We start from the raw sequence: 60948 nt of genomic DNA on the forward strand, positions 1-60948 counted from the left end.
TGTTGCTGAGTGTGCTTTAGCAGCAATTTCCATGCCCACTGTACCTCATCATTGGTTGCAAGAATATTTAATAAAATATACTGATGGGGAAAAAGGAATGCAACACCTCTTCCTCCACACTCTGGCCCTCTTGTCTGTGTGGAAAAGGCTGAAGAGTGACTCATCTGTGAAGAGGACCCAATGCCACTGCTGACAAATCTATCGCAGCCTCTGTCTGGCCCAAGCCAGTTGGGTGTGACATCTAGGAGGTCTGAGCAGAGGGCTTCTGACAGGTCACATTGCTCACATTGCCAGCAGCCTCACTGTCCTGTCACTGATGCAGGCATTGTGTTTGCCGGCAGTTTCAGCAGCAGTACGGGTGGCAGATCTGAAACGATCTCTCAGATGGACCAGTCTGATGTGTCAGTCCTGCTCTGGTGTGGTCACTTGAGGGCGACTGGATCTTGGATGGTCATCTGTCCTACCAGTCTGCTGAAACCTTCTCTGCAGTTTCGACTGGAGTGGAGCGGCTATGCCTCCAGCATGCCAATGGCTCTCTCTCTTGCTTTTGGTGACGTTCGAGGTGTTATGGAATGCACAGAAAACTGACTGTGGCCTTTTTTGCAGTGACCTAAGCTTTGAATTAAGGCCTTTTTAAAGTTGAAATTGTTCAGGCATTTTTCCACCTGGATCCCGTTGGGTAAACGTGCACCTAATGAGCTTTCGTGTGATTGGCAAGTTGTAATGCCTCACTGCGCAAGCTCTATTGCTGTTCAGAGGGCTTAAAACAAATTGACAACTTTTTGTGAAAGTACAGTACATAAGCTGTAACTATAGTATTCTCATTCCAGAAAATGTTGCATTTCTTTTTTCATATACTGTATATTCTTCATGGACTAATTTGGAATAAACCATATCTTGTGATTATAAATAATTATCATTAGTTACTTCATGTGGTATAGTAAGTGACTTCTATTAGTACATTTAGTTCAGAAAAGACACGATTAGGCAAAAACAGCCATCTACAGGGATGCACAGTTTCATTGTACCGTAGCTTTACCACTGATTTTTAATTTTAATTATTACTGGCAAGAACATGGAAAATTAAATTAAAAGTTACGCTAACATTTTACAATGCAAAAGAGATAAAGCCTTTGTGGTGTTAACCTATGGTGGACTAACATACAGTAATTACGTTTTTCATTCATTTTCGTGTAGTCCATCGTAATACAATCCTTTGGGAAGTACCATGGTGTAACACAGTGAATATCCGTGAAGAGCAATAGTGAAGACTTTAGTACAAGGTGGTGAATATCATACTGTTGTAATTTTTTGCATGAGTGACTTCTGCAACAGCACTAGGAGCTTGTTAAAAAAGCCATAGAAAATAGTGCTTATGTAATATCTTCATTCTTTCAGTGCAATCAGAGCTCCTTCAATAATTAAAATCTAAATTGAGTTTTAACTTTAATCTAATCATATTTAATATAGTGTAGTGTGAGTTTAATGTATAAACATTTCCCGTGTTTGTTTTTAATTTGGCTTCATATCCCAAGAAGAGATCCTTGTCACTTATACGATGTGACTGTACCAGTCTATTTTTATTTAATCTTTATGTAGTTATGGTTGATTGTGGGGAGGTTGATGCCAGTGTCTCACAATTATTGGGTAGGTTTTATTCTGACCTGAGGTGCCTTTTGTGTAGTGTTTGTACTGTATGTTCACCCATTTCTGCGTGATTTTTAACTCCCTCAACTCTCAAAGAATTGCTGTTTAGGATCTTTGATGTGTCAAAACTGTGTATGTTTGTGCCCTGGAATGGACTAGTATCTTGTCCAGGGTTTATTCGCCTAACCTATTGCCTTTAAGATATACTCTGGACTGTGGCAACTCTTACCAAGAAAAAACAGCAATCAAATGGATTGATGATTTGGATATTTTATTTATTCAAGTATGTTTAAAATATTCACTATGCTTGTAATTAGGATTAACTGTGGGCTTATCAAATAATTTATGTTAGCTTTACTTACAGCTGTGGATATAGATTTAGACATATTAATGGATAAGTCACCATCATGTGACTATGGTGAATTGCAATCCATGGAGACAGTGGGGCACACGATAAAATACTTTTCTAAGGAATGTCAACTTATTCATTTATTCATTGTCCAGCAACCTAAAATACAGTGAAGACCTGGTAAAAAAACAAGAAACTGTAGGAAAAGTGAATGAAGTATTTTTTTTCTTATACAGTATACTGTATAACTAACTACTGGGTTTTTGAGTGTGTTTTTGAGCAAATGTGCTTTCCCTTTTTAAGATTTGACAAAAAACCATAGGGAGCAATCTCTGGAAAAAGTTACATGGTTGAAAGCATGGTCTTGTTTTTCCTACAGTAATCTCCTATCTTAATTTAATTCTATACAGTAAGTATTAAAAATATAATTTTGTACAGAAGGGACAATTTACTCAACAACTGCCTTGCTGTTGTGGACAATTCAAGATACCAAGGGAAGAAAGCAAACCATTTAAGAGGGAATGTGAGAAACTGAAAAGTAAGACTAAAATAAAACCACAGCAAAGTTGGAAAATACCATGATAAATTTACCATAGTAAATCTTCAGGGAACAAATGTTTTTATTATAATCGAGTCATACAACACATCATTATGAAAAACAGAATTCTGACAAATTTAACACAAAAAGTGTTAAACTTCCTCATTATAAGCTCTGGTTCTGCAAATCTTAGCTCAGCATGGTAACTATTTAAAAAATGATGTGCAATTAATGCTTATATAAATCCTTTCAATGGTCTGGCTGTGACAAAGCATGTTTTTGAAGGACTTGTATCATGAGCTCCCCTCTTTAAGACTTTCATTCACCTTGCTCTGTGCTGCATAGCGATATGGTTTGTACTTTTCATTTCCGAGAAGATCAAGCCACTCACTATATCTGACAGTGAAGAGGGCCATTTGACTAATAAGGCCAAAAGGAGTTATTGAATAATTTGAGTGCAATCTGATGACAGACTTATCACCAGATTCAGACCTGCCCCTGCATGACAGCTCCTTTCTCTTCCCGGCAGGAAAATAAATGCAGCTGCATTGAAACAAACCAGAGAGAGAGAAGCAGCTGGAGTAGTTGAAAGTAATGGTCTGCTGTTTTATAGCAATAACTGTACTAAAATTAATCTCAACCTTGCTCCCAAAATGTCTGATGCACTGCAGCTGGAGTACCACACTCTCTACTTTTGTATTGATTTTCCTGCACTACTCTTTATAATGTCTAATAAAAGCCAGGACTATGTTATACTAATGCATTTATAGAAATAAGTGAATACATCACTGCAACAGTGACTTTGGTAAAGTACTGTACATGTGTTTTTTTTATTTAAAAATAAATCAGTTCGGGCATATTATTACCTTCAATAGAAATAGATAAATATTAAAGTAGATATATACAGTAGATACTGTAAAATCTCAATTTTAATGAAGATCTTGCTCAGACTATTTTCTTACAGAGGGGCATTTAAACTCTGAGGAGGATACCACATACAGTACATACCTGTATTTTACGATCATACAAAAGAACAGAATGATTTGTTTCTCTTGGAAGACCTCACATTCCTCATCAATACCATTTCCTTGAATTCTGCCCCATTACATTTTCCTGTCCATGTTCTATGCTTATTAAGAGTCTAAAGGTACTGTATCTTGTTCAATAAAGACTATCACCAACTTCTTCTGGAGCCAACAGAGTTTCTCTGCTCTCCCTACCAACCCTATCTGCTTTAGTATAGAGTCCTCTGTGTGACTAGGACAGTAAACTAAGACTCTGAGCTTCAGTGCCACAGATTGACAGCCATTGAAAGAAATATGTAGGAATGCACAGACTGTATAACCAAGATTTGGTTAATATCCCTGCAATTCTACATTCCAAAGAAAGAAAGAAACAACCCTAGGACCATTCAGTTGAGTCAAGTGTTTCCTTCACTAAATGTTTGACTGAGACATCATTTCAACATTCGTAAGCAATGCTCTTCTTAAACATTTGAAAGAAAAATGTACAATCAACTAGAGGTATCACTATGTACTGTAAACAAACAGTATGTGGCCCACCACTGGGTTGCACACAAATATAAAAAGTGGCATGGCATTGAATGGCAGAGGTGTTGCACACGGACAACAGTGAGACTCCTCTATTCGGTCTGTAAAAGTGTAAACAATGACTGTTATCGTCAAAAACAACAAACCAGTTCTTCCAGATCTACTGAAATTAATGCTCTTTCACACCGCCAAAATGACATACTGTAAGTTAATTTACGTCAGTGCTCCCAATCCTGGTCCTCATTGGTTTTCATTCCATTCCACTTTAATTTGATGATTGATGCCTTAATTGATCTAAGCAGTTGCTTTATTGGAATCTTTGCATTTTGTTTCTAGTCACAAACAGTTCAAATTAATCTTATTATTATTATTAAATCAATGAAGGGTTTGAATGTGTTACTGAGGGCTCTACTGAAACAAAAACTAATAGGCATGTGGGTGAACAAGACCAGGACTGGGAATCACTACTTTACAGTACATTGACATTAGCTAATTAATTACTTCTGTATCAGAATGCTCCTCCATCTCCACATGAGAAACAGAAAAGATCACTCTCCTAGAAACTTGAGTCATGTTGTGAGTGCTGTAGTGGTGCCTGTAACTTTGAGGTCTCTGATAACTGTAGTCGGGTTTATACATCTTATGTAATACCCAGCAGTAATCACTGTGGGGAACTTATTCCTCCTCTGTCCACACACACCATTGTCCATGTTTTGGTTGATTAAGCATGGTTCCAATCTATTGGTAGTATTGCTTGAGTCTAGTGATATCAGACAGATGGACCCTGAATAACCTACCAATTTCAGGTTGTAGCATTCTCATCAGTAGATTTCCCAGAGCGCATTGCCTCTTTCAGTGAGACATGTTATTGTTGCAGTGTGATTAAAGTTGGTAAACCTTCTTGGCTTTAAAGCATGCACACATCACATTTGTAACTGCAGATTCACAAGCACATATTTCTTTTACTGCAAGTGTCAGGACAGTTTTTGTCACTACCTGTACATATTCAGGACATAACAAAAAGTAAAAACACAGATGTGAACTCCAACATTGTCCGCAAGCATGTTTCATCTGATAATAGTAAACCCAAACATACTAGTTGATTAATACTGTAAAATTCATAATCATTACTGCAAATGTTTTGTTTCTAAACCATTTAAGAATATTTTTAAAAATGTTAAACATGACAGACTGTGATTACAGTAGGATAATACATGAACAAAAATCTACACTGTGTACTTCTCTCTTACTGTTCTGATTAATTGTGCCAGTTTAGTTAACTTTGTTTAGTTAATAAAAATGATATAAATAAGAAATTACACAGGGTTTTTTTTCACAGGAACAAAATAAATCAAGCAACAACTGATTTTATAATTCCACTTTCATTGCTTTATTCAGTGACAATGAACTGCTCAATAGTTTCTTAAACCAAATAGACCAATAGAGACATTTGTCTTTTTTTATTTTTTATTTATTATTTTTTCTTTGTGTAGGCTACCTAAATAGGAGTTTTACAATACAGTAAAAAACTAGAAATAGGCTGCACTCTGTATATTGCTAGCACTGTCTGTGCTCATTATTGAATCTTTTTCTACTTGATCTCCACATTTTTCCTTTTGGTCTGATCTGTCTGTTGAGGTTGAATTAAAAACAAGTCAATCAACACCTTACAAGGTTTGGTTTCACCCAGTGAAACCTCTTTGTTCTATACTATAGAGACCTTTTTTAGGCTGTCCAAATATTACATAACTTTCACTTTCAGTAGTATGCTGTCTGCTCTTTTGTGGACTCAGGCCAGCTCAGCAAAAGTCTTTGTATAGTGTGCTGAATGAACCTCAATGCATTATGCAGTTAACATTACTTCACTCGATTATGTCTGAACAAAGAAGATACATTTTAATGCACTGAAGTTCCTTCTGCATTCTACAGTATTTAAGATGTCCACAACCAGAGTCAAAGCTACTATATTTACTGTACATGAAATTGCAATGTTATAATACCTCATTTATTAACATTTCATGTCGTATAACCAGCATGATTTTAGGATTCTCTTTGAGACTTGGTCTTTCAAAAAGTGATTACTTAACAATGGTATGGAAGATTTTTAGTAGCCAGCAAAGATAACAGATTTTTCATTTATTTCTTTATCCAGGTAAGCACACTGAGTACAAATGGTCATTTAGAAATATAAAGTTAACAAATGTGAAGATCTTGCCCATCTAGCCAATGTGGTAGCATTTGTTGATCCTAGGATTGTAAGGATACACTAATGAGGAGATATGGATCCTGTGCAGCCGCAGGAGTAGCCAGTAGACACCGCAACAAACAATCCGAATTGGGAGGCAAGATCGTGGTCAATGACAGTAAGGAACGTCGGAATCCAAGACAGACACCGGAGGCAGACAATCCAAGTCGAGAGGTGAGATTGTGGTCGAAGGGAGAAGGTAGGTTGAAATCCAGGACAAATACAGGTGGCAAACAATCCGAATCGAGAGGCGAGGTACGAAGTCAAAAGGCAAAAGGGGTAGTCCAAAATCCAGAGTGACACAAGGTTTAGGAGTCGCCAGGTAGAACTCTCAGGGAGTTAACTCAATACCGAGCAGCGGGAAGTGGGTTAGGATGGTTTAAATAGTGCTGCTCGGCGCTTGTTATTATTATTAACCCGCTGCTGGTACTGGTTAGTTCTTTTGTGAGATGATCTCAGCTGGCTGGTGGTCGTGACAAGGATCACATCCAGCTGCTTCTTGAAAAAATCCAGAGTATTGGCCTCAACAGCATGGCTGGGTGGATTATTTTTGATTACCCCAAATCTTTGATCTTTGATCAAATCTTTGTGGATTTTGAATACTTGAATAAGGTTCCCTTATTGCCTTTTCTTTGCCAGACTAAAAAAAAAAGTTGCTGCTAGTTGCATATAATATTATTTTGTTTCAAACTTTTACATTGTTTGCTAATCACCCAAATTTGGTATCATTTGATACCAAAGTCCACAGAGTCCACACAGGCTCCTCTCATTTTTAACAGTTCTTACTGGTATATTCTTACAGAATGACACCTATGTCTTATTCAGAGATAGCTTCCTGAAGCTCAGAGTTTCCCATCTCATATTGTATTTTTGCTACCTGCATGTAATACTCTGCACCTGTCTACATTAATTGAGAACTGCCAGGGTTATGTCCAGTTAAAATTTTGAATAGTGTTTTCTTTGCTGATACTACAGTATTTGCAACTCCTATTTCATTATCTGCATTATCATAGTTTACTCTCTACTTAAGAGCAGTATTCTTAACACAGATCCATTCAGCACTATTACTGCTTTACTTTACCTCTGTATGATTTTCAATACTTTGTCCTGTTCATTATCCAGTTCGTCAGCCAAGTACATGCTATTCCTTGAATTCCACGTTGCCTTCAATAGGAGAGTAAATGTGACATGGTACCCTCTCCTCACTACCCACTGTAAAGAATATTCCTATTCCTTTATTGTGCTTGTGAGTGTTCTTAAGGAAAGTTTTTTTCAGTATATCAACAGATTCCCTCTCAGTTTAGTTACAGCTCCAAGCCACATTCTGATTCTAAACCAAGAAGCGGTTTAACTTGCTTATTAACAAGCCCTTTGATTGAAATTCTGTCCTGCATTACTCAGGCAAATGTTCCCTAGCGACATATTTTACTAATTATTTTTCTTGTTTATCCAGACTTTCTGTAACAAACAGTTCTATGCGGACCCTATGCGGCAACACAATCCAGAATAGTGAGGAAGGAATACACTAGGGAAATGTCATGCAGGAACAGGGGGGCGTGTCCATATGGTGCTGGTGATCCGGGGAGGTGTGGCCGAGGTGAACAGTCCAGAATAAATCCAAAAGGGGTTATCCAAAAACGAAAGCAAAAGGTCCAAGACTGGGAAATCCGTCCAAACAGGAGATTAAAATCAGGTGCCGGGTCGGGACCGGCTGGGGGAACAAGGACAGGAGAAGGAAGTTAAAAACATAACAGAGCCAGGCGCAACCAGGTCCCAGGCTCGCACGATGCGGAGATCTGATGCAAAGCCCCGGGTGAAGTGAGTGCCTGGTTTTTAAAGGCAAACAGAAACAGGGAATAAACAACAAACAGGTGGCAGGAATGATGCAAACAAGGAAGGGCTGGAGCGCCCTTAAGAGGAGGGGTTACGAGCGTGACACTTTCTTGTTAAAAGATTGCTGGGGCCTTGCAGTAAAGTGACAGCCCTTGGCTGTGGCTGTACCAGGGATGATGTTGATTGCAGGATTACAAGAGAAAACAGAAGAACCAGGAATGGAACTGATGAGTGGAGCAGGGACTCACCTGATGGGACACACTGAAGGAGAGCAACAGTAAACCGAGTTCCTGTTCACTCACACATTTCTGTACGAGAGGTTTACAGCATTACCTGCTAAAGGCACTTGGACAATCTCTAGCATTCACTTGTACAGTATTTCCCTGCTTTGGTCACAAAAAGGTTATTGTGAGTCTGAGTTCAAGCAATATCTCATCTTATTTAGTTTTGGAACAATAGTTTTTAAACAATAGTTTCTTGTATTGGATGTTTTACACTTATTTGGAAGATGTCATTTTATGATAAAATGAATAACAACAGTCTTGTTTTTAAAGAGGGATAAAAATACTGCAGCGCTTATATCTTGGCATTTGCTAAATGATTCCACTGCTCATTGTTGTTTGAGTCAGCTTTGGAGGAAAACTGAGTACTGAATGCTTTAAGCAGGGTTCAAATGGCTGAAGTGTAACAGACCTAGAAGAGTGATTCTAAATAAAAGTCACTAAAGCAATTTCTTTTGGCTGTTTAGCCATAACACAGGTTCATTTAAATCAGTTCAGCACCATTGCTTTGTAAGTGTAAGGAGATAACATTTACTTTTACTTTTGATTTTAAAAGCAAGAAATTTAAAAAAAGAAACAATGAAAAACAGTGGCAGTGAAAGAGCTTGTGTACTTTTCCAATGTAAAAGTATGTCATTCATATTACCTGATATTAAGTCAAAATGCAAATAGAAAAAATATGACACACAATGAAACCAATGACAGAGGCAGGCATCCAGTAGCCAGTGCAGGAGACATGAGACAACGGATGAGATCCTTTCAGATTTCATTTTATTAAAATCATAATTTGAAAGTGCTCTTTTTCAGATTCATTATTCAAACTCTCCAATGGAGGATGGTCTTTAGTAAAAGCTAAAGACTCACAGATGTTTTCAGTTTCTATCAGGTACAGTTTATAATATTTCAATACCTTTTGATTTTCATAATGTGCAGGTGAGTGGGAGCTTGAAACTGTTATATTTTAAAAGAACATATTAAAAATGTAAATTATTTGCTTCTTTATCGAGTAATTGTGAACCAGATTAATTGGTATGGAGGACCTGCAGACAAACCTGAAGTGGAAGTCTACATTGTAGTTCCATGAAAATGGTATTGTTTAACAGAGGTTTGGGAGGAGGTTAAATTGCAGCCTTGCTGTTCCACTCTCACATGTAGATACTGCCCATAGCTCTGTACACATCTTTCCTAGCCCCCTTTCCTCCACCCCAGCTTCACCCTTGCAGCTGCCTCCATGATTCATTCCTCATAAGTGAGAGGGGTTGTGACAGCGCTGGTTTAAGATCCTTAGCCAGGAGAGTTAACACCAGTGGATAAATCATGCCATCCTTTTACATTCATCAGATCATTTCATTATTACTAGAATCAGAACAAACTACTGAACTTTGAAACTATCAGTTAAATAATAAATAGAAAAATTGATTTTCAGTTTCAAAAACATAAAATCTAGGTTTTACTGGCTGGAATTTACTTAACCTAGCATGATTACCAACAGAATATTAGTTCTTAGTTTCTATTATTACATTTTTAATAAAAATCTTAAAATTAAAAGACCTACTGTATAGCTTTTAATGAAAAATGGAAACAGATAAGCTAAGGAATGAAGAGCATTTTGTTATGGTTAGACAAAAGGCTTATATGTATGTGAGAGTGCAGGACTAAGCATCTGGGCTTTTCATGGCTCATTGGATTGATGGAATACTAATAAAAGCCATATGACAACAGCATACTAAGCGTGTAATTAATATTCTAAAACATTCCCCTGTAGCATATGTAGTTAAGTTCTGTTAAGGCAAACTCCTCACAAAATGAGTCAAGTATTAAGTCTGTCTTTTTCAGAAGAATAATGTCCTTATTAACCTTTTCTGCCTCATCATCTCTATCTTGCTTCCTGACATGAGGTAGAGAGGGCAGTTTGCTCAGGGCTGTAGTAAATACCTGCCCTTTAGGAATCCATTTGTAGCTTGTTTGCATTTCGGTGGGAAAATAAAAGCCAAACTGTCCATCTGCTGTTGAATTATTGCACATGTAGACAGTAAACATTAGGGTTTTTTCGCAGGCTGTTGAGGCCAGTAAAGAGTAATTTTCCAAATAATTTATGACAGTGGTAATGATTAAGGTTTAGACTCCATTAATCTCTTTATTCTATGAAAGTATACACAATGTATGTGTACATTGTTATTAGCCTAAAAAATTACTTCGCACCCCACAAACATAAAATGCATCTTAATTTGCTTACCTTTTTATTTGTCTTGCATACGATACATACATTACTTCATTACATGGACATACTGTACATCTTCCATCCATCCATCCATTTTCTAACCACTTCATCCAATACAGTGTAGCAGGGAAACTGGATCCTATCACAGCAAAAAAGGGACACAAGGCAGGATACACCCTAGACGAGACATCAGTCCATTGTGGGACACACACAGACACACTCACACAAGAACAAATTTTCCCAGAAGCCAATTAACCTAACTGTCTTTGGACTGTGGAAGAAACTGGAGTACTTGGAGGAAAGCCACATGAACATGGGGAGAGCATACAAACTCCCTGCAGATAGCACTCCAGGTCCGAAATCACTTCTAATCACAGCAACAATGTGTCACCCATACTATATGTCTTGAAAAGGCTTAATAAGATGAATAAGATTATATATATGCTAAATAATATTGCATATATAATAAATTAACCTCCACAGATGACCCTGCTCTCTAAACTGACAGGAAAATACATGGTCCCTAACAAAAATAAATCCAAATAAGCAAGAGGGTTACTTTAGTTGCATGGCAGATTTACAAGTAAAACAATTATTTACACAAACATGAAAAGTACAGCTCCTTTCCCTAAATTTAATCTAAACCCCTTCAGTGCCCAATACCTGTTAGGTTTCATTTTTAAGGAGGAATGCAGTGGTGAAGATTGGTTGAAAAGCTATAATCTGGTCTCTCCTGTTTTGTTGCTTCTCCTTTCCTGCGATATATTGTTTTCTAATCCTCTGTTCCTCTGTCTGTCATTTTAAATACAAAGTTCATGATATGGGCTGGTTAGTGAGTAACTAGTGCAATTCAAGCTTCTTATGTTGTGGTGCCATTTTCACTCAGTTGAGATTATTAACTAGTTAGATGTCCCTAGTTTGTGGGATTCTTGAGTCTGAAAACATTTTTTGTAGGACAAAAAACAGTTACCATTGCTTTTCTATCTAATAATAGTCTGTGTTGAACTCAATCCATCAGTTGTAAACAATTTGGGATTCTATATCAGGGTTTACTATGATTTGTACAAGAATACCATAAGAGATACTGAAAACAATTAAAAGGATTGTGGTCATTAAACCTTTAGTTCTCAATAACATTTACATTACATCAAATTTGAAAAATTCCTTTGTTTGAGGTATTCTAACATTTTGATGATCACATGATCGATTTGATCATCATTGTGTATTTTATTTGTTGTAAAATATATTTTACCATATTAAAATACTGCACTGTCTTGTCATGTGTATTTTGTAACTATTTGCTATTCCACCAACAGTGAATGAACAGAAGATAAAGTTTAAAAATAAGAAAAGGCCATTCAAGAAATTTAGCTGGTTCTGTTATAAGTTGCTTATTGATGGTTAATCAATGGTATCGGCTTTTGCAACATTTCTAAGTAGTCCCACAACACTTTGTGTTAATTAGTGATTACGGCAAACCATCATATTTCTACGTATTTCTATTTCTTTTAGCTCAGAAAAAAATAATCTACCTATGGTTTAAACAGTTAGAAAATGGCAAAGGATGTAAATGCTACACTTGACAGACAAAGACAATAAAACATTACTTAAAGTTGTTGACAGTTTCCCCCATTATTCTTTGGCTTTAAAAATACCCTTCAATTTTATAACAGTAGAGCTTGAGTGGTATTAGAAAATTAGATTTTATTACATTTTAGAATGGATTTGCATACATTAAAATTATAAAGACAGGATGAGTGGTGCAGTACCTATCGTATTTTAGAATAATGACTACTGTATGTCTCAGATATACAGTATACTGGGTAATAAGACTTTTTAAAACTCTTGCCTTGTTAAACTTAACCCTCTTTATCATTTATTACCATCACATTCAACTTGGTAATAAAGTTAAAATTATTCTATAATATACTGTAATGTAATGTAATGTACTGCCTGAAGTGTATCTAAAGTGATTAAGGAGCAATGAATAGGGATTGTTATATAAACATCTCAGTGTGTGAAGCGTAACTTTGCAACTTAAAGTTCAATTTCTTCAGAAAGTATTACATTAAGAAATAAAAAAAAACATATTTTATAGGAAGTTTAAATAGTCTTGGTTCTGGCTATCCCAGACCTTCAAGTATGGTAAGAGACATCATAATAGCTGTCTTTTCTACATTAATATGCTTCTGTGACTTGCAAGATGATCTGTCCGCACTGCACTGGACATGGGCATATATTTTTGTGATGTGTGTTTGTCTCAGACTAGAATAGTGTTAGTAAATCAACAAAAATAAGAGATTTGTGTTTTTCTTATAAGATCAGCCTTACATCTATGTATCCTTAACACCAGCTCTAATTGCAATCTCTACTCTAGCACTAAACCTACTGTAGTTCTAACCCTGGCCCTCACTTCATGGCATATACAGTACAAACTGTAGGAGCTATGGCTATTTAGACATCCACTGCATATGAACCTGGATATCTTGTCCCAAGAGTTTAAGTGAACATCTCCTCTTGGAACAACATTTCCAGGTAGATCTTTAAAAAGCTAAGCAAGTTCTGACCTCAAAAGATACATATTAACCTCTGACAAGGCCATATTCAGTAAGCTTGTAGCAGAAACGTGGGAAGTGTAATGTTTAGATTAAAGACATACCATTGGGAAATTGGAGGCAGGGGGTTGTTGGCTAAGGGGCCGATTTTAAACAATAAGATCACTTTATTACTTGCATTAGGAATTTGTCTTTTCACATACCCCAGCTTGCTCTCCATGAGACACATGGGCAGGGTTAGAGTACAGGGTCAGCCATTTATACAGCACCCCTGGAGCAGGTAGGGTTGAGGGTCTTGCTCAGAGACCAAACAAAGGAGGATTCCTCTGCCAGCCATGGGATTTGAACTGGCAACCTTTGAGCCAGAAGTGCAGATCCTTAGCCACAGTGCCACCACTTCACCCAATGGAGTGATATTAACTTTTACTCCTAATATAGAAACCCATCAGACCTTACTTTAGTACAACCATGTAAGCAAGTCCGCTCTGTGAAAAGATCATACTGTAGGTCTATACAATAATTGCCCACCATAATCACCAGAAAATCACAAAGAGGGGAAACTCTTTTATAATATAGACAGAAATAACAATATTCCTGTCAAATTCCTTCAGTACTACTGTGATGTGTTAAGAGTTAAAAGCCTGGGAAAGAGCATTAATCTGGTGATGTTTATTTGAAATACAAAAACATAACTGCCACATTATGATGCAAAACATCAATGGGCAGTACTTACAGTATACAGTACAGTACAAGGTATATTTTACATACATTTTCACTTTGTTTATGACTTAGCCTTATGAAGCAATTTTAACAGCCTACAGTATATTTATAGAGACTGGCATGATCCACATATTGCATTCAGAGCAGATGTCTGATGTCTTTTCAGATCAGAACAATTCTTTCTAAAAAAGCTCATTTTTCTTGTTGTTGTTTTTTGTGGATGCTGGAAAGTAGCAGAGGATGATGCTATCATAGAGTAAAATCAGCCAGGCAGGCTTTTGTGTTGGCTGGTCCTTTTAGAAGGGAGGTCACTTTGAACACCACAGGTCTGCCATTCTGCAGACTGGGTCAGGAAAAGCAATTTGCATTTTAAGAGAGGCCTCTTGCAAGAAGAGCTTGCTGGAGATGTGCTTTGTTGTTCTAGCTTAGGGAGTCCCTGAAGGGCACACATTCTCAGAGTCTTTTTGACATTCATTTAATAGAAAAGCATCATTTGAGTGGCTTAGCAAACTGGCTTTACTGTCTGCCATCTGATTATGAGTTTTTCGTTCAGAAGAATCAAAACTGATGAGATGCCGAGATTTAAGCGCTGATCTTTTATTCAAAGGACAAATATTAATTATCTGATACATTTCTCAAATGATTTGCTACAGCAATGTCCCCCTGCCATTCTGGTAGAAGTTTGTTTTTCTTGGGTGCCATGAATGTTAGATGCTTGATGTCATGAAATGACATTTCATACACTATTAACTGGAAAATGTTGAATAGACTGAGAGCAAAGAAGCACACTATGTATAAGATTGCAAAGGAACAAGTAATAGGTTTATTCCATGCTGAAAACAGAAGAGAGAAAACACAATGTTGCTCACACCTGAAGAAGTCTTCACAGCCGAAACATTGTGTTTTCTCTCTTCTCTTTCCAGCATGGAATAAACCTATTTGTTCTTTTGCAGGCTACACATGCTGACACAGCTAACCTACTACAGTATGTACTGTATACGACTTCTTGTTTTGTGTCAGAAACCTGTTTTTTAATTTGTTTTACTGATATGATACAGGACTGATGATTTCATTTCATCTGAGGAGAGTAACAAGATTGTATCAAATGGTATATCCCATAAGTGTTTTGTTTTAGAATAAGCACAGACTAGTCTTCTGCAAAAAAAAATGGCAAGGGAGTTTGAAAACACAACATACAAGTTCAACTACATACATCCACGAGTAGTGGTTTCTGTTTCTGTTCTGTAAACATATCATGGGTGTTTTAAGATGATTTTGAAAGCTCTACTGTGCACCATGAAAAACAAAATGTATGTATTAGGAACTGTGCCATTGTTCATAATGTCTAGGACTGTGCACTTGTAGGACTGTTGCTTTCCATGAGATATTATCTTTGACTTTTTTGACTGTGCAACTCCAAGTTAAATCAAATTTCTACAATATATGCTAGTAAAAACGTGTCTCCTTAAAATATAACTCTTTTACAAAGAACTAATAATATATGGATGGAGACTTACTTACCTTTAAAAACTAATCATGTAGGTGTTGTGCTTTTCAGAGACAAAAGTTTGGATAGAAAAAAAGAATGTTTTACCTTCCTAAACCAAGATACAAAAAAGATGCCTTGAGGGAAAATATATCTTACACCAAATGAACCAACTCCAGTGGGATCTGATTCTATAAGTTCACAGTGAGTTGTGAAGTGTTACTCAATTACAAAATATTTAATTAAAGGTGCAAGGAAATGTATTTTTTGCTTCCCATGAGAAATTAGCTTTGGCTTTTGTGAAAATTGTCATAGCTACCAAGGGACTTAAAAAATGTGTTTTAAAAATGTTGGTTGCTAGCACAATCTCTGCAATTTATCCCAGGGAAGAAAACTCCATATTATATTAATCAGAATAAAACCCCTTACGTGCTGCATATTGTCAGTTTCAGTTCCCTCTCCAGACATATCACCACCTCCTTCACCATCAATTCTTAGTCATATGATTCTATTCTGTGAGTTGCCTGTGGCTTTATGCTAAGCAGCGACAGGGGTCATTAGTTATTTAACAAAGTTTGAGTGCATCCTGTTCAATGAAAAAATAATTTATGAAAAATTAAAAAATATTGTAGGTAAAAACTAATGTGTTTATAACTTTTATCATCAATAGAAATCATGATTCAGTTTTATTCCAGATTTGCATTTGTTTAATCTTCATCTCTTAAATTATTGCATGCTCAGAGTTATTGGTGCAACTAGATGTAGTATAGCTGGATTCTTTGTAAGATTTTTTAAATCACTTTAAATAGAAATGATAATGGTGGTAAATCAAATAATTGCATGAACTAGGTGAAGACTGAATAAAAAAAATGTAGAAAATGGCGCTCGCCACAACTGACACATAGAACATATGTAGCATCTTAATACACACATTGAAGGACCTGAGCCTCCTCAAGAAGTAAAGTCGGCTCTGACCCATCTTGTAGATGGCCTTAGTGTTCTTAGACCATTACATACTCAGTAAAGCAGGTAATCATAGCAAAACAGAAAAAGTGGGAAAACAATAGCCTCAACAAACCTTTATGGTGTTCCAATTCACTCTATATGGAGTTATAGAATTCAGTTTGTTTTTATCATCTTCTTATACAGTAGATGCCATCTACAAGTATGTTTGTTTTTATTTCTATTATATATATTTTTCATCAGCATTGCTGTGTTTTATAATAGGAGAAAGCTTTATTGTTCTGTTTCTCTATACCTGATCATTTATGGATATCCAGAGGCCTATATAGAAAATAATATATATTAAAATACACTTGTAGAATTCCAAAGGGCTAACTGGCAAATAGCGCTTAGCAGAGCATCTCACTCCCTGTGGCTTCAGCTTTTTATTTTTCTTAATGTAGTGCATTGCAGTGTTTGTGATTACTGAGAAATGTGTTTTCTGAGGAATTGCATTTGAAGGAGAACAGGAGGCACTTCTTTAGCCTACTGTAAATGTGTGAGTGTGGAACAAGCCATCCACCTATGTTCAGGTGGGTAGCTGCGTCAGCATGCGTAGGCTGCAAAGGAACAAGTAATAGGTTTATTCCATGCTGAAAAAAGGAAGAAAGAGAACACAACGTTTCGGCCGTGGAGCCTTCTTCAGGTGTGAGAGAGACAGGGTAGTAGGCAAAGGTAAAGTAGCGGGAGAACAAAGGTTGAGAGGGAGGAGGAGTGAGAGGCGGGAGCAGGGGACAAAAAGAGAGGCCAATCAAGAGGTGTGAAGTCAGAATGGGTGCAGAGAGGTGTGAAATGAAACTTCCAATGAATGGAGAAAATTTAAAAGAACAGTAATCTGTCGTTAAGGGAAGGGAGAATGTGTGATCCTAGCTGCAGAATAATTTTAGTTTCGGTGGTCTTTCTGATGTATGAGTTCGGAAAACCGTCTTTGAGAACACAGACGGAGAGATTAGAGTGGTCGTGGCCGTCAGAGGTGAAATGAGAAACAATGGGCTTGGAGAGATCTTTAATCTTCACAGCCCTGACGTGTTCTCTGAAGCGGTCTCCGAGTCTCCTTCCTGTTTCCCCAATGTAGATGGCTGGGCATTTACTGCAAGAGATACAGTAAATAAGGTTGCTGGAGGTACAAGATGCTGTCTGGGTGATCCGGAATTGTCCTGAGGGGCCTTGAATGAGTGTGGTGGTGGCTGTGTACTTGCAGGTGATACAGCGAGCTCTTTTGCAAGGGAAAGTGCCTGGTGTGGATGGTTGCTGAGGGCGGTCAAGGGAGCTGTGGACAAGGAGGTTACGCAGATTAGGTGGTCGGCGATATGAGATGATAGGGCGATCAGAAAAGAGGGCCCCAATGGAGGGATCATCCTGTAGGATGGAAAAGTTCTGGTTAATGGTCCTGGGGATAGGAAGTGTGTTAGGGTGGTAAGGAAGCACCAAAGGAATGCGGTTGTTACGGCGGGAGTTCCTGATCGGGTTGATGGTCCGGGGGGTGTTTTTGGCTCGGGCAAGGGCCCTGTCAATCACACTGCTGGGGTATCCTCTGTTGATAAAAAATGAGTACATTTCGAGGGCTTGGTTTTCGAAGTCGATGTCGTCGCTGCATAATCGTCGTAACCTAAGGAACTGTGAAAAAGGAAGAGAGTTTTTAGTGTGGTTGGGGTGAAATGAGCTGTACAGGAGGTAGCTGTGTGAATCCGTGGGTTTGTAATAAACTGAAGTGGACAGTCGGGGGTAGTTGATAGACAAGTGGATGTCTAGAAACGGAAGAGTGGTGGAAGAATTGGTCCTCACACTGCAGAATTGCAGAATTGGTCCTCACACTGAACGCATTCTCTTTCAATAATCTTTTTTACCAACAGGTCAGTGGAGTTGCCATGGGCACCAGAATGGGACCCAGCTATGCCAACATTTTTGTCGGCTGGGTAGAAGAACGCTTCTTCGCTTCCTACACTGGCTATGTCCCTGACCTCTACAAACGATATATTGATGACTGCGTCGGTGCCGCCACATGCTCCAACGATCAGCTTGAATTTTTCCTGCACCATTTCACCAACTTCCACCCGTCCCTCAAATATACGGTTAACATTTCTTCCACCACTCTTCCGTTTCTAGACATCCACTTGTCTATCAACTACCCCCGACTGTCCACTTCAGTTTATTACAAACCCACGGATTCACACAGCTACCTCCTGTACAGCTCATTTCACCCCAACCACACTAAAAACTCTCTTCCTTTTTCACAGTTCCTTAGGTTACGACGATTATGCAGCGACGACATCGACTTCGAAAACCAAGCCCTCGAAATGTACTCATTTTTTATCAACAGAGGATACCCCAGCAGTGTGATTGACAGGGCCCTTGCCCGAGCCAAAAACACCCCCCGGACCATCAACCCGATCAGGAACTCCCGCCGTAACAACCGCATTCCTTTGGTGCTTCCTTACCACCCTAACACACTTCCTATCCCCAGGACCATTAACCAGAACTTTTCCATCCTACAGGATGATCCCTCCATTGGGGCCCTCTTTTCTGATCGCCCTATCATCTCATATCGCCGACCACCTAATCTGCGTAACCTCCTTGTCCACAGCTCCCTTGACCGCCCTCAGCAACCATCCACACCAGGCACTTTCCCTTGCAAAAGAGCTCGCTGTATCACCTGCAAGTACACAGCCACCACCACACTCATTCAAGGCCCCTCAGGACAATTCCGGATCACCCAGACAGCATCTTGTACCTCCAGCAACCTTATTTACTGTATCTCTTGCAGTAAATGCCCAGCCATCTACATTGGGGAAACAGGAAGGAGACACGGAGACCGCTTCAGAGAACACGTCAGGGCTGTGAAGATTAAAGATCTCTCCAAGCCCATTGTTTCTCATTTCACCTCTGACGGCCACGACCACTCTAATCTCTCCGTCTGTGTTCTCAAAGACGGTTTTCCGAACTCATACATCAGAAAGACCACCGAAACTAAAATTATTCTGCAGCTAGGATCACACATTCTCCCTTCCCTTAACGACAGATTACTGTTCTTTTAAATTTTCTCCATTCATTGGAAGTTTCATTTCACACCTCTCTGCACCCATTCTGACTTCACACCTCTTGATTGGCCTCTCTTTCTGTCCCCTGCTCCCGCCTCTCACTCCTCCTCCCTCTCAACCTTTGTTCTCCCGCTACTTTACCTTTGCCTACTACCCTGTCTCTCTCACACCTGAAGAAGGCTCCACGGCCGAAACGTTGTGTTCTCTTTCTTCCTTTTTTCAGCATGGAATAAACCTATTACTTGTTCCTTATCCACCTATGTTGTTGAAAGTAATACCCTGACTTCTTTCAGGAAAAGGCTGTGTGAGATCCTTGAATCAACTGACTACTAACTACCAAACAAGCTACAGTATATGAGTCAATGAGCTCCTCTTGTTTGAACTATTCATGCTCTTAGGATTGTGGAGAGCTTTAGTGAGGCCACCTACCTAGTCTTAAGATATTCTACTAGACATCACTGCACCTGTAGGATTTCTATCAAATCATGACTTGCCTGTTTGATCAATGTGGCCTGCACTTCAATCTGTCAGGTGATTTACCATTCTTCATGTTGATATCTGTGTATTTAAACATGAATATATATTATGTATGATGACAAAGGCACTTTATACACTAATGTGCCTTTCCTGCCTGCTGTACATAACCCTGACATGGTCAGACCAATTCTCCCAACTTGAATGTTGCAGACTTTAGTTTTCTGCCTCTGTAATTGCTGAAAGGATATCCTGAATGAGGATGACATTACCTTTTGGATGAAATGCATGGGCTCTCTCTGATTCTACATCCATTATCTTTCTAGTGCAAACATGATCAAGCCCTTCAACAGGAAAATTAGTTATTTAGTAATGGTGCACTCACATTGATGCATCAATTATGTAGTTTTTCCATATCCCCTGTCTCCTGTGCTTAATTGTGTGGCTAATCAATTAGACGCTCACTTTCATTGCTTTGTGTCCAGCACCATTAATGAGGTTCAAGAGATCAAGGAATTATTTGACAAATTGGGCATATGCATTTTGTTGAAAAGGTTTAATTAACATATTGAAGCAATAAGAGTCAGACTTCTCATGGCCTTTCAACAGACAGCATGTTTGGCTTTCTGCCCTCAGGGTTAATGAGTCAATCAAATGTCTCATATTAAAGATGATTGTATCCCCAGGTGTGTACAACTCAGGGCAGCCCCAAGGGGAAGGACTGAAGGAGAGGGAGGCTGATTTTCAAATCAGTAGCAGTTTTTAACAGGAAATGTGCATCTCCTTTACAGCTATGCAACACATAGCAACATTATTAACCAAACAAAAAAAATACACGAACACACTCTTTTCACAGCTAACATGTAACAGACCTAATCTGAGAGTTATGGTTAAAGAAGGCTTTGGCATTACCTGCATCTGTCGCAGTTCAGAGTCTGATACATAGCAAAAAGAAAGTACCTCAGAATTTTGTAAAAACAAGCTGCTCTTGGAGGTATATGGAGAAGAAAGGACTATAAACAAATGTTCCACATCCTAAGCAGACAGAGAAAAGCCTATATAACAAGTTTCTGTGAAATAAGTTTGCAGAAACTGCATTTTACACCTTGAGGGACACAGCATTGCTTATAACTTTTAGTAGGGGTGTTACCCCAGCATCCTTGCCAAAATTCCCATTGGCCCTTACCAATCATGGCCTCCTTATAATCCCCATCTATGAACTGGCTTCATCACTCTGTTCTCCGCCCCACTGATAGCTGATGTGTGGTGAATGTTCTGGCGCACTATGGCTGCCGTCACATCATCCAGGTGGATGCTGCACATTGGTGGTGGTGGAGGGGAGTCCCCATTACCTGTAAAGCGCTTTGACTGGAGTGTCCAGAAAAGCGCTATATAAATGTAAGGAATTATTATTATAACTTATTATAACACCTACAAGAATATAATATATAATAAAGGATATAGGGACCGGAAAAAACATAATTATATGTGGTTAACTGCATTGCACATAGTTTCCATAATTACTGTTGTACTAGGTGCCTGTGTTTGTTCTTATTGTCTTGTCTCTCTGCCTCTGCTGCAGTGTGGGGAGAGTGAGTGTGGTCACTGTGTGGTCAACACAGATGTCCTGGGTTTTGGGCTTGCAGCTGTCAGAAAGTATCCATGAAGGAGAGATCTCTCCAGCACACAGAAGCCTCTCTCTTTTCGGGAGTCAATGCCCCTGTTTGGAAAGATAAATAGGGAAGGGATTCTCTTCTTTAGTAGTCCAGCTCTTATAGTGGCTGAGTGTGTATATGCCTTGGAATAGATAAAGATAAATAGTACAGGACCACTGTACTTCTTAATTTATATCACTGATCGAGATTATAAGTAAATTTGCAACTGATACCAAAACAGGAGGATTACAAAATATTTTAGAAGCTGCAAAATTAATTTAAAAAAATAGATACAATTTAAAACCGGCAAAATACCAGGCAGATTACATTGAATGGAGATATGGAAGTGCAGAGTACTTCATACTGGCAGAAGAACCATAAAATATAGATACAAAAAGAGAAGCACTGGGTTTAAAAGGTATAGAATAAAACAATATACTTTAGGTATTTATATTGACACAACATTTACATGTCATAGAAAATGTGGAAAAAGATAAACAGACTGCGAGTAGATAAAATACAAAGTGTTTAAGGTAATTTTCTAAAGTTTTAAATTTAAATCAAGGGATTAAAATCCTAAAATGCACTAGTAAAACTTTATTTTGAATATTGTAAATGATTTTGGTCACTGTGTAATAAAAAATACATTTCTGCTCTGGAATCAGAGAAAAGGTTCAGCCAGACAGATTTCCTGTATACACTGACAGACTGAGAAAGTAAAACATATTATTTATCAAAGGGACACGCTCCCCGTCCTTTTTCAACTACTCTGTCTGTTGTTCTCCTATACCTTATCTTCTGCTAATTTCCCTCTCTCCCTCACACCTCAAGAATGCCCCAAAGCCGAAACATTCTTTCCAGGCATGTTGTTGAAGCCTATACCCTGGCTTCTTTCAGAAAATGGCAGGATGAGACCTGTAGATCAATTTGCTACTCATTACCAAATAAACTACCTTTACCAGTTGGCCTCCTCTCATCAGTTGTAAATTATGCTTTTATACTTTTAAACTCCTAAGCATAATATTTCCACAGAATTCCAAAAATGTCTACAGTTTTGTGTGATCCTATTTACAGTTAGGATATCAGTCAATTGCCAACTGTTTTTGCTTATATTACTTTGTTCATTACTTGTATATTAACTGAAAGAAAATAGTTTCACCATGCTCATGTTCGGTTGTTCGGTTAAAACCTAATGACAACAGAGAGACTACAAACAGAATAAAACTGTGTCGTGTATTGCCTAACTGAGGGAATGCTCCCCAACCTCCCCCTTACTAGTCCAAGGAGTGAGCTAGGGAATTTGCAACTAGGGTCTAGGTGGGAAGTTGGGGTGGAGAAGGGATACGAGAGAGATATGCAAAGGAAGTCCTGGGTGCAAGAATTATGTCATGTAGGCAAGACAGATAGATACTCTATTGATCCCGTAAGGGAAATGTGGAAATGTGGAAGTGGAAGTGTGTGAGATTAGTATCTAAACTTCCACCTGCACTTCTATTGTAAACAGCATTAATCTTTTACTACCACTGCAACATATACAATACAATGTTCAAAATACAATGTATTTTTCCCACTTCTAATTGTGTTAATGCTACTTAAATCATATGCTATGTTGTCGTGCTTTGTGCATACTGATTCTGAGAAAATCCTTTCTATCTTTAATCACACAGATCTTGCCTGGGCACAGATGGGGAAAATGAAGTGAGAAGTATCCCATGCTAGTAAGAGATCCTCTGATTGTTTTCAGGATTGGAAGTGAGAATTGTAAAAACAGAGATTAAGGCATGATTCATCAACACCCTGTCACTGGCTTCGGAAATTGTTTCCCACACATAGCCTGGGCCTTGTATTTTTATTAGGATCTCCTCTACACAGAGTGAGGATTACAGATTGGAGGACATGCATCTAATTTTAGTCTGATTTCATGCTTCTCTAATGCACCAAGCTTCCCCTTTAAGGATTTTGGTGCCTGTAATCAACCCAATGCCACTCCTTTTGGAGGCCTTGCATGCCTCATTTTTCCTTAGTTTGTTTGATGATTAGAATAAAATGTACTTTTAGACTTTTGCATATTGAGCTTATTAGATGCTGTTTTATGAGAATTTATATTATATACTGTATATAGTATATATCAGTTATACTTTTATATGCTTTTATGATATATGATATAATATATATAATAAAAACTAATACTGTATATCAGTTGAATCTTCTTGCGTTGCTTATTATCTTAGTATCATATTGGACTTACTCATATTAGACTCTTGTATTGCAAGCATGTGATAGGTTAAGAAATATGAACTAATGTATTTCTACAAATAAGGCAAAGTTTTTATCTGTCTGCACAATGGTTGGTGGTTGTTAGTGAGAGAATTTGTTGAGGAAAGGAAATCTGGTTTAGAATTTAATTCATATTGCATGCAAACAGTGCATGCCAATTTTTGTAAAAATATTCTAGGTTTTTACTGTATATATGGAATTGCTACAGTAGCAGTAAAAATGCAAATTTATTGAGCTATAACAAATATTACTTCCAACGCAGGTTGTTGATTTTTCTGTTTAAAAATTCCATATTTACAATACCCATTGTTCACAGATCTTCCCCAACTGCACTTTAAATTCATGGTTTGAGTTAGCATTAGTTAAGCTTGGGCTAACATTACAATTAATGAATGAAGACTTCAGTTAGGGTGGGAACAAGGACTTCAGGATGTTTATAGACATATGTAGATGATCAAAGAGCTGAATATAGTGTCCTCAAATAACTCTCAAATTATTGTATCTATAGATACAGTAGAGCAATGTTCTTTCAATACAGTGGAGAAAGTACCCCTAGATAATCTTTTCTAAATCTTCAGAATGGATTTAATGTGTACAGTACATATCAATAAAGCAAAATTTTAATCAGAAGTAATTAACTTTAATTAACCACTTTATCTATTATTGGTCCAGGGTTTCTTATCAAGGAAAATAAATTAAATGAAAAGGATTTAAATTAAATAAATGATGTTATAAAAGTATAAAGTTAATTCTAATAAGCTTGATATACTGTATACCTGAGGTTTTGTTTACATCGAATCATGCTTTTACACTGCCACCTTAAGGAGATCCTACATTACTGTAAAAGCAAAAGGCCTAACCCATCCATTATAAAAAAAATTGCTAGGGATCGCAACAAATCAGCGTTTATCCAAATACATCATGGTACTGCACTCTGGATGAATGCCAATCCATCACAACAAAGAAAAAATTACTGATGCTAGTAGAAGTTTATATTGCAACCTATTCCAATTCCTATGTTTGTATGTTTCCTTTTTGTTTTAATCCGTTTTGCCTTAGTTTTGAATCAAGTGCATTTCCAGTTCTTTTTGTTACAGAATTTTACTTAAAAGATGGTCACCATGCCAATGAACCATATATGGTAGGTGACTCTAAAAGATCATGAGTATGTGTAATATATTGATCAATTAAAACAAGCATTTTTTTCAATTAAGGGAAGTCTGATTCTTCAAGGCTAAAGGGTATTCTGATTTCTGTGCAAAATGTCCAAATTATCTCTAAATCAGTTAATTTAGATGTTCACCTTTCCATTCACAACTGAATTGTTCCTGGTGTTTAGAAATTGATATTTTAGAAGTTACCTAGAAAACATCCAGGACCATAGCTGGAAACTGCTATTCTCAAAGTCACACTTGAATACCTTTGCTAAATATTCATGTGCAGTACAGTATATACAATAACATCTACTGTATACAGTTAAAGGAGGATTACTAGGTACTGATTATATTAATTTTTATGCAATCTGTACTTGCAGATTTGACCACATTTTCTGTAGCTTCTCAACAACACGTGGTATCACATACTTAGAACACTTTATATTATGTGGAATTCTCTACTTTGTGTTCTAGTCTACCCTGTATAACACAAATATTGCACAGTTCAGTAAGTTTTTTTTCAATCTAAATTGCCCTGGATAAAGGCACTGTCACAATCGTAAACCCCTCCTCTTAAGGATGCTCCAGCCCTTCCTAGTTTATTATTTAGCTCCTGCACCTGCCTCCGGTTCCAGCCCCCGTCCCTTAAAAGCCAGATGTTCCTGCCATTCTGGGCTCAGCTTTGGAAGATGGACGGAAGCCCACCTAACCGCGAGTCCAGGAGCGACTCGACGGTATAAGCTTCACAACGGCGTCCTGACCATCTGGGTCCGGGACTGGGAGCGTCTGGTCCTGTTATCCCCCCTTTATTCCCCCGACCCTTTGCTGGATCCCGCTCCGGCTTATAACCTCGTTTGTCTGTGTCAGGATGGATCACCCGGCTTTGGACATTGGCTTTCCCTGGATAATCTTACGGACTCCCATGGACTTGTTTGCCCTGGACACCCCCCAAACACCAGTGCACCTTGGACACGCCCCCTGTTCTTCTTCCAGCCACTGATCTAGTCTTTTTTCCCCGTGTTTGTCTCATACCCTTCTGGATTGTGCTGTCTGCATAGGGTCCTGAAAGAAGCTTCGTGATAGGCATTTACCAAATAATAACTTGCATGTAATTATCACTTTAAAGTACTTAACCAAATTGAGAATTTTTTTTTAGAAGTGAACACTTTAAAATGGTATGGTCAAACACATGAATTGGGTGATATCACACTCAAATGGTAGAACAACCACTCCATAATACTCCTTTGTTAAAACAAAGGAATGTCTGTTTGATTTATCCCTCCTCAGAATTGCTGTCACATCTGTCCAGTTATGCCATTTAATGTACAGTATACCTACTTCATTGTATTATAATTGTATTGCCACTAAAAGGACACAAAGCTACTGTTATGGTCAAGTTTATTGAAGCACATGATCACATCTTGTGGGCAAATAAGGAATTACTACAGCATGTCACAGGCAGCTCTAAATGTTACAAAACCATCATGTTTCAAGTGGTACCAACAAAATGGTATTACCAAATACAGCCATTGAAGTTTGTACAGAACTACCATATTTCAATATGTTAATTATGTTATTGCTAAAAGGATAACTATCAGGTTCGGAGTTAACCAGCCAAGCAGTCCTTCAACAGCTGCAGTTTGCATTGGATGCCACATTTCATCAAGCAGTTAATGACCTGCTGTGGACAAAATAAATACCACAGCAATGTCTGTGGTCCAAATCAAAGTAAACTTTTAGTCATTCCAAAACTCAATCAATGTAGTAGACAATAAAGAATAACAATGGCAGTCTAGTGACCAGCTTGGTTTATGCAGGTACCCCACAGTCATTTGTGGTCATCCTGCTGGTACTAGTATTACTCATGGAATTACTCAAGAACAGATCTTGTTTCTTAAAACTGTGTGTAACCTGTTGTGGTCATGTACATTGGTCTAGCAGCTTTTCAGGTGTAAAGTTAACCATTCAATGCTTTACTTCCTGAAGTCTGGAAAGAGTTTATTCCATTCAAGCAGGGTTTCATAAAGTAATAAATTTGACAGTGTTTTTGAGTACATTGATCAGACTGACATCCTGATGGGCAATTCCATTTTGTCTCTGTCCCTGTATACCAGGCCTGGAAGTCTAATGGTGTTATTTAACACAAGTTTGAGAAGAGATCAAATTCTCATTTTGCACTTGTGCTCCCCTACATATACTGTATTAAATACTCCTTGGTTGCCCACAGCTCTATAGGCATCTTTTCTAGCTCCCCTCCCTCCAACCCAAGCTTCACCATAGTAGCTGCCTCCCTGGGTCATTCCTTATACTGTAAGTAACAGGAGTTTGACAGCAGAAGAAATAAGGTTCTTGATCCCGAGATGAAGTAAAACAGATGAGTTTATTGCATGCAAGGAACAATAAAGCCGAAGTCTTGTTTCCCGCAAGAAACAACAAAACCGAAGTATTGTTCCCCGTACTGTTACAAACTTTTGGTTTATATAGTGTCTTCTTCTCCGTTTCTGACGTCACTTGGTCTGATGGTAAAGAGGGGGGTTCATGGTATTTGGCCAGTTTACGATGTTCTGGACAAATGGTCAGTTTAAGATTACACCCAGGGGGGTTCCTAGCTTGCATCTGCAATCCTTATCAGTTAACCCCCTTTCCTGCCATAAACCCCAGCTTGTGACTTAGAAGTCTAAACCTCATACAGAAAGGATTAAATTCAAACCCCCGTCTTCACATCTTTCTTCATTCCCCCCTTATAAAATACCGCATACGTCAGTGTATCCTATTTTTATACATACAATGTCAGGGCAGATCTTTCCTTTCTTGGCGAACAGGTATGTATTGCCATGACATTGTACGTTCCACGGTTATAGCAAGATGTGATACATGCTTTTGTGCATGTGATGATTACAATAATACATATAAACAATACTATTCCTACAAATAAACACTGTAAAAAGGTTCCACCCCAGGCCCCAAACACAGACTTTACCCAAGACCCAATTCCCCAATTTTCAGTATAATAGTCCTGATATTTCTGTCCCTCATTTTAAATGTGTTGGGCCAGATCTGAGATGTGCTTAGAATTATCAGGAATATATGTGCAGCATTCAGTGCCAATTACTGCACAAGTTCCTCCTTGGGCCGCCAGTACATAATCTAAAGCTAGTCGGTTCTGCATGGCCACTGTTCTGAGGGCTACCATCTCATCATTAACAGCCTTCAGACTAGACGAGGTAGAATTTGCTAATTCTTCTAAAGTCGAGGCCATTTGAATTAACTCTCGACTCAGAAAGTTCATGCCGGCTTGTGGAAATATTATACCTAAATAATATTCCCAATCAGCCAATTTTCTTTGTGGTCTGTGGTTAGGTCCGAAGGGGCTGTGGGTTTGAACACGGATATGAGGAACCACATATCCTAAATAACATGAGCCAGACCACTGGGCTGGCAACCATGGGTAGGCTCGTTTTCCACAAATGAAATATGTTCCGTTTGGCGCTCCCCATGCCTCTGAAAATAAGAAGCTTATACTGAATTGTGGAGTGTGTCGATCCCATCCTGGAATTTGGAAGGTAGAGGTGGATATATTTGTAGCGATGGTAAGGTTGCAACGACTCCATCCAACCAAGAGCAGACCATTAGCGTGCTGAAAACATATGTTTCCCTCACGTTCCTTATTTAGAGTCAGGTATGGTGGTGTATGGCTTCTGTTATATTTAGGAGCGTAAGAGCCTGTAAAACTCGTGGGCTCTAAGCCTCTCTCCTGTAGATATTGTAATGTTGTGGAGGTTAAAGTCGTGTTATGGCAACCCCCATAGTTTGTCATATTAAAATCTCCTAAATTATCCCAAATGATCATGCCTATGACTTCCTCGAGATGCCAAGGAATGGCTCCCATAGGAAGTCCTCCCTGTACATATTTGGGTAATGCGGCACACACCCAGCAGGCACTTTGGTTGGTTTTCTTAGCTGTCAGATAGGAGAGGCCTAAAAAGGAATTAATTCCATGTTCTCCTTTGTGGGAGAGATGATCATTAATTCCTGCGGAACATAGTCCTACAGCAACAATTATCGTTATTAACAGAAATGATTTCATTCTGAGTCTGTAACTGGGGATGAGGCTCGTCGGCAGTGTGACGCATGGATCCAGCGATCTTTTCCTTCCACTCGAACCGCAGACTCGGTTGTCAACAGGATCTGGTAGGGTCCGTCCCACCTGGGCTGGAGAACCTGTGAAGGAAATTTCCTGATCCACACCCACTCTCCTGGGATGAGGTTGTGCCCTCCTTCAGGTGGTGGTCCCCACGCCTCCAGGACCTGCTCGCGGGCTCCTTGGGTGGCCTCTGTAAGCAACTTGCAATAATACAAAGGAATGGTTGATCCATCTGAGGAAACCCCAGTCTCAGCACCTGTAAGAGAACTTGTTTCAAATTATTACAGGCGGCTTTTGCTGCGGGAACCAAGGCAATCTTGTCCTTGTACTGCACTCCCCCCTTAAGCAGATCTGTTAAGAGTTGTGCTCACCCTGTAAAAACATTGCACCCTGTTAAAATTTCACAATGCTAGACACAAAAGGGCCTTATCATGACTGCTTCTATTAGACACTCTAAAGCTGAAGCAACTCAGACTTGTGGGTTTCCTCGTCAGGGGAAGCACTCAGAATACCATCAACATACTGAGTGATCACAGTCAGTTGAAGCCACGTGATACCCTGTTCTGGATAGTCATTCTTTGTAATGCATAATATTCCAACCCAATAGATCTGGGATAAAACCACCCATAAAAATCTGGTACTCGGCAAGTAAAACTTGCTGTCCCAATACTCCTGTGGCCTCCTGCTGTCTTCCCATATACATTAATCTATAGCACACTGTTGAACAGAGGAGTGAAACAAGCATGACAGTAGTGCTCCAGTATCCCCTAACAGAGAACCCAACACTCCATTAACAGTACATTTTTAACCACTGGACTGGGACAGACTTAGGGAGGCTACAAGGGATTTACAGGATCTAATCGTTAGGTATACAGATCTTCTCACAAGACGTTATTCTCCCCAGTCTCGATTCTAAACCTACAGCGTTTCAGCATGTCTGGTTTCGAGACATTCGAATAAAACCAAATTGTTTCCACTATTGCAACTAATTGTATAAAAATACAAAAACTGTTTAACTACTTTTACGTCCACCCGTACTGTACTTATACGTTTCAGACGCTCTTATATTTTCCAATCTCCTTGATTTTCGTCAAGTCTCTTTAGTTACGTCTGGCTAAACACGCTCACACCGTCATTTAGTATACCAAAACTCACAGTTACACACATACATGCCGGCACACAAATTCATAAAACACACATACACATCGAGAATATATTTTTCTCTTCGTACTACAATGTGCTGTATTCTTGTTTTACTACTACATTAATCCTTTTAATTCCTGAAGCGCACTCCACGTTCGCTGCATTTCTAATTTCGGGTGTGGTACTTTAGCCCACCGGTCAATATCTTCCGGTTTTGGATTTGATCATATGGGGGAATCAGGGAAGGTAGGTGCGAGTGCAGACCCCCTCGACGCGGTGCAAGACAGTGTTAGAGTGGCGCTGTCATCAACGGCGCCAGCCCCTGCTACATCAAGTTCTTTTCCCACTTCGAGTGAGAGTACAGATCTGCGGGCGCCCTCCCTCTAACAGGGGAGACCCTGATCCGTCTTTATCACACTCATACCAAAAGTTATCCCAATCAGACCCCCCTTCTCCATATGGCCACTGTGGGAATTGATCCCAATTATTTTCGTTTCCTGCCTGTTTGTTCCCCTGTGGGAGAACAGGATATAACTTATTTTTTCTATACTCTTTCGTAGCGAGTAAAGTATCTTTTCTTCCGGGTTTTTGTTTTCCCCGTAAACACACTTTTAGGTCACATCCCAATTTCTTTCTTTTTTTTTCATGTATCTGCCACCACTGGTGCCGGCCGTGCACCAGGGTGGGAGCTACATGCTTGTGCTTTTGCAAATCAATGCTCATATTCTTTCTTTACAGGCGTCTTCGCCCCAGACTCCCTCTGACAAACTCAACTTTTCGCATATTTTTCTCCCTTTTTTGTTCCCGTCAACTTACACTTTTCCGATATATAAACGGACCCTTCCACCACTTTCTCAAACCATCAGTTAGCACACATGTTCGATCTTTTTAAGATTTACTTTTGTCGTGTGTGAGGTAACAGCTCATTCAGTAGGGGGATGTTTTCACTTGGAAAAACCTGTGCATTACTGCACTCATTCAGCTAAGGGCATCTGTTACCTTCAGATCTAAATGCCTCTCAGAGACTTTAGAGGACTTACACAACACTGTTCACAGGTAAGGAACGAGACCTCGAAAACCCCCTTTCTTGATCAGTAATTCACCATTCCCAGAACGCCAGCATCGCTGCTTTTGCCCCGGGGTGGACTTACGCACTGAGCTCAATCAGGGCGATTCTCGGGTCTCAAAGTCTTTTAAATCCTGCTACTTAATGCTTTGCTCTTTTATTATGAGGTGTGTTTATGTTAGTGTCGCGCGTGTGTATATGTATTTCACAAACAAGGAAAACACCAAAAACATACATACATATCTATCTCTTCTACTCCTGTTTCCTTTAAAACAAAAAACCACGCCACGCCAATCCGTGCACGATCAAGGCGTAGCTAATCTCAGGACCCCGGGCGCAATTAAGGCCCACACCGATCCTGAGCCTCAGAACTCCGGGCGCAATTAAGGCCCACACCAGTCCTGAATTACGTGCATTTAATGCACCACTCAGCTCCAGAACCCCGGGCGCAATTAAGGCCCACTACGATCCTGAGCCACAGAACCCCGGGCACAATTAAGGCCCAAACCAGTTCTGACCTTCAGAACTCCAGGCGCAATTAAGGCCCACACCAGTCCTGAACTACAGTACGTGCATTTAATGCACCACTTGCTCTAGAACCACGGGCGCAATTAAGGCCCACACCGATCCTGAGCCTCAGAACTCCGGGCGCAATTAAGGCCCAAACCAGTTCTGACTTTCAGAACTCCGGGCGCAATTAAGGCCTACACCAGTCCTGAACTTCACGGTAAGGGTCCAAAACCCGTTCAAAAACTCCACGCGCAATTAAGGCATAAACCAGCTTCGAACGCCTGTACACAATACCGCGGAACCCCTGCCAGACCAAATTCTGGGCTTACAGCAAACAACCCATTACATACACCGGTGTCTTCCCCGGGCCAGAGGAATTCAGAAACTCACATTTACTCCGTCATCTCGGGCGATTCTCGCAGGGAGCAGAGACTTTCCAATCGGTCAGAGAGAGTCAGGACTTTTAAATAAAAGAGGAGTCCTTACCTCTTAGTAATATGCGCGCTGACCGTCTCTCCTGCCGCTGGGAAGTTCCGCGCCTTCTGGAGCATCCGCTGACTACGCCAAATTTGCTGTAACAGAAGAAATAAGGTTCTTGATCCCGAGATGAAGTAAAACAGATGAGTTTATTGCATGCAAGGAACAATAAAGCCGAAGTCTTGTTTCCCGCAAGAAACAACAAAACCGAAGTATTGTTCCCCGTACTGTTACAAACTTTTGGTTTATATACAGTAGTGTCTTCTTCTCCGTTTCTGACGTCACTCGGTCTGATGGTAAAGAGGGGGGTTCATGGTATTTGGCCAGTTTACGATGTTCTGGACAAATGGTCAGTTTAAGATTACACCCAGGGGGGTTCCTAGCTTGCATCTGCAATCCTTATCAGTTAACCCCCTTTCCTGCCATAAACCCCAGCTTGTGACTTAGAAGTCTAAACCTCATACAGAAAGGATTAAATTCAAACCCCTGTCTTCAGATCTTTCTTCAACAGCAACAATATATGGCCAGCACTATTATTTCCTCATCCAGGTGAGTTAATGCAAAAGTATTAAGTACCCTTTAAATTTGTTGTCTCATGTCATTATTAGAATTTGTCTAACCTGTTGAAAAAAAGCATGCATGCAGAATGGATAAAATCATGACTAGCTGGCTAACATAAAGCGTCCTTTTCGGTTTATGAAATATTTTAGACATAGCACCCTTACCCATAAAGAGTTGTGTTGAGTGTAAATTTAGAAATTTGATATTGAGTGCTGCTAAAATTAGGTACTGTATACAGCATGTCTAGCATTGCAAGGGAAGTTTGTTAAAATGTTATAACTGCTAACAGGTAGTTTTTTAATTTATTACGAAGTGGAAGAAAAGTTATTTTGGCTACTTGTTTTAAAAATTACAGGTCAACTGTAAAATTTGTACAAAAAGTTTGTGTACTCTTTTTCTTCCACCACTTGCCCTGATACTACATTTTTTATTTCATTTTGAGTTCACTTGTCTTGGTGGTGAAGTATCAGTCATAGTTCTCTGTATTCTTAAATGCCATGGTGACTTCAGTCATAAACAGGACGGAAATTTATATATCAAACTAATGCTCTGACAGGAAATACACAGCTCCAACTAGACATCTTCTCTAGCTGCAAATGCAGTACTCTATCTTTGGGTAATTCACTAGGGCAGGTTTAATCAGGGTAACCATGGTGCAGAGAGAGTACACAGGGACGCGCTTTCATTAATTGGTCTAGAGATATTTTTTCTCATTACCTCACAGAAACACTGAAGCTCCATTTGATGTTCATTTTGTTTTCTATTATTTTTCTCATTTTAAAGCACCTTGTTCTCTTTGGGTGGTTCTCTTGCATACGTAAGTACAACAAAGAATGAGGACCTGAAAGTATTTGTTTTAAGATTTCATGTTAGACCATTATATCTGTTGATTTAATTGAATGCAGGATTTTGCTTTGTCGTTCCTATTACTTACAGTACATGTAAAAAATCCTGCAAGTGCCTTGTATTATTTAGATAATACACTGGTGTATTACAACCATAACTTTAAAAAATCATTGTTCAACTTGATATTTAAGTGGTAGATGTGTCAGATTTAAAGAGACAGGAAGGCTAGCTGGGTATAAGAGTAGCATAACCTCTAATGAACCACCATTTAAGATTTCAGAAATGTGACAATGACAAAGCAAGTGCTTCAATTATCTGCAGTTTTGTACCTAAAATTTGAATATTTGATGATAGTCTGATTAGAAAGAACTCGTACTATAACTGCCAGTAATTTAGATTTTTTTCTCACCACTCTACTGGTGTTGTTACAAGACAGTCTTTGAGCTGCACAATTGCAATGTGAAACAATTAGATGAAACAACATGATGCCTAAAACATTTTGTCCCCAGACAACCGCTTCATTTGGAGAAAAAAGAAATGGCAGCAAAGAATGCTCCTTTTGGAACTGATTCAACCCCAGAAGTAGTTGTGAAGATTATCGGCAGCAAGCATGTCAAGTATTTTGTTGACATGCCAAAGAAGTAAGGTGGAATTTATTTTTTAAATAAATAAAACAAATAAAAAAGGATGTTAAATGAGCTGAAGCTTACCATTCCATTTTTCTCCTGAGCTACAAAGACGTTCTCTTTTACCTACTGTACTGTATATTAGCATATTATTCTGATAGATATCTAAACATGTTCTCACATGACAGGCTGCACCCAGCTTAACCTCAAAGTAACACAAATCGGAAGATATGTAAATAATGACACAGAATGGTGTTTATGGAACATGGACCATTATTAACCTCTTCCTTCCACAGCAATTTTAGACTCCCAAGCGTCTGCTAACAGGAAAGACCCTTGATAAGACCTATTCTCATTTTCCAGTGTTTTCTCTAAGACGTGCTGACATGCCTGGAGGCACGGCTCAGCTTGTTTTTCACTGAGGTGAAAAGCAAGAGGTCTGCAAACAGCTTGCAGCCTTTGGCAATGGGTTCACATTTACTTCCTATGTATGTACAACAAACAGAAAGACGTTCTTACATTCAGACATTTCACTTAATTCACTAGGAATAACAACACCAAAGAATTAAGCTTACTGAAAGATATATAGAGTGTTTCAGTCAGGATAAATTTGACGTTATCTGCCTGGCTAGGGGCCGACCACTTGGCTATAGGATGAGGCTATGACCCTCATGCAGAGTGAAGAGTGACCAAGGGGGAGCTGCAAAGATGAAGATGGGGTGGAGGAGGGATGCAAAATTCATATGCAAGGGAGAGAACAGAATTACATATAGTTTTTAGATTTTTTATGTAAGGAAGTGAGTCAAGAATGATCACAAACCACTGATTGAGGTTGACTGTTGTTAAACCCTCCCAAATTTTCATTATAAACTTCATTACACTGTTTTCTCCTGGTAAGACAGGGAATCCTTCAGGTTTTAAACATTATGTTTAATGAATTGCTTTCAGCAAATGGTGATCTCTGACTACCCTTTAACACAGTTGTAAAGATGAAAGCTTAAAGTTTGAAGCTACTGCTAGTAATGCAAAGTCAATGCTTATCGGAGATGGCAAGTTTACACTAAATACAGTGAACTGTAGTAAATCATTGTTATAAAATGTCAAAAGTTAAACAATACTTTTATTGTAGAAACACTACAGTACATGTGTTTATTTTGCATTATCTTCATGCAGGTTTGACATTTTTTTTAAATCCTTGTTTAAATTATAATACATCATAATGAACCATCCACATAAGAGTTCATGTGTAATTTTTTTTCAGCAATTCTTTAGATTCATTATATACTTTAATATATTAGTATTTCAGGTGGGTAGCTGCTTCAGCCTGCATAGTCTGCAAAGGAACAAGTAATAGGTTTATTCCATGCTGACAAGAGAAGAAAGAAAACACAACGTTTAGGCTGTGGAGCTTTCTTTAGGTGTTTTATTTCTTCTCTTTTCACCATGGAATAAACCTATTACTTGTTCCTTAAATATAATATGTGCCTCAATTTTAATTCTATTCAGGAGAATAAATTATTTACTCAAATATTTTACTGAACAATGAGAAGCCAGGAAGACATTAAAATGTGTTTTTGTTCAATCTAATATACTTCCTTCATTAAAACCATTAAAAAAGAACTATTAAAGATTTCTTTCCCACCTTTTCTTTAGAATGATTTTCTAATTTACAAGATTTGAAATTTTCAGCAGTTTACATTTTTACTAGTATTCATCAGCTTTGGATTGAATACAGATGAGACAATCACATCCAGCTCCTTTTAAAGGGTGCTAAATTTGCTTGAACAGCATGGCTAGGTAGCTTGTTCCAGACATGGGGCAGAGCAGTGGCTCTGTGACTAAGGATCTGCACCTGTGACTGGAAGGTTGCCGGTTCAAATCCCATGGCTGGCAGAGGAATCCTACTCTGTTGGGCCCCTGAGCAAGGCCCTTAACCCCAGCTGCTCCAGGGGTGCCATATAATGGCTGACCCTGTGCTCTGACCCCAAGCTTCTCTCCCTGTCTGTGTCTCATCAGACTCAGCTGGGGTATGTGAAAAGAAGAATTACTAATGCAAGAAATTGTATAGGGCTAATAAAGAAACATTAAACATTATCAATCCTTTGTGTCATGACTGGTTTGCAGTGCATTTAGGACCAAAAACGTCTGATATTCCATTTAGATCATGAAGTGGATCTCTAGGTTGGCCTTATCAATATCTTTGATACTTTTGGAACCTTAAATATGTCCAGTCATACTCTCTTCTTATCATGATTCACAAAATTCTGTTCTTCTAATCTGCCTGAGTATGACATTTCTTTACAACTCTCCTTGAATTGATTCCAGAGCAGCAATAAAATCTTAGTTTTGCAATGTGTAAATCAAAATTGTACACAATATTATAAAATATATTGCTAAGACATCACTTATAATGTTAATTTAATAGAGAAGAAGAACTTGCAAGAAAATATAACACTGTAAAATAAATATGAAATGGTGGGGGTCTGCTCTTGGAATGTAAGAAATCATTCCATCAATTTCTGACTATCAAGCAAATCATATGCATCACATCATGTGGCAAATTCTTATGGTTTCTCAATAACAGTACAGTACCAGTCAAAAGTTTGAGTACTGTTGTGCTGCAGGGCAGTGATTAGCAAGGGATGGACCCTATGCGGGCAAGATGTAACAAGACACTAAAGTAACAGGGAAATCCAAGGTCATGGTCAAAGACTAGCAAAAGGGTCAAGAGCCAAAATACTAGGAAAAAGGTAGCAAAAGGATTCAAAGACAAATATCGAAAATCATGGTCAAAAGTGTAGCCAAAAGTCCAAAACAAACCAAGAAATATTCCAGAGAAGGTATTGCCATACAATCTGTAGCTCACAAAGTTTGAACCAATACTGAGCACTGATAGAACAGGGAACAAGGTTTAAATAGGCTGGAGGGGAGGCGTGGTGATGAGTTAATGCGGGGATGAAGTACTAGCTCTTAGTTGGGGTGTCCTCTGGTAGCGGGATGTTGGAAGTGTAACAAGTACACCTGCTTAAAACCAGGTTTTTCATGATTATCTGTGCTTTAAACTGTATAAACTTGTCTATAAACACTCAATATTCAATTACATGATATGTGTACTTATAATCTTATATAAACTACATTCAAAATGTTAATTTTTCATTTTCAATTAAATGAACACCCAGAGCAAGCGGATTTCAGTCTGAAGTCCAGGTTAGTTAAAAGTCAGAAATGTGTATAACATGGTGTTAAAACACTAAATGAACTGTCCCAGAAATAAAAGCTTAGCTCAATGCAACTAGAAGTACAGATGTTTCAACATCAAATGTTCAGAGGAGGTTAATGTACGTGAAGCTGGCCTACCAGAAAGAATTGCTGTAAAGAAACCATTGTTAAGATAGATACATTATTGATCCCATGAGGGAAATTGCAGTGCAACAGCAGCTTAACACAGACAACACAGCCACAGTGTAATGAATGATACAATAATAATAATAGTACAATACATACAATACAATCAGTACAGTGAGGGGTGCACTAAAAGAGTTACTCACAGTCCGGACACACAAAGAACAAACTAGAACAGAACAGTACGCAGAAAAATCGTATCACACATATGAATATAAATATAGTTATAGATATAAATATAAATGTATTGCACAGGTCCCTGGCATATATTGCACAAAAAACGGTTGTAAACGGGAAAAGAAAAGAAAGAGAACAGATGTAGCAGTAGATGTGTAGATGCGTTCAGTCCAGAAACAGGTCACTGTCAATGTTGCCTCTGCCCAGACGCAAGGTGGATGCGTTGTACAGTCTTATGGCAGAAGGCAAGAATTACCTCCTGTAGCGCTCCCTGTCGCACCGTGGATGAATCAGTCTATTGCTGAATGTGCTCTTCATTTCTGCAAGCCTGTCATAGAGGGGATGGGAGATGTTGTCCACAATGGCCTCTAGTTTGGACACCATTCTCCTCTCAGCCACTACTTCCAAGGGATCCAGGTCAGACCCAATGACAGAGCTTGCTCTCCTGATGAGCTTGTTCAGCCTTTTAGAATCCACTGCTCTAAACCAGGGCCCCAGCATACCACTGCATAGAAAATGGCACTCTCTACCACCGACTGATAGAACATATGAAGCATCTTACTACATACAGTACATTGAAGGACCTGAGCCTCCGCAAGAGTTGGCTCTGTACCTTCTTATAGATGGCCTAGATGTTCTTAGACCGTTCCAGTCTATCGTCGATGTGCACTCCCAGGTACTTGTACGAGTCCACCATCTCCACGCCACTCCCATGGATGTAGACAGGAGTAGGTTTGACCTTTTTCCTCCTGAAATCTACCACCAGTTCCTTTGTCTTTGTTATATTCAGTTCCAAGTGGTTCACCCCTCACCACTCCACAAAGCTGCTGTCCAGTCCTCTGTACTCCTCCTCCTGCTCACCCTTGATACATTACACAATTGCAGAGTTATCTGAGAAGATATGAAGAGTGCAGAATGAGAGGAAGAGACTTGCCTAGTTGCCAGCTTCACCTCCTCTGAACAGTTGATGTTGAAACATCTGTACTTCTAGTTGCTTCTGGTTTCGCAGACTTTTGACTCTAATGAATGTATTGTCTGATTCTGAGGTCACCTTTGTCCTGCCAGACCTTTATCGGTCCTTATGAGTGCCAGTTTCTTTATATCTTTTGATAGTCTTGGCCACAGCTCTTACTGACACTTGCAAAGTCCTTGCAATTTGCAATTTGTCTTAAAGATTGACCTTCATTTCCTTAAAGTAATTATAGGCTGTCTTTTTTCTTTGCTTGCTGAACAAATTTTGCCATGTTCATTCAGGAATTACAAACTTTTGCCCATGCTCCCTATATTTATAGTAGTCGTGGACCCTCACCAGTTTATCAATTATTGGTGACAAAAGGTAAATGAGGTAACATGCTAGTTAACTTGGGTGTTCATTTAATTGAAAATGAAAAATTAACATTTTTAATGCAGTACACTTAAGATTATAAGTATACATATCATGTAATTAAATATTAAGTGTTTGTAGACAGGGTTATACAGTTTAAAGCACAGGTTATCATGAAAAACCTGGCTTCAAGCAGGTGTACTCAAACTTGACTGGTACTGTGCATACTGTACGTATTTCCCATGGCTGTAGGGCTAAACCCGTCAACAGCAACTCTCAGCAGCTGGTGTCTGAATTCCTACAGTACAGTGAAAGCGAAGTGACAAAGGTACCTCCAGATAAGCCTGTCCCAGCAGTTCACCTGCTCACAGAACATTTGGAGGCCCAGGAACTAATTCCCCAGCAAACAAAGAAAAAGCAGGTAAAACGTGAGACAAACTATGTCTTTCATTATGTTTGGGAGAACTGAAGTGTATTATTTCAGAAGAACATCAAAGTAGCACAAAATCTGTAAACTTAGTGTTCATGCTTAGATCTCTGAAATTGAGCTTAATTGATTTAATTTTAAAATTGTGACAATTATTAATCAGTAGTCAAAGTGGAGTTCTATGATGCTGTATGAGGCTGATACTGTATTCCAGGAAAACAATTCCTATTGGTATTTGTTTCACAAACCTGCCTAAGGTGTTTTTTTGAGGAATGTAAATGTGTGAATCCATAGGCTTTGGACAGACTGGATGTTTACTTGTCATAAGACAAGGTGTGACAGCCCCATCAGGGGATCACACCTTGTCTTATATTCATTGTCAGAAAGCAGGTATGCAGAGGAGCACTGGCCAGACTGCAGAGGAGGGTCACTCACATGAACTCCAGGTAAGTAGAGGAGACTTCCCAAGACAGAGGTGTTTCCAGTTCAATCTTGGATAGTGAACAGGCAACACTCAGCATTGCAGTAATATGAAGCACTCAGAGATTTTTTTTCAGTGATACTGCAACATCATTTTTATAAGAAATACTTTATGAAAAAATCCATAAATTGACATATAAGAATGTGCACATATGGATAATGTTTCAGTCATTCAGTTGTACCACATTACAGCGGTGATAAATACACAATGTATGTAAAAAAGCATCATTATTCCCAGCATTTACTGTATTGCTGGGGAAGCTGCAAAGTTGTCAGAGCCTGAGGAACTGTGAAAAAGGGAGAGAATGTTTAATATGTGTTCCTCAGGTGCTGACGACTTTGCAGTGACAACGTGTATTTCCAAAACCAAGCCCTCAAAATACACTCTTTTTTCATCAACAGAGGATACCCCACCCATATTATTGAAGGGCCCTCAGCCCTCGGATCATCAACTCAATCAGGAACTCCTGGCCTCACAACTGCATTCTGTTGGTGCTTCCCTACCACCCTAACACACTTTTTATCCCCAGGACCATCAATGACAACTTCCCCATCTTACAGGATGATCCCTCCACTGGTACCCTTTTTTCTGACCGCCCCATCATCTCATATCACTGACAACCTAATCTGCGAAATCTTCTTGTTCACAGCTCCCTTGACTGCCCTCAGCAATCATCCACACCAGGCACCTTCCCCTGCAACAGAACTCCCTGAATATATATCTAATACCACTCTCATTCAATGCCCCACTAGACAATTCCGGTTCACTCAGATGACATCTTGCACCTCCAACAACCTTGTTTACTGCATCTCTTGCAGACAATGCTCAGCTATCTACAGTACGTTGGAGAAACAGGAAGGAGACTGGGAGACCACTTCAGGGAATATGTCAGGGCAGTGACGATCAAAGATCTCTCCAAGCCCATAGTTTCTCATTTTACTTCTAACGGCTACAATCACATTGATCTCTCTGTCTTCATTCTCAAAGAAGGGTTTCTCAACTCCCATTGCAGAAAGACATCTGTAACCAAAATTATCCTGAAACTAGTATCACACCACCCTCCTTCTCTCAACAACAGACTCTTTCCTTCTAGTCCTCTCTATTAATTTGCAGGTCTCAAATTCACACCTCTCTTTACCCCACCACCCTGCTGGTGCCTGCTCTGCTTCTGTCCTGCTCCCACCTACTCTCCGCTCCCAGCTTTTGTTCTCCCACACTTTATCAGCTGCTGACTTTCCTCTATTTCTCACACCTCTCCAGAAGAAGTCTCCACAGCTGAAATGTTGTGTTTCTTTTCAACATGGAATAAACCTTTATTTGCTCCTTTGCATATCTAACTTTAGTCTGCTATGGGAATGCTCAGGGACCCAGGCCCGCTCTCCACCATTGTGAGAAAAGAATTGCAGAGCTGGACATCAGTTGGCTTGGAGAGTGTAGAGGAGGAACTTAAACAGCTAGATCCAACATACTCTGGAATTGTCCACCAATCTCAGCTCCTTCTGGCCTTCTTACGGCAAGAAGCTCCGCTCCTGTTGTCAACTATGAGACTTCTCCTCAAGACCTTTGCTGACCCAACCAATCCAGAGCAGGTAAAAACTCAATGATGGTGATAACAATCATTACTATTATTAAGAATAATATAAAAGTGTATCTTAATTTTCAAAATTTTAAATATTTACAATATTTAATAAAATATTTATTTTTAACTCTTTTGTCAGGTGATTTACTTTTTCATATAGGCTTTATTTGTTAATATTTGTGATAAATCTCATCTGTGGAAATCACACATGCAGTAGCAGTAGTTCTTGTCAAGATTCTTCTGAAGTGATTTATTCTATTTCTCTAAACTATGTAAGACATTAAATACAAGTGGCATGGAAATGTGAATCGAAAAAATGCATATTCTATACACATCCCAAAAAAAAAACAGATATTGTATTGTCCTGCCTAAATATACAAATGTGTAAATTGGTAATTTTTTCACAACAATCACATACTGTAGGTGCACTATAGGCAGCTACTAGATCTGATTGCTGGAGCTGTGAAGACCGAAGGACAGAAAGTAAATATAGAGACACATTGTTCAAGAACTAGTGATGACCAAGTACTGTCAGCAGCTGTAACTCCAACTGAAATAACTGACATTGCAAGGTATGTGTATGTTTATTATTTTGTTTGTTACACATTTAACAGAAATTTATGATTTTTTAGTTAAAAAAAACTATAATCCGACTTTTAAGGGGAAGTCTTGAACACCACAATTCTTCTTTCCTATAAAATTAAGTAGTGCCTTTTAACAGGATTGGCAGCTTCTGTAATAGATAAAATTGGTCAGACTCTACTGTTGAGCATACTGTATACTAAGTATACATTTTCTTGTTTTTATTAAGCAGAACAATCATAAAAAATGGGGAAGGCACACAATCAGTTTATCAACAAGTAACAAAGGATTATCAGGTAAACTTGGATGCAGTAAGATGTTTCAAAAGAATCCCACACAAACCTGGCATGCACACAGCACACATTTGACATACAGTAGTGTATTTTTTGTGTGTTTGACTAAGAATGATTAAATTAATCCCTTCATCGGTGCAACCCAGTTCTAATTGAAGATGTATTTTTTATTTAAAAAGTTTGCATTAGTAGTAAATTATTAAAAAAACTTTACTGTTCTGATTTAATGGAAAGTAAGGATTCATTTGAAATGGTACAATTTTAAGAATACACTAGAATTGGGAAACACAAAGATTATTCAATCCAAAGACTTATGATTTAGGTTTGTTAGTGCAATAAAACTATCTCTTGTTTGTTTCTGGTTTTGCAGACCAATGATGAACAAGTATATGCAAAGAGCAAGAATGTAAGGCCACAGATCCAGAGGTTTTCCAAGTCTACAGGCAGTGAGAGGCAGGGAGAGATGCAGCTCCCCACATATGGAGAAACCTGGCTGCAAAGGTTCCAACGAATGGAAAAAGGCTTGCACATGTGCGACTACAAAAACACAGGTACTAAAAGACCAGAGTTCCAAACTAAGGTTTTCACACTTAAACCAATTTTTGGGTGCCTTAAAATATTTTATCATGCTCATCATTGCTATAAAGCATTTCAGAAAATTAAAACAAACTTTTCTCGTCAACAAAAAAACTTTTAAATATCACGAACAATGAATCAGTGGATTAAAGATTTTTTTGCATTCTTCATTTATTTTCACATGATGCTCAGTTCAGCATGATTCCTATACTTAAAAACACACATTGCTGCATCACTGCTGCAAAGCTAGTTATAGCAGTTTACAGTACGTCACTGACTCAAGCCACAAGCTGCATGACTGCTGTAAGTGATTGCAGCTGGGGAGCTGTATAACAAATACCACTCAACAGCAAGAGTCAATGGACTTACAGGACACATAACAAGGATCATTCTGCAAGCTTTTTTGAAAAACTCTTCCTGGGATACTATTTATGTATATAGTATATACTGTATAGTTTATCTCCCAAAACAGAGTCATAATGCTCAACATTAATGAATTAATGCTCAAGAGCATTAAATCCTGAGTCTGCTGAGGTAGGTTATAAATAAGAAAGAATGTTTAAAGCTTAATAAAAGTGTCTAAGATTTTACAACTCTTTGTTTTTGATTGTTCTATGCTTAGCCATGTGTATCTATGACTATTTGTCTGGGTTTTGTCTTTCTTGTCAGACAAGTGAAGTGAACTTGTATAGTAAGCATAGATTGCATTCTATGCTCAAGAAATTTCAGTAAAAAAATTAAATTAAATAAATAATTAAATTAAAACTTTTGAGCTTAAAAATAAAATGCTGTACAACAGCATAGGGAATTATTCGTTTCACCACTTAGCTGCAACATATACATTTGACCACATTCATCCAGGGCACTGAGGTATCAGGTACAGTCAGAGGTGTGATACAAAACCCAGTAAACTGTTTCAGAGAAATTCCAAGAAAATATTCATAGTTTGAAATGCCACTGAAGATATCAATTATCCGTGCCTTCCTACACATATAATTCCTACTGTATATTTGTGTAACAGTGCCAGACAAATGAAACAAATTCCAGGTTATTATTGACTTGTTCAACAATAGGCAACCTTGACTTTTCCATTCTATTAATTGCAAGTCATTGTTGCAGATAATCCTTAATTATGAAAGTGCTCTTTAGTACCTGGATCAATTAAAGAATGAGCATATTTGAAGAGATGAATGGAGCAATTCCTGGAGGGCCCAGTGTTGTCTGGGTTTGGTTCCATTTGCATTCTCAGTTACATAGTGGGTCTAATAATTTAATTAGCTGCAAAACTGCTATCCTAACCAGGCTCCATGAAGATTTATAAGTCTGTACCCTTAATGAAGTGAATGGCTTGTGTAATCAATTTAAAGGACCTTAAGAAAAAATCTATGCATGTTTGAGAAAAGTACATTGATTGTTTGCCTGCTCAGGTTGGAACAAAATCTAGAAGGCCTTCCTAGAACTGTGTTTGTGGCTGTTGGAATGGAGAATTGAACAATTCTCAAAAAACAAAGCAGCCATGACATAACTATTACATAATCGAAGCACATCTGATCTACATTTGTAATTTTATTCAGATCACAATGCATAGCACAAATTATTAATCTGAATCGTTTCAAAAGTTCTCATACAGTGATTTCCCAATTCATTTGGTAAATGATTATGCTTTATAACTTAATAATTTGAGGACTTTGCTTATGTTTACAGGCTACCTTGAGAAGGATGAAGCAAAACGTCTAATCCACAATTACAATCTCATTTTCAACTTGAATTTGAGTCCCTTGAAAATTAGTGAGGGACTTCATACTTTTCAATCTGAAGGGGTAGTCAACTTGGATTCATTGCTGCATTATCTTAAAGAATTGTGACACTTGTTGTGAAAATACATAGAACCACATTGTATATGATGAGTGGATTTTATTTCTTTTTAAAAAACTACAAGTTGTTGTACTTAGACTGGAGCTGATTATGTTTCTTAAAATATTATGAATCTCATTTCTGAAATCTGTTTTTAATCTATGTGCAAAGTAAACTGACACCAGGGTTACTCTTTTCAAGAAACGCCCTGGAATTTTTAACAACCACAGAAAGTTAGGACCTCAGTTTTACATCTCATCTGAAGAATGGAGACTTTTATAGTATAGTATAGTCACTATATCGGGGCATCAGGGCCCACACAGACTGCAGAGACTGCAGGCTGAGCACCCCCTACTAGCCCCACTAACACCTCTTCCAGCAGCAACCTTAGTTTTTCCCAGGAGGTCTCCCATCCAGATACTGATCAGGCTTACACCTTTTTAGCTTCAGTGGGTTACCAGTTGTGAATTGCAGGGTGATATGGCTGCTGGCTATTATTATCTGAATTATCTGAATTTGATGTTGATGTTTGCTCTAAATTCATGTTTAATCAGTTTATAAATACAACAAAGAAATGTGATGGCTTTGTGAATAATGTAAATCATTAAGTGTAATAAAAAGTTTAGGAAAAATCTACAAATCCAGGTTTTGAAGCTCACAATTTTGTAATTTTTATTTATTTTATTTGAAGATATGTAATATTTATAAATTTGTAGATGTTCTGCCAATTAATATACAGTAGTAATGTTTATGCAGCGCCCTCGCCTGGCGTTGCGGCCGAAGAGCGCCCGGTTGGGGTGCACGTCAAGGGCAGGATGGGAGTAGTAGTGGCCAGCGCGGGGACTAGGAGAGCCACTGGTTGGTGCAACCAGAACCGATGTTCACAGTCACGAGATCGCCCGGACTCATGTACTGTTAATAGTTTCCCTGGTTTTGCAACCCTTTTATACATGTGCCCAATTACCACTCTATACCTGTGTAAGCAGTGTGTTGTACCGTGTTTGTCTCTTTTTCTCACTCGCCTCCTATTTTGGTGGTTGTGTGTTAAACATACAGAAGAAGAGACTTCTTTTCCAGGTGAATGCTGCACATTGGTGGTAGGGGGGAGTCCACATCAACTATAAATCGCTTTGAGTGGAATGGCCAGAAAAGCCCTATATAAATGTAAGAGATTATTATTATCGAAATAGTCGTGAAATTATGGAGCAAGCTAACCATTTTTTAAAGAAACAAACGGACTAGATTCTGGGATAAATTTCCTACAATAGTACAAATGAAATATTATATAGTTTTGTTAAACAGCTTCTTATTATGGAAGCCCGTTCCGCCAGGGAGTAAAAAAAACGCGCTATGGTATCTCGCAATTGCGACTTAGTATCTCAGAATTTCGACTTTTTTAAAAAAAGGCTGGCAAGACCTGGGTTCGAGCCAATGCAATGAGGCACGAACTAGGTCGGGAGCGGCGAGGGCACAAGCCCTGGAACCCGAATCCGTTACAATAACAAAAGGACAGACAATGAAATGTGGGCTATTTCGAAGTCGCAAATGTGAGATAAGAAGTCGCAATTGCAAGATATAAAGTCGGAATTCTGAGTTTCTAAGTCGCAATTGCGAGATACCATAGCGCCTTTTTTTACGCCCTGGCGGAAACGGGCTTTCATATCTTATCGTTTGCAAACATTATTTTTGCAAGAACAAATAAGGAAATTGGGCAGTCACCCAAGCTTAACTCTAGTCGTGTCTGTCCCTGATAACTTTTTAGTTGGCGCAACAAGTCTGAAATTGTAGATTACTACCAAACAGTAAACTAAAGCTTTCCCGTTGGGGAGGCCGTTTTCTCTAAGATACGGACCTTTATACAGATTCTCTGGTGCGTAACAGGTTATTTAATAACGTCGTCATGGATGTGTTGACTGTCCCAGTTAAGTTTACAAAACAATTCACAAAGATCATTACTGTATGTTTGCTACGCCTGAGCGTACTTTGGTCAGCAAGTGGTATTACAACAGAAGTGCACAGTAAACTTTAAAGTCATAGCACAGAGCAAACCTACTGTAACTTTACACACTTCACTTTCGGATATTTTATCTATTTATAATGATTTATCTTCGCATTTTCTTTCATTACTTCTGGGGATGGTTGGACGTTCGAAGTATTCTGTTATTTTCTTTCGTGTTTTTGGTTCATGGCGATGTTTTTAAAAACAAGACGCCGAAAAACTTTCCACCGGGTCCCATGTGTCTACATTTCCTCGGAAATATCTGGGTTTTTGATGCCGAGTAACCTCATCTGTATATGGCTAAGGTACGCTGTATATTTGTTTAAGGTTTAGTAACCGGAGACTGAACACGGGTTAGATAATACTAGGTGAAACGAAAAAAAAAACCACCTGATTTTGCAGCGTTTAATTCGTTTACCATTTGCCTTTTTATTACTCATTTTCTCTGTAATATTTTTAGAATTATTGTTAACGTTCCTCTGTTTTGGGGGATGGGGGTTGTTACAGGTATGCGAGGGTCCTTTAAAACGTGTTTCTGGACGTTTTGGTTTCGGTTAATAACACTAAAATGGAGTTTATGACGACAATCTGGAAGGTATGTCGACAACCAAGTTCAATCAACTTTAGCAGTCAGTAATTTGTAACCATTCCTGATGTCATTTCCTCACATAAAAAACAACAAACAACAATAATAATATGCATAACCCTGTTATTTCTCTCTAAAACTACTTTTGGGACCCTCCCCCATCGTGTATCCACCTTTGCAGCTCCCCTTTGGCCACTCCTCATGGGAGTCGTAGCCTCTCGTCCTATGGCCAGGAGGTTTGCCCTCAGCCAAGCTGGTTATGCCAATTTATTTATTGTGACTAAAACACTATAAACGTTTTAATACTCTTAACTGCTTAATTTTAGAGTGTTGTTATTCCTAGTGAACTGCTATTATGAAATAAAGCAACCTACTTTTCACTACACCTCAAGTACAGTACTGTTTTATTTTGCCACATCTCTATGTATACTGTGGTAATCACAAGTATAATATTTGAAATAAATGTGGTTAATGATTATAAGAAACATACAATACTGAGAAGACAGTGGTTGGTAAATTGAGTAGGATGATAATGCAATACGTGCAAAATGTCTTTTGAAGGGTCTGTGGTTGTTAAAAATGTAATTTACATAGTGTATCATGATGCAGTAATGTAGTAATAACCAGTCAGCTGTGGTACTGTAGTATTTGTACATTATGGAGTTTAAAAGAAGATAAAATCACTTTATTGGCCATATACAATTTCTTGTATTAGGAATTTGTCTTTTCACATACCCCAACTTGCTCTCCATGAGACACACAGACAGGGAGAGAAGCTTGGGGTCAGAGTGCAGGCTTAGTTATTTATATGGCAGCCCTTGAGCAGTTGGGGTTAAGGGCCTTTCTCAGGGGCCCAGCGGAGTAGGATTTTTCTGCCAGCCGCGGGATACAAACCGGCAACTTTCCAGCCACAGATGCAGATCCTTAGCCACAGAGCCACCACACTGTTTCTGCAGTAAACCAAGATATACTATAGTTTAATGGAAGTTCGGGATGACAACAGCCAAGTTCAATCAGAACTTGTGGAATCAATCCTGACATAATTTCCTCTTCCTCTAATACACTATAAATACTGTATGTGGGTTAAGTCAAATTTTGATTTAATAATCTTTTCAATACACTTAATTTTGGGGTGTTTTTATTCCCAGTGAAATGGATTTCATAATGAAAGCTTGGGAGGGATGACAACAACCAAGTTCAATCAGACTCAGTTGTTAGTAATTCGCAATCACACCTGACGTCATTTCCTCTCCTAAAACACTATACTGTACATGATCCCCATCTCTCCCTCTCATATGTCTTTTTGCATTCCACTTTTACCCCATCTCCACCTTTGTAGCTCCCCCTTGGTCACCTCTCCCTCGGCATGGGGGTCATAGCCTCATCATATAGACAGGAGGTTGGTCCTCAGCCAAATTTACTGTGACTGAAACACTCTGTATTGTAAATCTTTCAATATATCTTTTTAATTCTTTGGTGTTTTTGTTCCTAGTGAAGTGTCTGAATGTAAGAACATCTTTCTTTTTGTTGTTCATTCAGTAGGAAGAAAAAATGAACACATTTCCAAAGACTGCAATCTGCTTGCAGACCTCTTGAACATTTTTACGTTTGCTTACTGAAAAGCAAGCTGAGCTGTCCCACCATGTCAGCACGTGTCTTAGAGAAAACACTGGAAAATGAGTATAGCTCTAATCAAGGGTCTTTTTTCATAAGCAGATGTTTGAGAGTCTTAAACTGCTGTGGAAGAAAAACTATGTGGAAGGAAGAAGTTAATAATAGTCCATGTAGCATAAACACCAGATCCTCAGATTTGTGTTACCTTGAGGTTAAGCTGGGTGCAGCCTGTCATGTGAGATGTTTAGATATCTATCAACATAAAATGTAGGTAAAAGATAAAGGCTGAATTCCTCTCATTTAACATCATTTGTTTTATTTATTTTAAGAAAATAAATCCAGCGTACTTCTTTGGCCTGTCAACAAAATATTTGACATGCTTACTGCCGATTCATAAGTAATTCTGGGATTGAATCGCTCCAAAAGGAGCAATCCTTGATGCCATTTGTTTTTTGCTCCAGATAAAGCAGTTGTCTGGAAAAAAATGTTTTAGGCATGATACTGTTCCACTAACAAAATGAAAGTTTGTTTTACTTATCTGAAGACATGTCAGGTCTTCAAAGATTGACCGACTGGGGTGTAGACTAAAGAGTTAAGATCTTGCGCCTGTATGATTAGTTCCATTCTCTAAAATCAGTTAGCAAGAGAAATAAGAGTCTTATTTTATGTGTGCAGCTCAAGTAATAAAAAAGAAAAGGGAATTTGGATGTTTCAAACTTGCCTCCCCATAGAACTATGTTCCCATAATACATTGTACTTGTGCAGCTCACAGATTTTCTGGTAACAACACCAGTAGAGTGGTCAGAAAAAGTCAAAATTATTGGCAGTTATATTAAGTGTGTTAAAATAGACACTACTCTCTAATCAAACCATCACCAAATATTCAGAACTCTGCATGGGGGTCCTAATCCTCTTCCTATGATCTTAGCTCTCACCAAGAGGGTTAAGCCGCATTTTGAATAAACACTTGACAATCCTTTCAGTACACTTAGTTTTTAGGTGTTGTTTTTCTTAGTGAACAATGAATTATCATATTATATTCTAGTATTTCACAACTTTTCAGCTGAGCTGAAAAGTTCAGCTGATTTGAGGAGAGCATTTACAGCTCTCCTCAAATATGGTACTATGGTACAAATATGGCACTTTTTCTTTTAACTGTTACAACATTTAAATTGAATATCTAATGTACTTCACATGCAATATTTATACAATACAATACTATATTTCCACTTTTCAATTTAGAAAATCAGCTTATAAGCTCTAAAGTTCAACCATTTTTCAATTATTGAGGTTATATAACATATGAACGATATCTCCCTTGATTTAAAATTGCTTTTCCATTCAGTTTGCAGAAAAATATGGAGATGTATTTACCATCCGTTTGGGAAGAGGCTTTGTTATTGTAAACGACTATAAACTGGTAAAAGAAGTTTTGGTTCATCAAGGAGACAGTCTGACAGACCATCCACCATTAAGGTATTTACAGTAAATGATTTGAATAAGGAACATGTGCATCTTGCTGATAAACATACCATCTCAAATTTGATCTGATTTCAAAAGCTATACATAGATGAAGAAAATCAGCAGATCAATGTTGCAGATAGAACAGGTGTTGGGTGACTTGTGTGACTTGTAAGTAGCACAACTTTGTACCAGCTATTTACAACCTGCCTTTGTGTGTTGACAGGGACTATTCTTTTACTAAAGCTATACACTAAGGTCTTTAGTACTGTATACAGTCATTAAAGATTCCATGGTAGAAGTCGCAAAGTTGCAGTATTTAATTCTGACTCTAATTCTGTTGCCCTCAATTAGCCACTATAATAGGGTAAAGTACTGTATAAACTACTTTGTTGAGCCTTTTTCTTGTAAAAAGAAGCAGGTGGAGGTTAATTATGTGCTTACAAGTATAAAGAAGAAAAAAACATAGTGTTCTAACTGTGAGTGTGAAGAAGTCTCATTTTGGAAAAAGTACTTTATCAATGTTGGGTGTTATTAGGATCATGATTATGAAGTGCTAGTGGTATACATTTTCAATTTTTAAAAAGCAGTTGTATTGTATATATTTGTGTGTACTATAGATGTAAGTTCATTTTCTTAAACAAATGCATGTTTCATTGGATTATGAAAGATATTAGATACATTTCTAAGAAATTCAAATTATCGCTTTTTAATCTCTTTGGACACAAATGTTACATTGGTGCAGGCCCTATTTATAAATCTATAATGTACAACATGCAGGGTTGGTATTATCCAATGGTTACTTATGGATGCAGCAGAGAAGATATTCTCTTATGACTTTAAGGAATTTCGGTGTGGGCAAGAGAAGCCTGGAACATACCATTGTTGAGGAGTGTAGGTTCCTGAATGAGGCCATGGAGGATAAGCAAGATATCTGTTACTGAACCAAATGAAATTGTCCATGACCTGTGTGAATGTCTTGTAATGTTATACCAAAGGTGAACTGTTATGTTACTTTGCACAGGGCTGTTATTTCTGTTATGAGCTACTGTATGTTGTTCCAGTCATGTCAGGTAGTTGAGCAGTTGGCTAGAAATTCACTGCTTTTCCATGAATGGATACTCTCTACAGTTTATCTTAAAAAATGAGGAACCTCAAGTCAAAGTGATTGTTTATTGGAGTTGATAATGAAAATTAGGGAGAAAGGGATTTTAATTCTCGGTATACCCTAGTGTGGTTTGTCCTATCCCAGTGTTCATTGTACAAGCAATCATCCAGTCAACCTGTCAGCTAAACACCATCATCTTGCTTGCTGACAGTTCTCAGTTTCCTTATACATGTCCCTGGCTACTATTGATCCCTACTGCTAGTTAATACTCCTGACCTTTAGCAAAGTTTCAACTATAGCCATCTGCACCTGATATCTTGATACCCTACAGAACTGCTTATACAATGTTTCAGATACTATTCTTTTAAATGCAGTCATCTTAACTGCTGCTTCCTTGATATATGACAGCCGTGACATAATCATTTCATTATTCTGGATTGGTTTTGAAGTCTTCCATGTCATCTTTAGTGTATTAATTCCTTAGGTGTTGCAGTTATTCAGTGAACAAGTGTAATGACTTTTCACCTCACGTAATGTTTCAACACTTAATATTCTAGCTCTGATTAATTGCTACGTATGCTTCAATTGCTAAAATGTTTTTGTCTAACAGAGGTGAAACCAAATGCTTACCAAGCTAAGATAGATATCCTTATTTGCTTTTAAGTAAGCTTTTAAGCTTTGAGAAGCCACCTCTAAGGGCGCTATATAAAATAAAGTTTATTATTATTATTATTATTATTATTATTATTATTATTATTATTATTATTATTATTAAGTAATGTCTCTTTGCTGCTATTCTTATAATGTGGCCATTTTCTCAGATTCCTCATTTATGTCTGATAATGCTGTTTATTATTTTCCTGTCTTTCCTGGCATTTCTAGGGCCCAACTTTTTTACTTATGTTACTGGAAAAAAACAGGAACAAGACTGCAGAACTTAGAAATTGAATAACTTGTTTTAGTTACTGCAGTTCCTGGCTTATGTCCCCACATTTCATGAATCTCAATTTTTATTATTTGCGAGTATCAGTGTTGGTTTAATCATGTTTGTTCTTAAAGCTTAGCTTAGTCATCCTTAAGGTCTTATTAAATAATCTTTCTTGTATTTTCCTCATTAAATGGAATGTAAATAATGCTTCCCAGATTTTGTTTATCAGTTTACCAATTTTATAGCCATATATCTTGATACAGTATATCCATATACTTCCTATTAGAATATCTTCCACAATATATTCCACAACTTAAATGCAATAAATTCCAAGGGATATACAGTATAGAATATTCCTCTGAATGTTCCCAGGATGTCCCCAAAAATATTTACTAAAACTGAGGAATGTCCACATTTTTCATTTTTGAGTACTTTGAAACGTAAGATATTTTAGCAAACAGGATTTGTTTTTTCACTTTCAGAGCAAAATCTGATGAGGAAAACCTACGTTTCTGTGTTCTTGATCTGTCTGTGGCTGGGACAGAAACAACAGCAACCACACTATGCTGGGCTTTCGTCTTCATGACCAAATACCCAGAGATACAGAGTAAGTCAAGTGTGATGATCTTTTTGTCTACATTACGTATTGAAAATTAACATTTTCATATCTTGGCCCCCCAGTCTTCAGTGCAAGGTTGATTCAGTGCAGGCTCTTCTTTCAGGAAAGCATATTTTATCACCCATGGAGTAGAATGTCATAAACATTTATGGGCTGTTCAAGGTACAACAGATACACAAAACAGATGTGATACAGAGTTAAAGCTCTTTAGGTTACAGTGTGAGGAGAAATAAACTGACACCCCAAAAACAGATTTGCACAACTGTATAGCTAAGCTGTATACCAGCAACAAAACCAAGTCTGTTCTGGGACTCTTCCAAAACTCAAGTGTCAAAACACTGCAAAAGGTCAACCATTCTCTCTCACCCTCTGGCGTTACTTGCATACATGTAACAGAGGATCTGCCCTCTATCTCTATCGATGGCAAGTATAGTTGAGACAAGAATCTGAACTTGTCTCATTCCACCGCCCTCTCAGTTGGCTATATAAGTTCATAGTATAAACAGTACATTAAGTCTAATGAAGATCTCTCACTTGGGCTCATGTTGTGCTTAATAGATAAATCTGTCTATACATCAAAATAGTTATAGGTACTGCTAAAACCTAGAGGACTATACATGAAAGATTTCCTCTTTACTTACTCTGTTGATTTTTATAGAGAAGGTCCAGGATGAGATAGACAGAGTCATTTGACAGGGAAGGCAGCACTCCATGGCAGACCGTGCTAATATGCCCTACACTGATGCTGTGATCCATGAAGTCCAGAGGATGGGCAATATTGTTCCTCTGAACCTGCCCAGAATGGCAACAAAAGATATCACTGTATGATGTTATGTTCTTCCAAAGGTAAGACTAATGGAGTACATAATGAAAGTTTGGGAGGGATGACAGAAGCTAGTTTCAATCAACCTCAGCTGTCAGTAATTTGTAATAATTCCTGACATAATTTCCTCACATAAAAACAATACATCTCCATTATTCCCTCGCAAATGTCTTTTGTAATGCCTCCTCCTCCCCATTTCCACCTTTGCAGCTACCCCTTGGCCAATTCTAACTCCACATGGGGGTCGTAGCCTTGTTGTCTTATGCTCAGAGGTTGGCCTTCAGCCAAGCAGGCTGAGAAAACTTTACTGTGACTAAAACACTATATAAATTCACTATACTTAACTCTTGGATGTTATTATTCCAAGTGAAATAAACATTAATGTTAAAATACATGTATTTTTACAGAATGCATGCTGCTTATTCTAAGTAGGTCATAAATCATACAATGAAACCATTGTACTAAAGTTCAGCTAATAAATAGGTCAATACATTGAATAGGGAAATGTTTTTTAAGTAGTTAATATAAAGTCACAAGAAATAAATCACTCTAGATGAATCTTGAACTTTCTTTACTTATAAAAAGAGATTAAATAATGGCTTTGCTTATAATGATGTCAGATACTGACATGGAATTTAAATTAGCAAGATTCCTTTCCTTTCTGGACATTTTAATCAGATATTATTTCCTTTTCAGTGCCGTATGTTATTGTTAAGAGTGTTTTGAGTACTGTTGTTAAAGTTTATAAATATTTAAAGTTGTAATTTATTTTTTTAGGGTACACAGATCTTTGGAAATTTAATTTGTGCTTTTTGACAAGAATGAGTGGGAAACACACAATTTTAATCCTGTACACTTTCTTAAGGAAAATGGGACGTTTGTCAGAAGGGATGCATTTATGCCACTCTCTGCAGGTAAACATTAGTGTAACCTAATACCTTCTGTTCCTCTAGGAAAGAGGGTGTGTCTGGGGGAGCAACTGGCTCGGATGGAGTTGTTCCTATTCTTCACTTCTTTTCTTCAGAGGCTCACCATTTCCCCACCACCTGGCGTGGAGCCCAGCCTGGAATATAAGATGGGATCCACACTTTACCCTAAGGAGTTGAAAATATGTGCTGTCTCCCGTTAGAAGAGAAAACGTTACAGTTAAAGCAGGTTATTAACTAATTTCTGGAGCATCTCAAAAGGTCAGTTTGATTCAAGTATTTCAAATCTTTGAAGGCATTGATAAAGTCACTTTGTGGACTTCCTCAGAGTCAACAGTGAAACCCTAACACAAAGTGACATTACTGGGAAATGCATTTAAAACTGAGAGTAGGATACACTTTTTTACACATAAGGGCTGTGGGGGTCTGGAACAAGCTGCTTAGTGATGTTGATGAAACTGATACAATTTCAAGAAATGGTTGAATAAGATCCTTAGATCAGATATGTACTTGAGAACATGAGCTTAGATGGACTGAATGGCCTATTTTGATTTGTGACATTTCTTGACATTACATGTTGGACAACAACACTGGCCAGAAATCACTCAGAGGGGGGTTGTCTAATTAGCTCAACCCCTACATTATGACAGCTCTTACTACTTGAGGCTGAGAATCACAACATAAAAAGGATGCAACAAACACAGCTCTTTTTTGAGACCTGATTGTGGGTTATAGGTTTTATTTTCAATGCAGTCTTGTTTGGAAGAGTGACTGGTGGTGGAACAAAAGGTTCTGTAATACAGAAATGTATGTGTAATCTGAGAAGGGTTCTGAAAAGGCTGTTTTACAGGTAGGTAATTGGATTACCTCCTTACCCCAGTTCTTTAGAGAGACCTTTTGTTCCACGGGTTAATTGTAAGCTCCAAAAAGAGAGTTAGCTATAAGCCTGTTTTGCTTTACACTCCTAACACGTGATGACAAAACTAAAATAGCCTAACTGTTGTAACCAGAAGTAAACAAATGCCTTTCTAACAATGCATTTCCCCAGCAATTTTATCATCACAAATGCATTACCTTTCCTTACACTTTAGTCCATCAAGTTTTATCTTGGAGAATACCCTGGGACACCCACAACAGGTCGTTCCAAAAGACCAAAGGACCCTTTTTTACAGTATAGTGTCCTCATCACTATACTAGGGCATTAGGATGCAAACAGACCACAGAGAGCCCCCTACTGGTCTTTCTAACACTTCCTTCAGCAGCAACCTTAACTTTCCCAGGAGGTCTCCCATGCAGGTACTGACCAGGCTCACACCTGCTTAGCTTCAGTGGGTTATTAGTTGTGAGTTGCAGGGTGATATACTGTAGCTACTGGTTATGAGTAATGATGATTTAAATTTATTACCATAATATTTGCATACAAAAGTCCAAGAAAACAAAAAAGTAAACCACTGAGAATGTTGTAGTATGCATTTCCTCAGAAAATGTTTTGCCTAATGACTTGTTTTAACTAATGACTTGTTACATATAAACATCATTAACTCTTCATATTGTAGGAAAACCGGCTCAGGGACGCCAAATATGTAACTGTAGTGGCTCTCTGAAGGCACCAGTTCTGTAGGGTTTGGGCATTTACTGAGACAATTATTAATTGTAGCAGTAAATCACAAAGTTGATTCTTTTGATGGCTTTAGAGTCCAACCATGCGACATAACTCAAACAACGCACACACACAGGTACTAATACACGAGGATACATTTATTAATACATAGAATATGCATGTAAACCTAACAGATCTTATCGAGAGGGTTATCAGAATACAAAAGGTATATATTCAATCAGTTACAAAGTGTTACACATATCAAGAGGACATACGTTCAGTATATCATTCATTAAGATCGTTTCGTAAATGAACTTGGTTATAACTTCTACATTAGATACTTGAAACAAGTACATAACTCTTAGGAATTAAATTGATATCAACTGGTTGGGATAACAATTGAATTCTCGAGCTGTAATGCATTGAAGTTGAATACTCATCCAATCTCTGGGGATTCAGATCTCCTGCGGGCACAAAGAAACAGTTGCAGGCTGTTGCTGTCCAATCCGCGCTCTCTGGCTCCGTGCCAGGCTGTGCTGTGCGGCTTGCGACGGTGCGCTGCTGATGCTCACTGTTGGCTTTAACTAGCAAAGTTTGTGCACAGGAGAAAAGATGACTGTGGGTCCCAGCAAGTCAGGAAGAGGACCGGTTCGTTCCTGATGAAGAGCTAGTTCTGAATAGTGATTCAGCTGTCCACAGTTCCGACCTGTTCACGAGGCCTGCTGCTGGTTACTCTCTGGCAACTTCCACTCTAGACTCTTAGAACAAAGGAAAGTTCTGGCACTCGGACACACTGGCCATTCCGTGGTTGACCGGGCTGTGTCTCAGGATGGTCAGGAGGCACGCTGCGAGAATGTCCTGCCCTTGGGAACCTTCTGCTCCTGAGCCGTCCTGCCCTGGAATTCTCCTTTGAATTCCCTTTAGAACAGTCCACAGAATTCTCCTGAATCCCTTCTGAATCTCCCAGGCTCTCTGTGTTGCTTGTTTTTACCTGGAGGAACTTCAGCTCATTGATTGGCTGAAAGTTCCATGGGCAGAGTCCCACGTGGGTTACTCGGCCCTACCAGTCCCTGATTGGTTGATCAAGGTGAGATATGGGTCACTTAGTCCTGACACTTAGTAATGCAGCCCAGATGTCCAACTGGCACTCCCTAGACAGATAGGCGCCAATGGATGACCATTGATCATGATAGCCAGGCTTAGCTAAGTGCATCCCCCTTTGGGAGCTGTCCTAAGAAACCCTAAATCACCCTGCACGAATAGTCTCTCTGTGGCTGCACCACAGAGATGAACAGAGAAATGGGGCCTCATTTGGGAAGCTCAGAAACACTTAATTCTGCCTTATTAATAAGCCTCGCCGCTACATATCCCCCCTTTTTGAAGGTCACGAGGTCCTGAGGCGTTGTTGCCTTCAAAACAAAACAGATTTAAGTGATGTCCCTTGCCATTAGAACATTAATCTTAAATGTCCACATTACTCCTCGAGAATTCATACCGGAACCAGCATTGGATACAAACAGGATGAATAACATCTGGAGTATGTATAAACACGGTAGGAGACATTATTTCAGTCTAGGAATTACACATCAGGAAGTTCACTGTCAATATCTGATACCTCTGTAGTAGATATTTGGGGAGAAATCACTTCCTTTCTTTTGACATGCTACCTTTGACTCATTCGTGCTACCCGGAGTACATCTTGATGTGAGAGTACATCACTTAGAGTACACTGTCAGTCATGATCCAGCTACCTGGCAGTAGTGTTACAATAACAACAGTTCCTGTTCCCAGCCCCCCGATAAACCACAACACCTGTGTTGGGTATCTGCTAGGGTGGTTTGGAGGTTTGTTCCATTAAAGCAAACTCAACTGCCTGTACCTCTTCAGGGCTTACTGTTTCTTGGATTTCTATCCAATTCAATAGTGTGGCACCTGAAGACATCCATGACCTCAAGTTTGGTCTTATATTGTCTGGTTCCAGACCGTACAGTATTAAGTCACCAAGCTGTACTATGGCCTCCTCGGGAACTTACAGGAAAACTATTTTATTAGGTAGCTGCATTGCGGTAGCTGTATCATGCCCGTCACAAGTCATAGTGTCAGTTAAATGCGGTGTGCTGACCAGCCATTTACTTCCCACCTGCTCTTCATGGGGTTCATTAACCTCCCTTTGCTCGTTAGTAGCTTTACACCCTTCATTGGTGAATCGTTTAGACACAACCAATGGATAGCTTTGGTAGCCATACCCATCTCAAGATTTGGAACCGAATTCAATCTTGGATTGCCTTCTGGGTGAGCTATGAGCGATGGGGTTAATGTCACATACTCCTCTACTGAGAAGAGTGGAATCAAGTGGGTTGGGAATTGTGCCATGGTTAGACTGGCTACAGTGGCACTAAACTCCCTTAACAGGTCTTGTGTCAACATTCTGGCCTGTTCCACACAGGCATAAACCCACTGTATAACACCAACAATCATGTCCACTGGTTGGGGAATAAGATTTAACCCTGTTGCATAGGAAGTTGCCTTTAGGGTTTTCCCTAAGCTTTCCAACTTTTGCTGCTGTTGATACAGTCTGTCACTACCCTCTGGCATCTCTGACCCCTGCCTTCTTGGGGCAGTCAGGGTGAGAGTGCCAGTAGCACACAAACCTACGAGAAATAGCAAATGCACAACAGTGGTGGCAGCAATCAGTCCTCCCAAAAGTCTTTTCGGGTGGCTGATCCCAGTCATCTCCTTCTGAGTGACTGTTGCCTTTCTAAGCTGGCGCAGCATGTACATGGTGTCTTTCTCAGTATGCCATGTGGCATCTTGGGCACCAACATCCTGGAAATCTGGGGAGATCTGACGCAGCGGCTGATGCTGCTCCTCCTTTTCCAGGGCATCTGCTTTTTCAATTTGTTCATGCCTGTGCTCTAGGAACCCTTCAGGGGGCGGTGCAGCGGTGGAGCATGCCTGACCCTCGGCTGAGTGGTCATCTGGAGCACCTGAGTGATCTGGGATTGTTACCCCATTCTCACTGTTCAGGTCCACCCTGCACACTTCCTGATTGAGGAATCCCTCTATCGGCATGTTTACAATCGTTCACTGGGGGTAGGTGTAGGACACCTGCTCGCTCCCCCCTTCCCTCGCTAGGGGTTCAGGGAGCTGCCCCAGCACTGGGATAGCTAGTTCACTGTCTTTGAACTTACTATCACTCACCAGGCCCATGTCAGTGCGGGCGGGGATTCTGACACCCCTCTTTGAGATGTCCTGCACTGGCAGGCGGGTGACTTGACCATCCAGCTCCAGTCTGGGTGAACCACTGTTGGTCAGACTCAGACTGACAAACTGAGCTGGTGGCTGTAAGAAAACCGGCTCGGCTTTCATTCCCTGTCCCTTCTGGGGGACTGGGTGTGTTGGCAACCCTGCCGTTGAGGCAGGAACAATCAGGTCAGTCTCACTCACTACCTGGTAGTTGTGAGAAATAATGTTACCTGACTGCAGGTTCCCTGGGTCACAGCAGAGGGAATCGGCATCTGGGATCAGGTGTGTCCACAGCGCAGTAGTCTCAGCGTCGAGCTGGACCTCCTGTCTAACCTGTGAATGTTGCACCAGGGGCACCTGGCGGTGGCCCTGTGACAGCTGCTCAAGCAGATCCTCACTAATAGAGGACCTCTCAGGGCTAAGGGTGAGGGCTACATCATCAACCTGCTCTCCTGCCATCTGGATCCCTTCCACCACTGCGGGGTGGTGGTCCTGACCCCTCTTGGGTGCCAGGGTGCACAGGGAAAGCTCCTTCTCATCGCCAGGTGGGGAGATCTGCTCCTCTTTAGGGATGTAAAAGGTGTGTGCTTTACCTGGTGGATCAGGCGGCTGCTCGGAGCACTGCTCCTGTGGCAGGGAGGCTGTTAGGACCTCAGCCGGGACACGACTTCCCTGTATATTTGGGGAACAAGAAAATATTTGTATTTCTTGTCCAGAGGGAACAGAAGGAATCTCCGCATAGGCTTCTGTGTTCGGTGGGCACTGTGTGAGCACAGTCTGCCTCTTGGCCCCCCTTTCCTTCTGTACAGAAGGCTTAGGAGCCTTGACCTGTTTCCACACTTTGCCTTTCTGGTGATCCACCAAAGGTTCCTCTCTGAGTCGCATGCCCTTTTCTTTTTCAACCCGTTTGAGCTTGCCGTGTGACATCAAAACACCTTTCATCCT

The 60948-nt window shown here is 39.0% G+C and overlaps 1 protein-coding gene and 1 pseudogene across 2 annotated transcripts; both read left to right on the top strand.

Moving 5' to 3' along the window:
* Positions 1-33660: 33660 nt before the first annotated feature.
* Positions 33661-45783, top strand: LOC107078394 (uncharacterized protein C1orf87). 2 transcript variants are annotated; one of them, XM_069194697.1, is made up of 9 exons: positions 33661-33743; positions 34282-34413; positions 39554-39722; positions 40112-40174; positions 41553-41798; positions 42212-42360; positions 42600-42666; positions 43034-43214; positions 44944-45783. In XM_069194697.1, exons 2-9 carry the CDS (start codon positions 34310-34312, stop codon positions 45102-45104), a joined length of 1140 nt encoding a protein of 379 aa, XP_069050798.1. In that variant the 5' UTR covers positions 33661-33743; positions 34282-34309; the 3' UTR covers positions 45105-45783. The 2 variants fall into 2 exon arrangements, with proteins under 2 accessions (XP_069050798.1, XP_015210963.1); XM_015355477.2 differs by having other exon boundaries at positions 42603-42666.
* A 1526-nt stretch (positions 45784-47309) lies between these two features.
* LOC102688179 (cytochrome P450 2J2-like) lies at positions 47310-57017 on the top strand (annotated as a pseudogene).
* Positions 57018-60948: the final 3931 nt, after the last annotated feature.

The sequence above is a fragment of the Lepisosteus oculatus genome, chromosome 9 (assembly GCF_040954835.1).
Source record: "Lepisosteus oculatus isolate fLepOcu1 chromosome 9, fLepOcu1.hap2, whole genome shotgun sequence".
NCBI lineage: Eukaryota > Metazoa > Chordata > Actinopteri > Semionotiformes > Lepisosteidae > Lepisosteus > Lepisosteus oculatus.

Coding starts and splice junctions, on each gene's coding strand:
- LOC107078394 (XM_069194697.1), top strand. CDS start 34,310: ATGGCAGCAAAGAATGCTCCTTTTGGAACTGATTCAACCCCAGAAGTA. Junction 42,667..43,033: donor AAGTAACAAAGGATTATCAG/GTAAACTTGGAT, acceptor CTGGTTTTGCAG/ACCAATGATGAACAAGTATA. Junction 43,215..44,943: donor GTGCGACTACAAAAACACAG/GTACTAAAAGAC, acceptor TTATGTTTACAG/GCTACCTTGAGAAGGATGAA.